The sequence below is a fragment of the Lactuca serriola genome, chromosome 7 (genome assembly GCF_051521515.1).
Source record: "Lactuca serriola cultivar US96UC23 chromosome 7, Lser_US96UC23_V15, whole genome shotgun sequence".
Taxonomy (NCBI): domain Eukaryota; kingdom Viridiplantae; phylum Streptophyta; class Magnoliopsida; order Asterales; family Asteraceae; genus Lactuca; species Lactuca serriola.
In genome coordinates, this window is record NC_136414.1 from 146,829,085 (window position 1) to 146,901,173 (window position 72,089).

Sequence of the window (72,089 nt, forward strand, 5' to 3'; positions counted from 1 at the left end):
GACTTAGAACATGAAGGAAGCCTATATCTATAAAAGCTTGAAACATTAAACCCAAATAGGCCACAAAATGCCCAGATCTGAAGTGGAAAATTCAAGAAATGATCAAACCCATGAATGAATCCAAAATGAACCCAAAATGGCAATAAACTTCCAAGGAGGAGATCTAAGCAATTAATGGTCAAGGTTTCGACTTTATACCTCAAAATGGTTGCAACAACAGAGAAACTTCTGGATCTAAAGCTTTTCCTTCATCTACGCACCACTAACTTCATACTTCTTCAAGTGGACGCCACAAAAACACTCGTTACACTCACACACGCTCAAGAATAAGTGAGAATGCACAAGCTAGGGCTTTCTGGATAGAGGGCCGTATAAGGAGGCCACCCCAAAGAGCATAAGGTCCTTAAATAGGGTGCAACACCCTAAAAATTAGGCTTTCATATTCAGCCTTCAACTCGTAGAGTTGCCCTATATATATATATATATATATATATATATATATATATATATATATATATATATATATATATATATATAGCTTTAAATTCATACCTGAGGATTGTGATGTTACAACTCTCCCCCACTTGAACTAGGCTTCGTCCTCGAAGACTGTTGTAATGAAAAAATCCGGATAATACTCCCGCATCTTAGCCTCCGGCTCCAAGGTCCATTCGGACCCCTTCCAATGCTGCCAATGTACCTTTATCAAAGGTACATCCTTGTTGCACATGACCTTTACCCTCCTTTCAGAACCGCCACTAGCCTATCAACATCATTCAGGCGCTAATCAACCTAAATTTCGTCCAATGAAATCACTCCATCCTCGTGCAGCATGCACTTCCGCAACTACGAAACATGGAAAGTGCTATGAATCTGACTGATCTCCTCCGGTAGATCCAATCTATACGCAACCTCCCTGACAATAATCCAGAATGGTCCAATATATCTAGGACCCAACTTTCCCCTCTTCCTGAAATGTATCTCACCTTTCCAAGGTGAGACGTTAAGTAACACCATATCACTGGCCTGAAGCTCCAACTCAGATCGGCGCCGGTTCGCATAACTCTTTTGCCGACTCTATGCTGTCTGCAATCGCTGCCTAATCTGCTGAATCATCTCGGTAGTCTATAGAACCACCTCGGTCCGACCTATGACCCAATGACCAACCTCACCCCAACAGACTAGTGTACAAAACCTCCACCCATACATCAACTCAAAAAGCGGAGAACCAATGCTGGATTGAAAGTTGTTGTTGTAGGAGAACTCTGCAAGGGGTATGTAAGAGTCCCAGCTCCTACCTGTTGGATTAGATGTCTAAGCCCATAACTATTATTGGTATGTATTCGACCCGAGAGTAGCATGGTCCATTTGAGTTGCATGGCATCGGAACAATTGGACAGACAAAATGAGAAAAAGGATACTTATGATGTATATTAATATAATATAAGTTCTAATATATTAATATGGAATCATATTATTTAATTAGTATTGATCAACAATTAATTTAGTGATAAAAAAGGAACTAATTAAATATGGACTCTTATATATATATATATATATATATATATATATATATATAGGATAGGCCAAGTTTATTTAGGTTGGGCTAAGCTTTCATGGATAGTCCATGGAGTTTTAACCCATGGAGCCTATGGAAATGAAAGGTCATGGGTATTAGGGTTTACATGAATGTAACCCTAATCCTCCACACTATAAAGAGGTCTCTTGTTCATGAAATTGGCACTAGTGTATAGTAGACAAGAGGGCAAATCTGATTTCATAAGAGTGAACCTAAGTAACCTTCTTCTCAAGTTATTCTAAGGGTTTTTGGTGTTGTTTGAACCATTTGATTTGCCACACTTGGGGCACTAAGCTCTTAAAGGTTCAAGACTTCAAGATCCATCAAAAGGTATGTCATTCTACTAGATTCGTGTATTGTATATACTTCATATTATGTTAGTTAGGTTGAAACCTTGGAATATTGAATGTTTGCATGTATATTAGAGAAAAAAAATAGATCCAAGGTTTATAGGGTTGCATGTACACCATAGGAGTGCTAGAATGCTCAAAACCCTTCGGTGGTATCAGAGCCGACGCTTTGTTTTCAATTATACTTGATGCAATTGCTGAAAAATGGATTTTCTGTTGTTCTGGGTTGGGGACTCGCCGAGTCCACTGATGGAGTCGCCGAGTCCATGTACAAACTCAACCAACTCGCCGAGTTGGTTCTTGCACTCGACGAGTTCGTGCTTCAGAGTGCCAATTTTCGACTTTTAAGGCTGGAATTAGACTAGAATCATTACCCTAAGCTGTTTTTGAACTTATAAACATGTGTCTGATGTGGTAATGATCACTCTAATCCAATTCAAAAGGTAATTGTCAATAGATTCATTTTTTTATTAGTTTAATGGTTAGGCTAATTACATGAAAATTGTTTGATTTGAATTGTCTTGTTCATATGAGTTTAATCTAGATCATAGTTTTTTCTTAACATGCTTGTTAGTTGAATTGATGATCTTAATGTTTTTTTAATGGAATCCATAACTTGTCCTCAAGTAATGGAAAACCAAAAGTTTTTGTGTTAAATCTTCATTAAAGCTATAGGTTACATAATTGAAGAGTCTTTTCTCATAAATAGTTTTATGGACTCCATAACTTGTCCTCAAGTTGTGGCTGTTGAAGAGTCTCTTCATTAAAGTTTTTAAAACCTATATTACAATCATATGTTATAGAAATGAAAAGTTTTTGAATTGTTCAAAAATTTCCCTCAAGTTTTGGAACATGTAAAGTCACTTTAGAAAACTTTACTTCCAACCCCTAGAATTTTAAAAGTTACAATTCAACCCTTATACTTGACAGTATTATAAGTTAATAATATATATATATATATATGTATGTAGATACACACACACACACATATATATATATATACATACATATATATATATATATATATATATATATATATATATATATATATGTGTGTGTGTGTGTGTATAAGATAAAGTCGTTTTACCATTAGTAGGCCTCATTCACGAAGTCGGTCTATAAGGGGGGGTATAAGATTGTTGCCTATAAAATGGCAACTTAATGGGTGTCCACTCTCACCCATTGTTTCCTTGACTGGTGCAGGGTCGTTAGCTATACAAGTAGGACAATGACCTTAATTCTCATTAAAACTATAATGATTATTCAAAAGTAACTAAATGTTTTATAAATTCCAAATCGTAATTACTTTCGGAAAATGTGAATTTGGTGCTAACCCATGAAATTACACTTTTCACCTTGCTTGAGTCGTTAGTGGAGCGCGTGTGGTTAACCGACACACTATCTTGGATTTAGCAAGGTTGGCAAAGGGTAACTTAATGTTTATCATAGATCGGTGGAGCGCGTGTGGGTAACCGGCACATCGATTAGGTGATAAAGATTAAGGGTACCAAGTTAGCTTGCATGGTTATTCACACCTTGTTTGTGATCCTCGGGATCCCACTCAAAAACTTGAGAGGGCACAATCGAGATTTAAACATGCCATTGAAAAGTTAAATGAATCTCAAAAGATCTAGGAGTTTCAAACCAATTAAAACCTAATTCCTATTTCACTTTTTCATGGTGGAAACTGGTGAATCGTCATTTGCCTACATTCAAATATTTTGTAGCTTGGATTACGGCATCCCTCTTCCAAGTTATAAAATATTGTGTTGGGTCCTAGCCTTAATATTTCATATTGGGTGTTCTATTAAGGGCTTAAATCAACTAACTTGAATTTCTCCCATTGTAGATGTCTGGTTCAGACAACTAAGATCTTCCCAAATCTCTTGGGAAAAGCTTCCTTAATGAAGATAATGTCTCGCGATTGGATCATGGAAATCATACTTCTCTTCCTCCACCTCCTCCAATTATTCTCCCTGACCCAAAAGCTCAAGACTTGAAAAGTTCAAGATCATTCAATCCATACTTGCAATGAAAAATAAAGATGGAAGACCTGTGTGTACTCATGTGTTAGAGATGAAGTCACACATTGATAGGCTGAGAATGTTGGGTGTCGTTGACCCAAGGAAGTTGTCTATTGATTGGGTTCTTCAGTCACTTCCTGAGTTATATAGTGAGTTCATTAAGGACTACTATGTGATAGATCACGACATGACCTTTATTGATCTCTCTTTTTTGCTTGTTGCTGCTGAATCAGAAATGTTTTGGCGCACTGGAAAAGTAAATTTGAGTGGAAGGTCTATTTCTCAAACTTCCATGGATATTGACAATGGTAAAATTGGAAGTCCATAAAAGCTTTCTCTTCCCAATGGAAAGGGATCGACCTTGGTAAACTTAGTTGACCAAAAGGTAAAGGAAAAGGCTAAGTCTGTGATAGTCCCATGTACCATTCCCAAAGAGTCTATATGTTTTTTTCAAGAGAAGGGGCATTGGTTGCAAAGCTGCCCTAACTACTTGAAAGATCTGAGAAAATGAAGACTCTGCTTCAGGTAAGTCCACTATCTAACTCTCTTAAGTTCCTAATTGTTAATTCTTAAAACATGATCTGACTAGCTTGCATCTTGATGTTTTGCAGGATCAAGCAAAGGAAAGGAAGCTTAAAAGAAGAGTATGTTGAATCTGATCGTGAAGATGGATTTCAATCGCATGGTTCGGAGATTGGATTTTTGAGCTACTACTTAGGGGTTATGATAGATTGCTAGGAAAGATGTAATAGCATAGTTTTCACTTAAAGTTGCATTGTAAGGAAAAAAATTTCTGCATTTTATAAATAAATAAAATTTTCTTTTTGTTTTATTTTATATATCTCCTTGCAATGGCATTTATGGATAATTGATGTGTGTGTGTGTTTCTAGCAATAATGAAACATAAATTTGATTCTTTCATTTTTGGTAGTGTCTAAATTTACCAAATATTGAAAGATTCTCATCACCCAAGTTTAAGTTGGACTGAAACTTGGAATCATGCAAGTTGTATTGTATGATGAATGAGAATTTTCATCTTTGGAAAATTATGACTAATTCCTTGTTCACATGTATATGTGAGTCAAGTGAAGGACAAAGAGATCGGGTACACTTGGTTGTGTGCTGGTCACGTCCACCACAAATATCGATAAGGCTATTCGTCATTATTTACTAAAGTTTAGTAAACATGGTTATACTTTCAAGGTTAAGTATAATTTTGCAACATTGGAAGAGTTTCAATGTATGGCATAAAGAATGAGAAGAATCAAATTAGGCAGAAAGATAAAAGTTTCTCAAATCTAAAAATTTGGGAGGGTACTTTAGTATCATGTTTTGTGATCGTCTTAATGATTAAGAAACCATATCATAATTGGTCCTCTAAGGACATGTTAGTGCATTCCTATAGCTAAGAAGAGGAATCTTGAATTGTTGAAATGGTTTAATCTAGAAGATGAGTCATACTTCATTCCAAAACGATTCTTAGAGTCATACTCCAAGATTGTAACTTGAGTGACACATCTTAAAGAAAGTTTATAACACTTGTCAAATGTAAGAGTAAAATGTTTTCTACTCTTGTACATTTTTAATTGGTAAGGTGTGATGTTTTGGATAAAACAAAGACCAACTAAGGCCAATTGTGTGAAGTGTTTGTCTTGATAATAATCCTCACTATCTCTTGAATAATTGTTTGTCAAGGAATGGTTCTTGGCAAAAGAGTCTTACATGTAAAGAGGACAGTGGGAGTCTAAAAGACCCTAAAAGAGTTTCAAAAACTAATCAAGAATAAAACCTGTAGTTTATCACTAGCACACGATTTGAGGTTTACAACCTAGCGTGTTGACATATTCCTATTTTTGTTCCTATTATAGTTAAAGTTGACTATGAATCTGAGTTCTACATGTTCTCAATTGTTTGCATAACTACTTGGAAGCAATGGAAGGCCCTTGTGCTTCCAGGTGGCAATAAGTTAAGATTGCACAAGTTCTGTCCATATGAGTTTGAGTTTGTCACTAACCTTATCTTGTGATTATGTTTTTGACAAATTCACATGGATAGTAACTCATACATCATAAAATATAAGTGTCATAAGGTTTCTCTCCAATTCATGAAAATGATGGTGAGGAAACGCTTTCACTAAATAGATTTTAAGTAGATAGCAATTGTGATATTTGCGTTCTCAAAGGTGTTAGTGGAGCGTGTGTGGTTAACCGACACACTAGCATGGACTTGTGAGAAATCTCAAAGGTCTAAAGAGTTGAGGCTATGACTACGACATCCCTTTTCATAGTTTTAAAATTGTTTAGACGCACATATAAGCTATCTAAGGAAAGGTGTATGATTTTGATAAAGTTTTATCAAAGCATATCATATCAGAAATCTGAACTTTGGTAAGAAAGTAAATAAAGTATTAAGTTCTAGAAGTCCAGTTGCTTTTTGGATACATGTCAAAGCTAGTGGGAGCATAAGTGTTATGCTAATAACTATCATGTTAGTGTGAGCATGATAATTATGATAAGTGTTGCAAGTTAGCAATGTTAATTATAGAACACAAAAGTGTCAATTGGAAAAAGTTGTTTTGCTATAATTAAGGGAGAGGATATTATACTTCATTTCAATTGTAAAAGCTTAGATTGAGATTTTAATCATATTTAATCAAGCATATATATGTGAATTTTATGTTGGAATGGTTCAACATAAGGAAATTATATATATATATATATATATATATATTGCGTTCTCGAAATTTGATTATGATTACAGCATCCCTCTTCTTAGTCGAATTATGAAAACATGGCAAACTAAAAATATTGTAGCAAAAGACTGTTATGGGATCATGTATTTATCTGAGACATCAAGAAATGTGTCCCAAATGCTTCGAGTATAGGATCGATTACATGTGCTATAATATTTATCCTTTCTAAATTTTCCTAATGTTTAGGGCATTAAGAGGGGAAAAGGTCTAGAATTTGATATGACTAAAATGATTAAGCAATTGTCGAGGACAATCTAAGGTTTACCAAAGATTGGTTGCTCATGGACAGTTAGAAGTATGGTGTAAATTTTTGGAAAGGACCATAGTCACTTATTCTGAAAAGAGGCAACTCTTGTTTAGAAGTGATAGTCAAAATGGGAATATGGAAATGTCTACATAGGTGAAAGTTATTCAATCTGTGTAAGATTAGAAAACTTAATGTACTTTGAATTTGAGACTGCGTTTCCATGGCATTGATCTCCATCGGAATACTCTGTAATGTTTGTTGACAAGTCTTTGTGACTTTGTGCATAGTCATTACAAGAGGATTAATGCATATAAGTTTAGAATCTAACAGACTTCAGTAAATGGCAGGAATTTAGAATTCTTACGTTTACGATAAGGATTTGGGATTGTGAAATGAGAATCATTGGAATTATGTTCAATTGATCTATTCCGCAAAGTAAGGATCATAGACAAACATAGTAAGCATACTTGGTGTATGGCATAACTATTGTTTGGACAAATATAGTGTGCATGCTTTGAGCATGGCATTACTATTTTTCTCAGATTCATGTATAAAGTTGATTATTTTAAACATTATGCAGTGAATAATGTGTAATCAATATGGTGACAAATAAAAAGGTGTTTTATTTATATTCATAAGTTCTGAGACCATATTGGATTTGATTATTCTTGTGTTTCACTTTGCATGTTTTGACTTTCCGAATAACTAGGTTATTCAAACTATCCACAGTCGATCATACTTTGGAAGTAGGTATTGAGGCAAGACTGTCATGAAGGGTCTGTAGTTTGTCTACGACAAAGTGGTTGCAGTGTTCATGAGTACTCCTGGAGTGAGATTCAATTATTGGATTCAACCCATGGTAATGTACACACTTATAAGGCGCGACTGGTTGCAAAGGGCTTTTCTCAAACTCCGGGAGTTGATTATGATGAGGCCTTTTCACCAGTAGCGAAGATTAAGTCTGTTAGGGTTATGTTAGCCATTGCTGCATTTCATGATTATGAAATATGGCAAATGGATGTCAAAACCACTTTCCTTAATGGAAAGTTGGCTGAGGATGTTTACATGAGTTAGCCAGAGGGTTTTGTCGCTACAGAGTAGCCTAACAGAGTGTGTAAGCTTGACAAATCCATTTGTGGATTAAAGCAAGCACCTCGCAGATGGAATCTTTGCTTCGATGTGAAAGTCAAAGAATTTGGATTTTCGAGGAGTGAAGATGAATCTTGTGTATATGTCAAGGCTAGTGGGAGTATAGTCAGCTTTCTGGTACTGTATGTAGATGACATACTATTCATAGGAAATGACATCCCAACTCTACAAGAAGTTATGTCTTTGCTTGGGAAGTGTTTCACTATGAAGGACCTTGGAGAAGCTGCCTATATCCTAGGGATAAGGATTTCGAGAGACAGGAGTAAAAGACTAATTGGAATTAGTTAGAGTACCTACTTGGAGAAGGTGTTGAATGGATTCAGAATGCAGAATTCCAAGAAATGAGAGTTACCGATGCATGATAATGCCATACTGAGTAAAACTCAGAGTCCAAGTACAGAGGCTGAGATAGCAGAAATGAGTCGAGTACCATATGCTTCCGCTTTAGGCTTGATCATGTATTCTACGACTTGTACTCGTTCTGATGTGGCCTTCTCATTGAGCATGGTCAGCAGATATCAGGGGAACCCTAGCAAGGCTCACTGGACTGCAGTAAAGAACATTCTCAAGTACCTACGGAGCAATAAGGACTGGGTCCTTACCATCGGTGGGAGTGATGAATTAAGAGTATTGGGGTATAGTGATGCTAGCTTTCAGACTGATAGGGACAATTTCCAGTCTCATTCAGGCTGGGTCTTTACCTTAAACGAAGGAGCAATTTCTTGGAAAAGTTCCAAGTAGGAGACAGTGGCTGATTCAACTTGCGAATCAGAGTATATAGCGGAAAAAGTGGCGGCAAAGGACGCTATATGGCTAAAGAACATCATTGGAGACCTTGGAGTTGTACCAACTATAAAGGAGCCTATAGAAATTTTATATGATAATGAAAGTGTAGTTGCTTTAGCAAAGGAACCAAGGGATCACAGGAGATCCAGACACATCGACAAAAAAATATCATTTCATCAGACATCGAATAGAAGAAGGACTCCTCGTGGCAAAGAGGGTATCATCGGATGAGAACCCGGCAGATCCCCTCACGAAGGGACTATGAAGGGTTAAGCATCTCCAGCATGCAAGACACATAGGGCTGAAGGATGATATTAGTTTTAGTAGTTGGATAGCTTTGAAATGTGTAAAGTGTAATTGACATTTGATGATGAATAAAATTTGTATTTATTTATGAGTAAAGTGTTGCTATCCTTTGTCAATAGTTTAGTATCATTTCATTTTGAATGTTTTGACTTCCAGAATAATTATGTTATGTTATTTCATATTATTCAAATTCTCCACAGTCAGTCATATGTTGGAAGTAGATATGAATCAAGACTGTCATGGGTTGGCTTGTAGAGGTCTAAGATGTTGGACATATGTGGTGCTACAACACTCATGAGTGCTTATAAGTTCTGAGTATTGGATTCAACCCACGCTCATTGGTATCACTTCATGGAATTTATCTCGAGTGATCGTGAGATGGTAATATCATATAAGTCTTCAAACCTAGAGATATGACTTTTTGCCTATGAGTTGGTTACATATTGATTGTACGGAAACGTATTGGTAACTCGATGTTATAAAACGTGCCTTTGTGTAAGATTCAACAAGTAGTCGAACAAGCATATGAGTCGAAGTTTATCTCTTCCTTCTTGGATTAGAAGTGATATCTGGGCCCATTGATGATTTTGTGTTGACACATGTAACAGGCCTAGTCAAAACTAAGTTGATGTGATCAATTAAGTTCTATATCAAACAAATCGGAAATCGGGAAACAAACTGCTGGACAATAAGCAAGACATTGTTCCATGTATTTGTCCGGCTGATATCTAGAACAGAGGGTTATATGATCACTTATCTTAAATGGTGTATCATCATCATCTCAGTTCTGCGAGACCTTGGATGAGCTACGATTGCTGATTGGTTCCTGAAGTAATTCTTGCAGTCATAGTTATTAGACTTATCCAAGTGGGAGACTGTTGGATTATGTGTCTAAGTTCATAAGTATTTATGGAATGTACTTGACCCGATTAGCATGGTCCATTTAGGTTGCATGGCATCATGCATTTGGATCGACTAAAATGAGAGAAATAACACTTAAGGTTTATTAATATATTATAAGTTCTAATATATTAATAATATATTAATTAAGTGATCAAAAAGAGACTAATTAAATATATGGGTTGATTGTGTAAATCATCCATACTTATATAGTGGGCTAATGCTTCATGGATTATCAAGTTAGGTGAAAACCCATAGGATGCTCAATGGATGCTCCATGGTGTTTATATAACACATGGATCATGGAAATGAAAAGTCATGACAATTAGGTTTTACATGGTGTAACTCTAATTGTAACACACTATATAAGCTTCATGTTATTCACCAAAATCGGTTACGAAGAGATACAAGCGAGGGCTAGTAGATTTCGAAGTGTTCTTCATTTCTCTCTAAGTTATTCCAAGTGCATTTGGTGTTGTGTGAGACATTTGAGGCATCACACTTGAGGTGCTAGGCTCACAAGGTTTTTAAGGAATCTAATCTACTACAAGGTATGTTTTCTTGCTTACTTTTATGTGTAAAAGTTCCTCGTGTATGCTAGATAGGATATGAACCTTGGAAAAACAAATTTGCATGTATCATAGATAAAACATAGATCCAAGGTTTCTAGGGTTGCATGTACACCTTAGGAGTGTTAGAATGCTCAAAACCCTTCGACAAAAACCATCATGCCGGTATTGATATGCCCCCTTCAAGCTTCTATATGGAAGGACATGATAAACATCTATCTGTTGGGGTGAGGTTTTTAATCAAAGGGTCATGAGGAGCACGGATGTAGTTCTCAAGACCACTGAGCTTATATAGCAGGTTAGACAGAGATTGTTAATGACTCAGAGCCGCCAAAAGAGTTATGCGGATCGGCGAAGCTCTGAGATAGAGTTTTCGGTGGGGGATTTAATGCTTCTGAAGGTGTCACCCTGGAAGGGTGTTTTCCGCTTCAAGAAACCAGGAAAGTTGGGCCCCATATTTATTGGCCCGTTTCGAGTTTTAGCCCATGTAGGCAAAGTGGTTTACCGGTTGGAGCAACCAGAGGTGTTGCGCCAGATTCATAATACCTTCCATGTCTCCAAGCTGAGGAGGTGTATAGCTGACGAGACAACTGTGATCCCTTTGGAGGACATTCCAATCAATGATCGTTTCTACTACGTCGAGAAGCTTGTGATAATTATGGATTAAAAAGTGAAGATCTTGAGGAACATGGTAATGAACTTCATCAAAGCTCAGTGGCGACATTGGAGAGGCTCAGAGTGGACGTGGAAACATGAGTCTGAGATGCGTGAGCACTATCCTGAGTTGTTCCCTAAGGATGACTTAGAGAGAGAAGTCTTATTATAGTGGGGGAGAATTGTAACATCCCAACTTCTGGTATTTTTATTATTGCTTTTATCTTTATCAAAAGTTGCACAATTGGTCCCTTAAGGAAAAGGCTTGCATTTTTGGTCATATGTTGGGCGTGCTTAAGAGTACGCACAACATACCCATGCAAAATGGAATTGTGGATGATCCATAAGTACACAGACGTACTAGCACAGACTCCAAACCCTAATCTTATGGATTTCTCCCTATCTAAACAACATTATATCCCCCATTTGATCATCCTTATTAGCAACGACTCCATTCCCAAACCCTAATTTTGAGTCAAAGTTGCTTGTGTGAGTTTTGTGAGCTTATTGATTATATTGGTGCATTTGGTTGAAGAAGGAGTCTAGAGAGGAAGAAGTGTTTGCTTACAAGCTTGTAGATCTAGGAACATTTCCTCCTTAAGCATCTTTTTCAGGTATAAAGTTTATACCTTAATGAGTCATATATTTGATCTATGTGGTTGAAGTTTTATGAGCATTTGTCCTCAAGATTGGACCTTTGTAAATTTGGATCACTCCAGGGAATTGTAGTTGTCCGTTCATGCATTTTAGGACCTGTAGATTCATAAAAATTGTTGCTTGATCATTCTTCATGGCTCATGCATGAGTAAAGTAGGTTAGAGTGTGTTAGAAGTTAAGGTTTGTTGCCTTTAGTCCTTCTTAGCCATGCAAAGCCTTAAATTCGACGACTTTATGGATTAAGACATCTTAGATGGGTTAGATCGAGGTTTGGATAATTGTCTTAAACGACTAAGACACATAGTTGGTGAAAAATAGAAGCAGACGGAGTATGCTGAGTGTAATCCTGGGTGTAGCCAGTTTCACCCCCGATTGCTTCTAATATAGTTTTACACCTGCGTAAGGACGCGTACACCCAGCGTATGCGCTGGGCAGTTGACTTTCATTAAATTTTTTACGTTTGGTCAAGATTCAGGGGATTAGACCATCTGAACGGAAAATTTGTCTTTTTGCCACTAGAGGACATAGGTGTGTAATATGGACTCGCGAGTTGAGTTTTAGACCTTAATTATTAATAAAGGTTAATTATTTCGTTGATTTGGCGGAGTCTTGTTCCGACAGTTCGGGTGCGAGATTTACTTGTCGACAGTGTGAGGTGAGTCTCCTCACTTACTCTTACATGTGTGGTAGGATAATTGTATATGTGATGACCACCTGGCTCTAGTTGTAATTATTATGTTATGATGTATGTATCTTGTATGTGACCAAGACAACTAATAGTCTCCAGGGTTGTTGATAACCCACCGGGCATGCTTTTAGCCCATTAAGACTAATGATAGTCCCTAGGGTTGCTGATAAAAAATAGTTGTTTATTTATGTAGTGTTGTGTGTGGTAATTTTAACGAATTCACTAAGCTTCGTGCTTACAATTGTTGATTTATGTGTTTCAAGTACTTCTGAGAGCCACGGAAAGGCGAAGGTCTGATTGTACACACTCGCTAGGGGATTTGTTGCTAGGACAGTTTGTGAACTCTGATATTTTGTGACAATGTTGTGTTGGATAATTATGTAATTGAGAACTTGATTTGTGAAACCTTAATCTTTGGTAAATTAAAAATGAAAATTTTGGTTTAAAATTTCAGGTGTTATATTAATTAAATAAAAATATTGTAGTCAAATTAACTAACACATACTCATATTTAGAAATGATTATCACCGGTGTTCTAATTAATTTTCCGACCATAATTGGAATTGCATATGTTTGTAACCAATATATTAAAACATTAAAACATGTTTCGAATTTATTTCAATTCATCATCCGTTTTATATTTATTGCAAAAAAATTAGACAAGTTATTTTTAACAGTATGAAACCAAAATCAAAATGCAGAATAGACTAAACACCAAAAACTCAGATTCAATGCTTAAAATGAAATTAAAATTTCATAATAAACAAAGCCACGTCGTCATTTGATTTCTAGAACGGAAATTTAAATCAAAGTAAACGAAACTGTGAAATAAAATATAAACAAAAAAGAAGAACATGTTCCCTTATCTTTTCTTTACGTGTCTACCCAATTATTTCCTCTTCTTCTTTTCTTCGTGACCAGCTTCGAAGAACCACGAAAAATTCAAATATACCCTATGTTATACAGACTTTCGACGGCAAGCATAAAAAGACACATGAATTATCTTCCTCTTTTTCTCAATTGATTACACCAGGTCTGGATTTTCTTCTATTTTATGATAAAATTATGGTAGAAACACAATATGTAATCATTGGATTCTTGAAAGATCGTATACGTTTATCTCTTATGTTTGGGTTACGAGACATTTGATTTTGGATAATCTTTAAAGGAACAATCAAGATCACTGATGGTTTTGCTATGTTGCCCATAGTGGCACCAGTAACCTCTGTTCTTTTTGGACGTAGTGTAAAAACTTTGGAATTTTTTGTTTTTTCTATTATTGTCACCATGTAAAAAAAACTAGGTTATAACCTCTAGAAACCGCGGATTAGAAATGTCAAAATAATTTTAATTAAATTATAATGTAATTATTGTCAATAATAAAAAAAATTAATAATTTATAAATTTAAATGTTTTGTTAAGTTCATAATGATATAATGATTGTTGAAACAACAAAAATATAATGATTTGAATATACAATCAACAATTTGTATTTATAGATATGTTAGAATGATTTGTAAGGCTAAAAATAAAATTGTTAACCATAATATAAAAAATGAAATTATAAAATTTAAATGACATTTTAGATTACAGTTAAATAAATACGACATATGAGTATTAACTTATAACATATTAGTTAATTTACAAATACTTTATAAGTTGGGCAGACTATATTATTGATTTGTAATCCTAAATAAACATAATAAAAACATAATAATACTAATTTTTGTTCAACTTTTTATGTTTTAGTAGTAAGTTATGAAACTTAATTAAAAAAATTAATATAATAAAATGTCTCGGTAATATACCAATAGTAACACAAATTTTGTATTTTTATTTTTGGACTCCTAACAACTTATTTTATAATTTAAATCAACTAATGTAGTAGCTAAAATTTCTTCTTAAAAATTGATAGATCATTTTCACAGGCTACATCTCCATCCTAATTTTGTAATTGTAGAACCAACTACAATTGTTGAAAAGAGATGCACCAATAGTTGAAAAGGTTCGGCAAAAAAGCGAATAACCATTTCATGAAAGTGTACAAATAATCATTTCATGAACAGTTAATATACAAAATTAGAAACTTAATATTTGGTAAATAATAAAATGTTACATCTATACTCCTCAATATTTAAAGTGACAAAAAAATCAAGGTTTTGAACTTGTAAATAATAATAATAACAAAAAAAAAACATTTAGAACTTAAGTGGATACTATTCCAACTCATAACCATCATCTACACATTAAAAGAAAGGCCTACACACTCACACACAGTAAAATAACATATATTGTTTATGCCATGTTTAAAAATAGAAATGAAAATGACAATATTTAATATATATATATATATATATATATATATATATATATATATATATATATATATATATATATTTACAGTAGTGGTTTATTTTTTATTTTGTATTTTTTGGATTTTGGGTGTAGTGTTAGAATGGTTATTTTGCATTGAAAATAGATTAAGTTGTTCTCAACTCCCATGATTGCAGTACATCAAGAAAAGATATTAAATTGTTCCTAATTCCTTACTTTCCCCACATTGCATTTGATATGTGCATATCTACACATATATTTTACATTCTATCTTAATACTTTTAGCTGTAATTATGCTTATTATAGAATAAAAAGTACTTATTATGTTTAATATCTATTATGTAGCATAAAAGACATGCTCGGAAGCAACATGAAAGCTCGAAGCATGAAAATGCTAGTTTAGGCAAAAAGAAGACACAAGAAAGATGTTGTTGGACAGCTTGACCCCTCGTCAGTATATTTGACATATCTCATGACTCATAACTCCGATTGACGTGATTCAAAATGATCTGAAATCTAGACACAATTTTGGACAACTTTCTTGCTTTGAGAAAAGTCGGATTTCCAACTACCACGACGTGGTGACACCACCAAGACCTGGTGAATAGAATCTTCGCGATTTTTGACGCTGGCTTGGGGAATACGGGAAAACACGAGTACCACGATGTGGTGCCTTTACCATGTCTTGGTGGTGCAATTTTTGTTTACTATATATATCTTGGACATTAGGTCTATTCCAGAGGAGAGAGGGTTGAAGGCTGCAACTATTAACGAAAAAATACCCTTCCAAGGCCCCTTTGAGGGCAGAATTCAACTAGAGATCAAAGGATAAAGAGATTGGAGCAATGATTCGCATCTACACATTCGGTTTGCTTAGTTTAATCATGATTAGTCTAGTTTTCCTTATGTATATGTGTTTACCAGCTGTGATTATGGTTTAAAAACCCTTGCTTTCTGTTAGGTGCATTTCATGTACACATTTTGTAGCTTTATTTCATAAAAGTACATTGCATATAGGCTTAAACTCATGCATTTTTCATTTTTTTTTCGGGATTTTTCATGAGGCAATTTCATTCAAATACTTTTGTGATATTTCAGGGACTTTTGGAGGTAGGATATTGTTGGGGGAGGTAAATAAAACTTGCGGACAAAATTTCAGGACTTGCGGAGCACCGAGGAGCAAGATATCAAAGAAATGAAGATTTTGGCTTTATAGAGATTTACACGGCCGTGTAAATGCAATCCTTGCGTTTACGCGGGCCATGTAAACGTATATTTCTGCACAGTATATTTTTGCGTTTACGCGGGCCGTGTAAATGACAGTGTTAATTTACGCGGGCCGTGTAAACATAAACGTAGGTTTTAAAGCAGTTTTTCACCATTCTTAAAGGGGGGGACCGACTTTTTACTTAGGGGGTCAATTTTGGGAGCAAAGAAGGCGATTTTCTGGAGGATTTTGGAGTTGATTAACACTTGGGAACATTTGATTTCATTTTGTAAGAACTTTAATTTCATTTTCTAGATTTGTGATCTTGTTCTAGTCATGAGTGGCTAGAATCCTAGTTTCTCCAACTTCATGTCTTGACTTTTTAGTTGTGATTTCAATCATGTGATTTGATGTTTGCTTCTAATTCCTACCTAGTGAATTTGATTTTGTTTCAATTGAATGTTTGATTCTAATTGTGATTCTTATTGGCCATTTGGATTAGGGTTAGGTCATTCAAGTTATCAAATTGCAAAATCCGTAATTGTTTTGTGAATTGAACTAAGTAACAAACACTAAATTGATTTCCATTGAATGAATTTAGTGTAAATCTTATTCACATACTCTTACACTCCCAAGCATGTGAGGAGTATTGGGTGTTGTTGGGAACATTCACATAAATGTTATTGCAACCTTTTGATTTCTATCTAAGAGCTTGTTTAGACATAAATTAGAAGGTTAGGTTATTTTCAAAGAGCTTATTTTGAATTTGACAACTTGGTGAATGGGAAGTGTTAGAACTTGTTAACAGTTTCAAGTACCAACTTAGGTGGAATTGAGTAGATATCATTTCATCCTTGGAATCACATTGTTAAATTGGCTTGCATGGAGTTGGTGTTCTCACAAATCCTAAATTTGTTCCATTTAATTGATCATTTACTTATTCTTTTATCATCTTATTTAAATCATTGCATACCAACCCCCCATTTATGTGACCATTATTTTACCTTCCGCAAAAAGGTATAAACATTTGTTCCGTGTCTTTGTGGATCGACCGTACTTACCTTGTATTACATTTCTAGTACAAAGTAGTAGTGTTTAATGAGTTATTTTACCCCTTTATTTGTTGGGTTTGACACGCCCAACACTTTCGTTTAGTTAGATGAAACTTAAAACTATGAGTTAGTTTCTTACTTTTTGGATTATATGAATTAGGTTTATGCATGTGTTTGATTATCATTACCTAGCATGTTAAAGTTTGTAACTTTGTTTCTTAATTTCAAGTGTAGTGTAGCTTAGTGACCATTAAATTACATGAACTTGATTACCTAGTGATTTAGTAACCATTAAATTGCTAAAGCTAGGATTGACCATATCTTAGTTAAGTGATAAAAGTAACAATTTAACTGTGTTAGAGAGCATAATTGTGACCATAATTGTGTTTAACAAATCTTACATAGCCCAAGTATAATTAACAACTAGTCTTGTGTTTGCTTGTGTAGGACCATACAAAGTAGTACATGAATTGGTGAAAATATTGTTAGATTTGACCAAATTTCTAATTACATATAAATTGGTAACCAACTTTATTAATCTATAAATAAGAACTAACCATAGGAAAAGGTGGATTCTAAACTAAACGAAAGTGTTTTTAATATATTGATTACAGTCGTTTTTAGTTGAGTGCTTAAGTTTTTCTGAACTTGTAAAATCAGATAAAACCCCTACTTTAGTTGTTTTTCTTAGTTTAGCTTTTAGTAGTTATTTTATTAATTAAATACCGTTCCCTGTGATCGACACCCGACTTACCTAAACTATTCCATAATTTGACTAGGTACATTGCCCAGGTGCATTCTAGCTAGTTATGTTTGTTAGGTTATAAATTCAAAACTAGATAGGTATAATTTGTGCACATCAAATTTTTGGCGCCATTTCCGGGGAACGACTTATTTGATTTTTAATTTAATTACTTTTAGTTATTTGATCCTTTTTGTGGGTTAAAAACCGAAAAAAGTTATTTTTCAGCATTTATTTTATTTTATTTTTTCGTCTAAACATCAACCACGTCATGGGAACCTTGGCCACGTCATGGTCACGTTCCAGACAGTTTTTAGTTTTTGTTTTTGTTTATTTTAGTTTTTGTTCCTTTTTACGCATTTTTTTAGGTTTTTTGGCTGGAATATGAGAGACATCGCGACCATGTCAATGGAAGAGTACAAGACATATATAAGGAACGAAAATAGATGGGGTCTTGATCCACCAAAAATCCCAGCCACGACAAATTTTTTAACTTCTGGGGAACATTCTCAATATGTTAAGCGAACTAACTTTTTATGGGAAGGAGCACGAGGAAGCTTATGAGCATATAGAAGAGGTGGTGGAGATTTCAAATTATTTTAATGCACCAAACTTGAGTGAAGATGCGGTGATGCGTCAACTTTTACCAGTCATGTTGAAGGGTGAAGTAAAAGAATGGTTAAAATCACTTCCCCTTGGACCAATCACTACATGGACTGATTTTAAGACTGAGTTCATCAACCAGTTTACCTCTCCTTCAAAAGTGGCAAAGCTTAAGAGAAATATCCAGAATTTTCACCAATTAGAAGTGGAGTCCTTATATGAAGCTTGGGAACGTTACAAGAGATTGTTACGACATTGCCCTCAACATGAATTCAATGTGCAACAAGAAATATCGATATTTCTTGATGGTGTCAATGTGTGCACTCATCAACTTCTAGACTCGGAAGGGCCCATGACAAAGAAGAATCCGGCAACAAATAAAGCTTTAATTGAAGAATTCGCCAAGCATTCAAGGGAGTATCACAACCCAAGGGGGGAGGATTTCACTAGAGGAAAGTCATGTAAAGATGGAAGTCAAGATACTATAAGTGTGGTAATTGAAAAGCTCGATGTAATGGAAGAAAAGATCACAAAATTGGGTGGACCAATTCAAGATAGATGCGGATCTTGTGGAAGACCTCACTCTGTAAGGGATTGTGAACTATAATACAAGAGAGCTCAAGACACGGAAAAATATCAACAACTAGTGCATAATCTCTACCAACTAGAACGAGTCCAATCCGAGAAGATAGATGCTCTCGATTCGATGTTATTCAGATTCATGGAAGCTAGCAAAAAAGACATGATGCAGCTGATGTGACACGAAGAGTTCAACAAGCATCTATTTTGAGCATCCACACACAAGTTGGGCAATTAACAAAACATTTACAAGAAAATCTATCGGATGTACCTTCAAGAAAAGTTGAGACAATCCCTATGGATCAAGTCATGTTCGTTGATATAGAAGAAGAAGATGAATTGGAGCATATGAAGGACCTTGAAGAGGAGTCTAATCAGTCATTCAAAGAAAAAATAAAGAAGAAGAAGAGTATCGTGAAGCTGCCCAGTCGCCACGATGTGGAGACAATAGTGCCATGTCGTCGTCAATAAAAGAAGATTATGATTTTTCTGTTCTTAAGCAATATCGACCACGTCTTCCTTTCTTATCCTGTGCCAATGCAAATTTGGTGAAACAAGAAAACACGAAGTTCCTAAAGCATGATGAATTTGAATGTGTAAAGGAAGAAGAGTGGGAGGAATGGGAGGAGCCTTTACCAAAAGAGCAATTGGAAAAAGAAGTGAATTATTCAAAACCTCCAGTGTCAGCGCCAGTGATGCTTGATGTGTTCGCTTTTACAAGATCACCAAATCTAGTAATAGAGGCGATAGAAAAAAAAAAGAAGTAGAGAGTGATTAGTCTCATTTTGACATGAAAATCTCGGAAAGAGAAGACAAAATCTAAAGACACAAGAATGAGGAAAGAACCCAAGCGGAAACATAAAGAATATGTCAACCCAACAATGCAAGAAAGTATAAGAAAGGCATTCAGGAGAAGGGTTTTTTACAAACGAGTAAGGTTCAAGATGATGGAGAACAGGGAGGTAACAATTCCACCTGATGCAACGTAGAGTGGGAAGGAGTCCAGCTCATGACTCCTAAAAAAGAAGCGTTTGTCGGGAGGCAACCCGATATTTAAGAGTTTGCATTTTCGTTTCCTTTTGATTTCTTATAGTTCTTAATTTTTTTTAGTTTAACCAAATGATGATGTGTTCTCTAGTTCTTGATGTTATTTTGTAGTGATGAAAGAACGTGAAGCATTGAAGGAGCTTAATTTGAAGAAGTCGTGCGATTTGTGAAGATCATAATTGAAGAATAAGTTTTTGAATAAGTGTGGGGTTCCCATATAATGAAGTGAAAAGCATTTTGAAGCATATTTACTGAAAATAAGACAACACGACGTGGACATCATCAACACGTAGTGGCAATGGTTCATCACATTTTTTCATGAATGGTTCTTTAATTTCATTCGATCCGACACATTTACATTCACAAGAAGAAGCTTCCCAAGTATTATATTTAGAATCCGAGTGAGGGTATTATTGACAAAAGAAGGTTCTATATAGAGAAAGATTACAAAACGACGAGGGAAGCGAGATTTGAGCAATTTTTCGGGTGTTTTTTTGCGTCAATAAGTGAGGAGTCACGCCTAACAGATTCGTACATTTGTTGGTGCCACATATATTCCAGAAATCAGCTCATTCTGGCATCGATTATTGCAATATGAAGACCAACACGTCGTGGTAATCCCCACCACGTCATGTTATTGTAGTCAGAATACCAGGAAAATAATTTGTTTGAGCCACCACGAGGTGGTGAATTCCGCCACGAGGTGGTGCTTTTTGAGTCCGTTTTTCGAGTTTGATCCCATACTTTCAGTATTCTAAGTGTTCAAGAGTGGCGTTTCCAATTCTGTATATTCAATTCCATGGTATGGATGATTTGTTCCCACACCATCAAATTTTATTTTTTACGTCATGCTGAAATAATGTCCCAACTGCCATGACATGGTTGACACTTTCCTATGTCATGGGGGAGTCTTTCATCACATCAAGAGGCTGCCATTCTACTTTCCAATTACGTTTCCAAAATTCAGAGCAAGCTAGAGATCCTACACATGATTCGAGATGGATCTTCTATCCCAGGGGTGTCTGTTCCTTTTTCTCCCTATTTTTAATTATATGTTTTGCATAACATACAATGAGGGCATTGTATGTAATAAGTGTGGGGTAGGGCGTCGAAAAAGTAAATTGCTAGAAAAGTAGTAAATTTAAAATTCTTTTAGTGGATTTGAAATAATAATCTAAAAATTTAATCTAGCAATAGTTTGAACTTAAGTTGCTATTGTTATATGCGATGATCCGATGGGAGCTCAAATGTTTAACCGAGCCAATACATGTTATAGTATATTTGTGGCTGCCCAAGTCTTAGTGAAAAGCTATGAGTTATCAAAAGGTAGTCTGGTAGTTTTTATGACATAATATGTTTTGTAGCCTAAACCTGAAATCTATACAGGAAAGCTTATGTAGTCATTGCACATAGACTAATGCCCTTAACCAATAAGGGTTGAAGATAAGCACCCCTAGGCAGGAAAGAAATGAACAGCTTCTAAAGAAAAGAGGACGACTTAAGACAGCAAGAACGGGAAAAAGAAGTAAGTCACTTGCAAGCCCGAAAAGAAATCGATGAATGTGTCCCGACCAAGCAACAAAGAAGCGCTAGCAGATGAGATTGGACCTATATAGACCTGGCAACAACAGAAAGGAAGGGGTCCATGTAGCTGCGGGACTATACCCATTTACTATTCATACTAGGTCAAAGGAAAATCGAAAAGACCAACGACTTGTCTAAAAGAATCAAAGATCCACGAGCTGAGCTTGATCTTACAAACGCAATTTATTGATCCACGAGCGAGTCCTCTGCTCGGTAAAGGAGCATTCAGGCATCGACTCTTTTTTTTTAGGATTCTGAGGATGGGTCGGCCCATCCTAACATCATTTATGAGGAGCCGGACGACGAAGCCTCCTCCTCAGATAAAGATGTCTCCGACGCAACTCCCCCGGCAATCAAAACTTTATCTATTTATTTGTTTTTTGGTGGGTTCGGTCAGGAGGGACAAAAGAGAGATTCTATCAGTCAAAAGCAGATACCGCCCCCCATGCTCCTACGGTCCGCTTACCGAGGAATAGAAAGGAAGGACCCGGGGCCAGAGCAAGTTGGGTTGGGCTTAAGCATGTAGGTTTTTAGTGAAAAAGAAAAAAACGTGAGATACATATGAAAAAAACAAAAAGAGAAATTACCAAAAAGTTGAAGAATTTTGGAGCAATCAAGTATGAAGATAAAAATATCAAAAAGAAAAAAGAAAAAAAAATTGAAGATACAAAAAATCGAAAAAAAGAAGGTGGTGAATTCAAAGAAATCAAAGATCAAATATCAAAGAAGTGAAGAATTCCAAAGAGCTCGATTAGGGTATCAAAAGTTGTAATTCTTTCTAGATTACGTATGTTTGGGTAGCTTAACAAAAATACCTTGTGGTTAAGAAAGATTTCTGAGGATTGATTCGGAGGGTTGCAAAAACGAGTGTCGTATAAACTAAGGGTTGAAGGTTCATAAGGATTGTGAGTATTTAGGATTGGGAAATTGTTAGGATTTTAGACACAAATATGCGCATTGAGGTCTTGGTATAATGGTTGAGTTCAAAATGGATTGTTCTATATTATGGTGGTGATGAAGTTTTGAATTAAAATTAATTAGTTTTGCTTGAGGACAAGCAACAGATAAGTGTGGGGTATTTTGATATGTGCATATCTACACATATATTTTACATCATATCTTAATACTTTTATCTATAATTATTCATATTATATAACAAAAGCTACTTATTATGTTTAATATCTATTATGTAGCATAAAAGACATGCTCGGAAGCAACATGGAAGTTGAAAGCATGAAAATGCATGCTTAGGCAAGAAGAAGACACAAGAAAGATGTTGTTGGACAGCTTGACCCCTCGTCGGTACCTTGGACATATCTCATGACTCGTATCTCCGATTGACGTGATTCAAAATGATCTGAAAAGTAGACACAATTTCAGACACCTGTCGTGTTTTGAAAAAAGTCGGATTTCCAACTACCACGACGTGGTGAATGGAATCTTCACAATTTTTGACGTTAGCTTGGGGAATACAAGATAAACACGAGGACCACGTCGTGGTGGCGCAATTTTTGTTAACTATATATAACTTGTACATTAGGTCAATTCCAGAGGAGAGAGGGTTGAAGGCTGCGACTATTAACAAAAAAATGCCCTTCCAAGACCCCTTTGAGGGCAGAATTTAACTAGAGATCAAAGGATAAAGAGATTGGTGCAATGATTCGCATCTACACATTCAGTTTTCTTAGTTTAATCATGATTAGTCTAGTTTTCCTTATGTTTATGTGTTTACCAGCTGTGATTATGGGCTAAAAACCCTTGCTTTCGTTTAGTTAGATGAAACTTAAAACTATGAGTTAGTTTCTTACTTTTTGGATTATCTGAATTTGGTTTGTGCATGTGTTTGATTATCATTACCTAGCATGTTAAAGTTTGTAACATTGTTTCATAATTTCAAGTGTAGTGTAGCTTAGTGACCATTAAATTACATGAACTTGATTACCTAGTGATTTAGTGACCATTAAATTGCTAGAGCTATGATTGACCATATCTTAATTTAGTGATAAAAATAACAATTCAACTGTGTTATAGAACATAATTGTGACCATAATTGTGTTTAACAAATCTTACATAGCCCAATTATAATTAACAACTAGTCTTATGTTTGCTTGTTTAGGACCTTTTGAAGTAGTACATGAATTGGTGAAAATATTTGTAGATTTGACCAAATTTCTAATTACATATAAATTGGTAACCAACTTTATTAATATATAAATAAGAACTAACTATAGGAAAAGGTGGATTCTAAACTAAACAAAAGTGTTTTTTAATATATTGACTACAGTCGATTTTTGTTGAGTGCTTAAGTTTTTCTGAACTTGTAAAATCAGATAAAACCCTTATTTTAGTTGTTTTTCTTAGTTTAGCTTTTAGTAGTTATATTATTAATTAAATACGTTCCCTGTGATCGACACCCGACTTACCTAAACTATTCTATAATTCGACTAGGTACACTGCCTAGGTGCATTCTAGCTAGTTAAGTTCGTTAGGTTATAAATTCAAAACTAGATAGGTATAATTTGTGCACATCAGCATTCCATTAGTACGTTGTCATTATATATATATATATATATATATATATATACAAGATATTAAATTGTTCCTAATTCCCCTGCTTTCCCTACATTGCATTCTATTAGTACGTTGTCATTATATATATATATATATATATATATATATATATATATATATATATCCGACTGTACAGTAACCAATGGATAATGTTTCTATGATTTAGTAAAATCTTTGAGAGAGGACAACACGAGACATTAAAATCACAGAAACACACGCATGGCGAGTAACACAAAAATCACACCGCAAGGTTAATTTTTTTTTAAAATGACCATTTTGCCCCTATTCATATAGAAATATCCACAAAGAGAGAAAGAGAGATGAGTAGGACAACATGTTGTGACAAGGCAAACATAAATAAAAGATAATGATAAACATAGAATTACTTGTTATGAAATCAACACTAACACACACACAGTTACTGTTATGGCCTTTCACTGTTGACAGGGAGCATTTATGCAACTAAAATATTGAACCCCATAAGAAGAACTACTGGAAAATAAACCAAGGGCAATTTGAACCATAGAAAATAAACCAAGGGCAATTGGCAAATGGGTCGTTTCTATATACAGACATTAAATAGATTTCTTTTTATTTTAGTCTAATTTATGTTTGTGCACAGTCGATGATTACTTCGTTTGTCTAAAATCGGGAATGACTCATCTAAAGTTTAATTTTATCATAAAAAACTTAACATTGAAACCTGGGAATAACTCATCTAAAGCAGCTTAATTAGGACCTTTTTAATGCCATTGAATGTATACTTATGCTATAAATGCTTGGAGTTTCTAAAATAAAGACTTTAATAAATTTTTTAAACTTGTAATTTTTTTGTTATCTTAAGCTGTAAATGCTTGTTTTGTAGGTTCTATATCTCTTGTCAAATTTAAACACTGAAATGCATAGAAAACATTAATTTTGAGAGATAACCATCATTACATAGGGTCAAAATGGTCCAAATAAATTAGAAGATGACATCTGGCAAAAAAAATCTTTATTTGTTAGGATACAAGATAGCTCACCTATAATGCCCCATTCTACCAACTATATAGTCTGGTAGTTTTTATGACATAATATGTTTTGCAGCCTAAACCTGAAATCTATACAGGAAAGCTTATGTAGTCATTGCACATAGACTAATGCATTTAACCAATAAGGGTTGAACATAAGCATCCCTGCTTAAGCATGTAGATTTTTAGTGAAAAAGAAAAAAACGTCAGATACATGTGAAAAAAACAAAAAGAGAAATTACCAAAAAGTTGAAGAATTTTGGAGCTATCAAGTATGAAGATAAAAATATCAAAAAGAAAAAAGAAAAAAATTGAAGATACCAAAAATCGAAAAAAAGAAGGTGGTGAATTCAAAGAAATCAAAGATCAAATATCAAAGAAGCGAAGAATTCCAAAGAGCTCGATTATGGTATCAAAAGTTGTAATTCTTTCTAGATTATGTATGATTGGGTAGCTTAACAAAAATACCTTGTGGTTAAGAAAGATTTCTGAGGATTGATTCGGAGGGCTGCAAAAACGAGTGTCATATAAACTAAGGGGTGAAGGTTCATAAGGATTGTGAGTATTTAGGATTGAGAAATTGTTAGGATTTTAGACACAAATATGCGCATTGAGGGCTTGGTATAATGGTTGAGTTCAAAATGGATTGTTCTATATTATGGAGGTGATGAAGTTTTGAATTAAAATTAATTAGTTTTGCTTGAGGACAAGCAAAAGATAAGTGTGGGGTATTTTGATATGTGCATATCTACACATATATTTTACATCATATCTTAATACTTTTATCTATAATTATTCTTATTATAGAACAAAAGCTACTTATTATGTTTAATATCTATTATGTAGCATAAAAGACATCCTCGGAAGCAACATGGAAGTTGAAAGCATGAAAATGCATGCTTAGGCAAGAAGAAGACACAAGAAAGATGTTGTTGGACAGCTTGACCCCTCGTCGGTACCTTGGACATATCTCATGACTCGTATCTCCGATTGACGTGATTCAAAATGATCTGAAAAGTAGACACAATTTCAAACACCTGTCGTGTTTTGAAAAAAGTCGGATTTCCAACTACCACGACGTGGTGAATGGAATATTCAAAATTTTTGACGTTAGCTTGGGGAATACAGGATAAACACGAGGACCACGTCGTGGTGGCGCAATTTTTGTTAACTATATATAACTTGTACATTAGGTCAATTCCAGAGGAGAGAGGGTTGAAGGCTACGACTATTAACAAAAAAATGCCCTTCCAAGACCCCTTTGAGGCCAGAATTTAACTAGAGATCAAAGGATAAAGAGATTCGTGCAATGATTCACATCTACACATTCGGTTCGCTTAGTTTAATCATGATTAGTCTAGTTTTCCTTATGTTTATGTGTTTACCAGCTGTGATTATGGGCTAAAAACCCTTGCTTTCGTTTAGTTAGATGAAAGTTAAAACTATGAGTTAGTTTCTTACTTTTTGGATTATCTGAATTTGGTTTGTGCATGTGTTTGATTATCATTACCTAGCATGTTAAAGTTTGTAACTTTGTTTCTTAATTTCAAGTGTAGTGTAGCTTATTGACCATTAAGTTACATGAACTTGATTACCTAGTGATTTAGTGACCATTAAAGTGCTAGAGCTATGATTGACCATATCTTAATTAAGTGATAAAAGTAACAATTCAACTGTGTTATAGAACATAATTGTGACCATAATTGTGTTTAACAAATCTTACATAGCTCAAGTATAATTAACAACTAGTCTCGTGTTTGCTTGTTTAGGACCTTTTGAAGTAGTACATGAATTGGTGAAAATATTTGTAGATTTGACCAAATTTCTAATTACATATAAATTGGTAACCAAGTTTATTAATATATAAATAAGAACTAACCATACGAAAAGGTGGACTCTAAACTAAACGAAAGTGTTTTTTAATATATTGACTACAGTGGATTTTAGTTGAGTTCTTAAGTTTTTCTGAACTTGTAAAATCAGATAAAACCCCTATTTTAGTTGTTTTTCTTAGTTTAGCTTTTATTAGTTATATTATTAATTAAATACGTTCCCTGTGATCGACACCCGACTTACCTAAACTATTCTATAATTCGACTAGGTACACTGCCTAGGTGCATTCTAGCTAGTTAAGTTCGTTAGGTAATAATTTCAAAACTAGATAGGTATAATTTGTGCACATCAGCATTCTATTAGTACGTTGTCATTATATATATATATATATATATATATATATATATATATATACAAGATATTAAATTTTTCCCAATTCCCCTGCTTTCCCTACATTGCATTCTATTAGTACGTTGTCATTATATATATATATATATATATATATATATATATATATATATATATATATATATATATATATATCCGACTGTACAGTAACCAATGGACAATGTTTCTATGATTTAGTAAAATCTTTGAGAGAGGACAACACGAGACATTAAAATCACACCAACAAACACATGGCGAGTAACACAAAAATCACACCGCAAGGTTAATTTTTTTTAAAATGACCATTTTGCCCCTATTCATATAGAAATATCCACAAAGAGAGAAAGAGAGATGAGAAGGACAACATGTTGTGACAAGGAAAACATAAATAAAAGATAATGATAAACATAGAATTACTTGTTATGAAATCAACACTAACACACACACAGTTACTGTTATGGCCTTTCACTGTTGACAGGGAGCATTTCTGCAACTAAAATATTGAACCCCATAAGAAGAACTAGTGGAAAATAAACCAAGGGCAATTTGAACCATAGAAAATAAACCAAGGCCAATTGGCAAATGGGTCATTTCTATATACAAACATTAAATAGATTTCTTTTTATTTTAGTCTAATTTATGTTTGTGCACAGTGGATGATTACTTCGTTTGTCTAAAATCGGGAATGACTCATCTAAAGTTTAATTTTATCATAAAAACTTAACATTGAAACCTGGGAATAACTCATCTAAAGCAGCTTAATTAGGACCTTTTTAATGCCACTGAATGTATACTTATGCTATAAATGCTTGGAGTTTCTAAAATAAAGATTTTAATAAATTTTTTAAACTTGTAATTTTTTTGTTATCTTAAGCTGTAAATGCTTGTTTTGTAGGTTCTATATCTCTTGTCAAATTTAAACCCTGAAATGCATAGAAAACATTAATTTTGAGAGATAACCATCATTACATAGGGTCAAAATGGTCCAAATAAATTAGAAGATGACATCTGGCAAAAAAAATCTTTTTTTGTTAGGATACAAGATAGCTCACCTGTAATGCCCCATTCTACCACCCATATAAGCTAATACTAATAACAAATTCACCATCCCCTTCATCCACTCTAGATTCTGCAATATCCGTAGACACCCCTAACCCTTCATCAGAATTTGAAATATAAGAGTAATTGACGAATATGCATACTAAAGGTAAAAATTTTAAGAAATGTCCCTTTTAGCCCTGGTTATACAGAAATAGCCACACACACACATACAGAGAGAGAAAAAGATGGAGAGTATGTGTGAGGGGTGGATAGAGTGAGATTTTTTCATGTTGTCAATTAAAAGTACAATGATATATGTTGGTTGAATAAAAATAGGAACACTTTAGTTCAGATATATCAATGAACGTGCTTTCCAAATTCCAAACACACATACACAGCTTTATCATAATTAACATCATTTAAATCTTAAATTATAATCTTCACCTACCTGGTTATACAATTAAACATCCCAAAACAAAAATTATTTAAATTGGGTGATTCATCAATAGGGTTCTCTTGTTTTGGCAATCAACAATTTGTTAGAAAATCAGTCTTAGAAAAAGGTACATGATAATTAGCTTTTAAATGTGGAATTTGGATTAAGTAAGTCATGAATTTGTTCTTTTCTTGTTTTTCTGATGTTATATTGTGCATGAACCCAAAAACATTTCAATATATCAATTATATTTGTAATAAAACTAATAAATAACTCAATTTGTGTGACATGTCTCGAAAGTCTTTCTCAAGAATCCTCCATTCGGTTTCCAACCAATATAGCTATTACCAAAAAAAGCCTCCAAAACAAAAACCCAAAGTATTCACTCTGGCTCCACAAAAATCACAAAATTAAAACTACATAAAAAAGAATCAAAATAAAAAATCATGAAATACCATGCATCATGAACCTTTGTTGGCACTGTGAATCAAAGTCTTCATAAGCAATTTTACCTTAAAAAAATCTTTAAGGAGAACCCATACACTGGTCAAAGAAGATGAAATAACTGAATTTTGCATATGAAGAATGACGACTTCCTGTCATTATGAAAAAGAAAACAATAACTAATTAATCAATGACGGATGAAGAGTTACAAGTGGTTTTCAAAAGAGATTGAGCGAAACTGGTAGAGATATTGTCGTGATCAGAGATAACTGATGAAGTCGACAAATAGTGCCTAAATAAAAGGGATAATTAAGGAATCTTTTTCAAATTATTCGAAAATTTTGAATTTCAATCAATAATACGTTATTAATATCAATCAATTACTCAATTAGTTGTCAAATATATACTGTAAATTTTCTTGAGCAGGAAAATGAATAGAATATGGTCTATAAAGGTGCCACATGGAATGAAATAGGTCTATAAGGGCTACACGCGGGCTTTAAGAGAGGCTTTTATTAGGCATGAAGATGAATATATATCACCATGAAAAAAAAATTATTCCACCGGCAACACCTACTACGAAATCTTGGGTCCGCCCATGATCAAGATTCTACGTAAAAAAAACTTGATAAATATGAGAGACGATATAGTGTATAATTTTCGTATGTTCTAGGGAGAGAGGGAGAGAGAGAGAGAGAGTTCTGATATCTCTCAGAATTCGAAAAAACAACTGCATTTTGATATGGAAGTTATTAGTTGATAACCACACGAAATTACATTTGAACCCCATGAATTCAATAATTTGTGTTAAGGTCCCTCTATTAATTTCACATTTTTCCTAACCTGCTGACCCGCCAAGGGGAGCTGCCCCTTGGAACCTGAAAAGGGGGTGCTCCCCCTTGACCCCTGCTATTTTGGTCGTATCGGGATCAATCTACATTAATAGAAGTGTGCACTCTACACCTCCAACATTGTATTAAAACTACAATACAATCTCCATGAAACATGTATAAATCACATTACATAAAATGAAACAGTGACAGAAAAATCACCAACAGTCCTCCTTTATTATAGTGTACTTGTGGACTTAAAAAAAAGCTATTTAACACACCAAGACTTGCACATAAATGAAAATGTTGAATCAAATGAATTTTCATATTAGTATTTTATAGATTTCAAATATTCGAGAATTAAGGTGTCCAAAGGATTGAAGCCATCAACCCATTTGAATACATGAAGATAAAATACATACAGGTTTACAACTCCCAACTAGTCAAAATAACCTAAATAATCCTCTCATGACTATATCAATGAAAAGTCCAGCTACACTTCACAATCACATTGGTAATTCGTTTATGTCATGTACGTGCAATACACTTTTTCAATGGATTAAGATGTTAAATTCCAGCCTTACGTACTGTTGTACCAAACACATACATGGGGTAATCTATTATGTTTTCCAATTTACAAATGTGAGATTTCCACATTGAATTCTGCTCCTAACATTGTATTATAATGGAAGTAGGTGTCTCACCATTATATAAGTAAATAGAATTTAACCCATCCTAATAACATACTTGGTCCTATGTCTATTGCTAAAGTTTTATTCACAAGATTTGCCAAGTTTTGTTGCTATCTAAAAAATTCCATTGACACTAACCCATTCATGATTAATTCTCTAATCATTATATGTCTAACACTCAAGTGTTTAAACTTACCATTATATACTTGGCTATAGGCCTTAGCCAAAATGGCAGCACTATCACAATGGATAGAAATAGGTGCAATCTGATTTTTCAACAATGGACTCTCATGAATCAAATTTCTCAACCACTATGCTTCCTTACCAGCACTAGCTGACGCAACAATTTAGATTCCATTGTAGAGCTTGTAATGCAATTTTGGTTCTTAGAAGCCTAAGAGATGGCTCCTCCCCCAAGTAAGAATACCCAACCACTTCTTGAGGAATGATCCTCCAAGTATAAAATCCAACTTCCATCTGAATACCCTTCTAGGACTGAAGGATATCCTAAGTAACTCATATTGCAATCAGTAGTTCCTTTGAGATACTTAAATACTCTTCGAATTGAATGCCAATGTTGAGTACTAGGATTACTAGTATATCTACTCAATCTCCCCACGACATAGGCAATATAAGGTATGTTGCTTGTCATAACATACATCATGCGCCCAATCGCCTTAGAGTATTCCAATTATGAAATGGGCTTGCCAATATTATGCATCAATTTCACAGTAGGATCAATAGGGGTACTCACCGCAGAACAATCAACAAAGTTAAACTTATTGAGAATTTTCTCAATATAATGTGATTGTGTCATAATAATCCTTTTGTCCGTCTATTACTCCTTATCCCAAGGATTACATTAGCCTCCCCAATATCGTTAAATAAAAACTTAGATGAGAACAATCTCTTTGTATAATCTACTTGATCTTGGTTTGTACTAAAGATCAATATGTCATCTATGTACAAACAAAGGATGACACCCAAACCAGTAGCATGAAACTTACTATAAACAAATTTATCATATTGGTTTCATACAAACCCTTTTGATAATAGAACATCATCGAACTTTTGATGCCATTGCTTAGGCACTTGTTAAGGTTATACAAGATTTTAGAAGTTTACAAACCTTATCCTTGTTTTCGGGTATAACAAAACCTTTTGGTTGGCTCCTGTAAACTTCTTCATGAAGTTCACCATTTAAGAAGGTTTTTTTCACATCAATCTAATAAACAATAAAATTATGTATAGCTGCCAATGAAAGCAATAGTCTAATGGTAGAAATCTATGCCACTGGAGTATAAGTGTGAAAATAGCAAATATCAGTATTAGAAATTAGATCCTTAGGCCTAACCGTTGACGAAAATCTCATTTCATAAAAAATCGCATCACGCAATTCAATCAAGTTGTGAACCGACACATAACCATTAGATTCCATTACATAGAACCTATAAGCCATGGAATGCTCAATGTTGTGATATGTCGTCCGAACATAACTTCGTTTCTAGGTGACTTGATGAAGCTAAGCCTGAGAATCACAACAAATAAAGAAATACCGCTAGACGTCATCCGAGGAAGAATCCCAGAATAAAGCTCTGACGGTCTAGTCAACAACCAGATGAGAAAATATGAGTTCTTTTGGAAAAAGTAGAGAGAAAGGAGGTCCTTTCACTTGGAGGCAAAGCATTCTATTTATACCTGCTGTCAGGGAGATAGAACCCCGAAAATACATTTTTTGTCTCTTTAGATCCGACAGGACATGTGGCATCCTATTAGCGGGTTGTGCTCCTCCAGTGGTTATCTTCTCTTGGTGTAGAGTCCCCGAAGGACCATGCCCTAAGCATTATACCCATCGCTCTGTGAATCGGATGGTACTGTTTTGTCATGGCGCTAAATGTTTCGCTTCGGCACCAAGGGATGAATCCGGGGCTGCCAGGGCGAGTGCCCAGCCTCGATGTTGAACAGGTGATGGGCATTGACCAAGTCATCTTTAATGGTTTTGTTACATTTGGCATATTTCTAAAGGAATACGTTAACAAGTCCCTTAGGATAATAGGCCTTTGTGTTGAGACGACTTAGCCAGGTTGTTCTAGCCTTGATCCGAGTGTGTATTAGGTTAACGCGGTCCTGAAAGTTATTTACGTGTTAGGGCCGTTCTGCGTTGACAACTTTTATTGAAAAAACCGTTAGGTTTTCCCGCTTCAAATTTTGAACCTCCTTATTTAGGAGCGGTTTGATTCTTATATGTCTTTTACACTTCTATACGTCTTTTTCTTTTCTCTCTTGTTTGTTTTCCTATATTGTGTTCTTATTCATTGTTCGTGATGGCATTCGTTCGATCAGGGAATGATCCAACATCGGAAGAGTTCAAGTTACTGCAGTTTTGTTTTGGGTTTACGCATGACCATGTGGTGAAGTTTCCGAAGGAATGGGATATCATTTACCAACCTTCAGTGGGGAATGTTGAGATTCACGTGTCGATTTTTGAGGTGATACATTGTTATCCGGTCTTAGATTTCTTTGACGAAGTTATGAGACAATATGCTTTCTCTATCCACGATCTTATGCCTAATGTTGTTCACAAGATCGTTGGGTTCGAGTTGGCATGATGAACCATAGTTGTGTTTCCCCACTTTCAGGCATTCTAGGCTTTCTTTAGCTCGGCTACCCAATCTTGCGTCCATACTTTTTCTCAACGCGTTCATTGTTAACCAAAAAGTCCCTCAGAAGAACTGGTAGGACTGGTAGTTGCGGGTCAACAACGACCTGGTCGGTCCAGGCTATCCTCGCTAATCTATCTCTTCGAATCGATCCCTTCAACTGTCGGTCACTAGTTTGCCCATTGCTCAAGTGTTAAATGGGATCTGCTTCAACTTGTAGGAGTAATCAGACTGTATTTTGGCGGCAGCAGGGATGAGTGTTGCTTGGTAGGCTCTAAGCATGCCCCGATTATATATGGAGAAGGATGGTAAGTAACACTTCCTTCCCCTCCCCTCCCCCCTTTTTTTTCTATAAAATTGAATAACTCCTTTGATGGGAAGACAAATTTCTTTATATTTTTCCTCTGATTGCAGGTTCTGAGAAGGTCTTGTCCCTTAAAAGGGTGTTGTGCGGTAAATGTAACGGTCAGCTACAATATCACGAAGTGCCCTTGGTGAAATCTCTTCTGCCTGCTATTTGTGGTTCTCAGGTGGCAATATATGTTGTTCTATCTGGCACCGAGATCCCATTAGCCTTGTTCTATTGCCTCCTTCTGGTGGGTTACCTATGGCTGGGGAGCCATCCGTTAGTAGGGGTCGAGTGACTTCTAAGCGACGAACTGTGCTGGTGGAATCTACCATTTTAGGTGGCAGCGGTGTCGATTCGATTGGAAAATGACTTAGGAAGCGTCGCACATTTGACTCTTTGGTCATGGAGTCTCCCTTGTTGATTGATATTGTTGATGACGATGTCTATCAATCGTTAGAGGGGGTGAAATATGGAACAACAAAACGGCCCTGTCCGTCGGGACGAGCGGTGGACTTGTAATGTCCCATTTTTACAATAAAAAAAATTAACTTTTTTTTAAAGTTAAGCTCCTCAAGTTATAAAAACCAATTTAAGAAAAATCATTTATTCTCAACTACAATTAAAGAAATCAGATTATTATGATGCACATGAAATCCTCATTGCTGCTAATGAGTGTGTACAGTCCTGCCTTCGCATTCCCACAATCACCGATAATACCTGAAACCATAAACAACTGGGTAAGCATAAAGCTTAGTGAGTCTCCCACAAAATACCCCATAGATAAGCATAAAATCATGCATCGGGTCCACTCAGCCGTCATGTTGGAAAACCCAGGGTTTGTTGGCCTACCGCCTCAATCCAACTGCTAAACCAGAGCCTCAGTGCCATCGGCTTACAGCCGGCCCGCACCGGGTATCTTGTCCTACAGCACAAAGAAGGAACGCCTCAACCCATCACTACCATATGTCAACATATAGACAAACAAGGATCAAGTAGGCACATAATATACACAACAAATCCTATAGCTTACTCTCGCCTACTAGTTCTCTCAGAGCACACAGTCTTACTAGCAGCTAACCTCCATGAAATGCATAACCATAAGTAGCCAGAAGTGAGATAGCCAAACAAACAGATGATCCTACTCTAGAGTCACAACCAAACAAGGGACAGCTAAGAAATCCTAGTTCAAGAGTTCTCAGGCTATCCTACATGGCCACAGGCAGACCCTAGGGCACTCTATCAGATGGTAATCATCAAGTACAGAAAACATACAAATCCATCAATGCACTATAGCATAGCAACATCCTACATACTAGGATATCGATCTAAGAGATCACTACAACATAGCAACATCCTATATATCAGGATACCGATCTAACAGATCACTACAACATAACAACATCTTATACACCAGGATATGGATCTCACAAATCAAAGCATCATAGCAGCATACTAAATATCAACAATCCAAGGAATACGTGACCGTATATACTCAGAGGTGAGATAGCCATCCAAACAGGTGGTCCTACTCTAGAACCACAACCAAACAAAGAACATGTAAAAGAGCCTAGACCAAGAGTCCACAGTATATCCTACCTAACTATATACAATCCCTAAGGCATCCTTCTACTGTCAGGTAACCAAAACTACTGAGCCGACAATGGCGCCTTCGACCTACGGTACAATGAGGCGATGGTCACCTGAAATGAAGAATCTCGAGAACACCGTGATACACTACCTGCTACTTTACTTCTTCATGCGGATCTACTAACATCAAAACCAATAAAATCTTCATCACCAATCAAAACCTCAATGTTAACCTAAATTTAAAGTTGGTCAACATTGGTCAAAGTCAAAATCAAGAAAAGTCAACCCAGACTGAGTATGCCCCACGTACTCGGCTCGTACGCCCCACGTACTCGCGATCCAGATCGGGCTCCCATTATGCGTGCGTCGGCATACTACAAGTTACGCCCAGCGTACACAATGGTTTAATAACTTCATTTTGAAGGCTTAATTCCTTAAGTCACCATGTCTAACTTTCATTCTTAGCCCAAAATGGTATCCCAAACCACAATGTTTCCAACTTTATGGTTCTACAAGTCTAAATCAAGCCCAAGAACAAAACCCTAACTTCTCTTAACAACTAAAGTTCTTAATGGCTTGCATGAAGGAATCTCAGGGGCTAAGATCATATTTTTATGACTCAAGACATGGAAATATGTCGAAAAGGACAACTCAGACATTCTATAACATGCCATGTAGAAGAAGGACATATTTGGGGACAAAAACCTCACATATCTGTTGGGTTTTGAGCACTATAACACTCCTATGGTGCACATGCAACCCTAGATGCTTTGGATCTATGTTTTCTCTAATTATACATGCAGATTTTCAATTTTTCCAAAGAATACATCCTAACTAGAATGCAAATTGACATTTCAGCAATACATCTAGTTAGATAATTAACTTACCTCTTACAAGGACTTTTAGTTCTTGACCTTTGAAAGTTTGAGCACCTCAAGTGTGATGCCTCTAATGATTCACAAACACCAATATGCAATACACGGCTTGAGAGAATAAGGTACTTAACAAAAAATCAGTATCAAACTTCTTAGAATGATGGTGTGTATCTGTGTAACTGATTTTGGTCATGAGGGGTTCCTTTTATAGTGAGGCAAATGCTAAGGTTACACCTTGTAAACCCTAATGACCTTTCATATTACTTAGGCTCCATGGATTAAACCTCCATGGATTATCTCATTGGTTTTGCCCATCCTAAATAACCATGGATTATTAGCCCACACTATAAGAATCATTGATTTACACAATCAATCCCTATATGTTTAATTAGTCTCTTTTGATCACAAAATTAATTCTAAATTAATTCTTGATCAATACTAATTAAATAATATAATTTCATATTTATATATTATACTTGTAATATATTAATAAATCATAAATAACCTTATTCTCAAAAGTCCATCCTATCAAATTGCACTTGTGAAGGTAACTCAAAAGGACCATGCTACAATCGGGTCAAGTACATCCTAGTTATAGTTATGGGCTTAGACACCAAATCCAACAGTCTGCCACTTGGATATGTCTAATAACTATAGTTGCCCATGCGACTTCAGGATCCGACTTAGCAATCGTAGCTTTCAAAATTCGTTGTCAAACTCTGACCTAGTTAGTGACGCGTCGTTCAGATTAGGGATCATATATTCCTCTGTTCTCAAGATATCTATGCGGACAAATACATGGAACATAGTCATACTTATTGTCCTGGAATTTGTTTCCCGATTTCCGATTCATCTGACGTAGAACATAATTGAACACATCAATTTAGTTCTGATCGGTCCCAACACATAGTCAAAACAGAATCATCGAGGGGCCTAAGATATCACTTTTAATCCTCTTAAGATAAAAGGAATAGATAAACAGACTCATCCTCTCTTCTCGAAAATCCAAACTCTTTGATTTTCTCGTCAAAAAAGATTTCATCAGCGAGATGCATGTTTTAATCCATAAATGGATTTCTCAGGCTTACACACTCTATTAGGGTACTTTGCATTAAGAAAACCCTCTGGCTTACTCATGTAAACATCTTCAGCTAACTTTCCTCTAAGGAAAGCGGTTTTGACATCTATTTGCCATATTTGATAGTCAGGAAATGCAGCTATGACTAGCATAACCCTTATGGATTTAATCTAAGCTACTGGTGAAAAGATTTCATCATAGTCAACTCCATGAGTTTGAGTAAATCCCTTCGCAGCCAGTCACACCTTATATGTGTGTACTTTCCCATCCATGTCGGTCTTCTTCTTGAAGATCCATTTGCACTTGACTGTCTTACGACCCGGTACATTGTCAACCAAGTTCCAAACATGATTGTCATACAGGGACTGAATCTCATTGTCCATAGCTTGTTCCTATTTTGCAGACGCAGGGCCTGCCATGGCTTCCTTATAGTTATTAGGTTCATCCAAATTTACTAGTATGCTATCACTGATAAATGTATCACCTTCAGCTGTTATATGAAAACGATGTAAAACAGGTGGAACACTAACTCTACTGGAGCGACTCAGAGGTACGGACTCGTCAATTAGCTCAATAGGAGTTTCCTCCTCAGGTTGATTTCTAGTGTTTGAGGTTACTTCACCACTTGAATCATGAAGCTCTTCAAGGTCAATTTGCCACCCGCTGTCCCCTTGGCATATGAGCTCCCTCTCACGAAAGACTATTCTCCTTGCGACGAAGTCAACATTGTCACTCGGAATAGATATCCAAAGGACTTCTACGGGTAGCCGATGAAAATACATCACTGAGTCCGAGGTTCGAGCTTCTCATGAGCCTCGCATCTCACGAAAGCCTCACAACCCCAAACTTTGATGTAGTCTAACGAGGGAACCTTCCATGTCCACATCTCGTGAGGTTTTTTGAAAACCTTTTTAGTAGGGACTAGATTAAGGATATGGGCGACAATCACTAAAGCATACCCCCAGAATCAGATAGGTAACGGAGGTCGACTCATCATGGAACGAACCATGTCTAGCAAGGTTCGATTACGCCTCTCAACCACACCATTAATTTGCGGTGCCCTAGGCAGCGTCAGTTGTTAAACAATTCCACATTCTTTAAGATAGCATAGGAACTCGATACTAAGATACTCTCCTCCTCGACCGGATCACAACATCTTTATCTTCCTGCCCAATTGATTCTGCACTTCTTGCTTAAACTCTTTAAACTTTTAAAAAGTTTCTTACTTGTGCTTGATTAAGTAAATATAGCCATATCTGATGTAATCATTAGTGAAAGTCATATAGAAGCGGTTAGCATCCCGTGTGGCGGTTCTGAATGGTCCACACATCAATGTGTATGAGATCCAACAGACCTTCACCTGTTTCACAGGTACCAGTGAAGGGTGACTTGGTCATCTTTCCAAGTAAACAAGATTTGCAAGTGTCATCCGACTTCAAGTCAAAAGACTCTAAGACTCTATCCTTTTGGAGTTGGGCTATGCGCTTCTTGTAGACATGTCCAAAAGGACAATTCGATAAGCATGCTTTATCCAAATCATTGGAAGAATCAATATGCAATACACTATTTCCTAGGTTATCTACAACCATCACAGTTTCATATATACCATTTCAAGGTAATGCTTCAAAATAAAATACACCATTATAATAAGCATTAATACCACCAATTTGATTCTTAAAAGAAAAGGTAAAACCTTGTTTATACAAACTGTGAAAGGAAATAATATTTCTCGCCATATTGGCGGAGTAACAACAATTATTCAAATCTAAATTTAAACCATTACTAAGCAATAAAGAATAAACTCCGATCTTGGTTACAGGCGACACTTTCCTATTTCCCATGATTAAGTTTATCTTCCCGTGCTCCATATCCCTACTTCTTTTTAGTCCCTGCAAATCAGAACAAATGTGAAATCCACCACCTGTATCAAGGACCCAAGAATTAGCATGTGATGATTTATTATATTGAATAGTGTAAATAACTGCAAAGGAGGGCTTGATCTTGCCATCCTTTATGTCCTGCAAGTACTTGGGGAAGCTTCATTTCCAGTGCCCTTTTTCATGACAGTGGAAGCACTCTGCAACCTTCGGATTGGTCGAGGGATTAGCAGAACCAACTTTGGTCCCACTTGAAGAGGATCCATCAAGAGACTTTCCATTGCGGCTTTTGTATTGAGCCTTCCTCTTATTTCCCTTCCCATGTCCGATTTCCAGAACATGGGCAGAAGAAGTAGTAGTAGTAGTAGTAGTAGTAGGAGTAGACACAACTGACTTGACTTTCAATTTCCTTTCTGCAGCTTTTAGATGGCCTTGAAGCTTGCTAAGAGTGAACTCCTCCTTGTTCATATGATAGGTTATACGGAACTAATCATAACAAGAAAGTAAAAGTGTAGAATAATATATATGGCCAACTCTTCATCAAAATTGACATTCAATTTAAGCAGTGGTTACATCAATCTCCTTAAGCTCTTTATCGAGGACATATTCTTTGTCCTCATAGCAAACATCCATTTAGAGGTTTCGAATCCAGTCATTGAAGTTTGAGTCATTAAAAATGACCCTCCCACATAGGTTCATGAGGGAGAAAGAGCCCAAAGGGATTAGGTTGGAAGCATTGTTTGGTATAGACATTTAAAAAAGAAGAAGAACAAAGTTTAGGTTAGATGATAATCCTTAATATTACACCCAAATGAAATATTAAGGCTAGGACCCAACACAATATTCTAGAAATTGCGAAAACGGATGCCTTAATCCAATTGTAAAATAGTTGAAGGTAGGTAAATGATGATTTACCAATTTCCACCATGAAAATGAAATAAATTATTAAATTTTAATTGGATTGAAATTCCTATATCCTTTGAGATTCATTGAACTTTTCAATGGCATGTTTAAATCTCAATTGTGCCCTTCAAGTTTGTGACTGGGATGTCGAGGATCACAAAAAGGTGTGAATAACCATGTAAATTAGCTTGGTACACTCAATCTTACAGATCACCTAATCAATGTGTCGGTTAACCACACACGCTCCATTGATCTATGATTAACAATAAGGTACCCTTTGCCACAGATTGTCAGTCCCAGATTAGTATGCCTGTTAACCACACATGCTCTACTAACGACTTAACAAGGGTGCAAAGTGTAATTTATGGATCTGCACCATTTTCACATTTTCCTAAATTAACTAAGATTGGGAATTGAATAAAAGTTTAGTTACTTTTAATTTATCATTCTACTTTTTAATGAGAGTTAATCTCCTATCCTACCTGTTCGGCTAACGAGCCTCCACCAGTCAAGGAAGTGGTGGGTAAGAGTGGACACTCATTAAACCACCATTTTGAAGGTAGTAACCTTATACCCCCTTATAGACTGGCTTCATGAATGAGGCTTACTAACGGTAAGACTGACTTGTCTTATACATACATACATCTATACACACACACACACACATATATATATATATATATATATATATATATATATATATATATATATATATATTAAACATATAATATTATAAAGTATAAGGGTTGAATTTTAACTTTTATCTTGGGGTTGGAATTAGTGGTTCATTAGTGAGACTTTACAAATTCCAAAACTTGAGGGAAAACATTGAAACTTGTCAAAACTCTTCATTTCTATAACTTATGAGTTTAATTGCATTTTAATGGATGAGACCTTTCATTTTCTATAACTTCAGGACAAGTTCTGGAGATCATTAAAAGCATTAAGATCAACAATTTAATTAACAAAAATTATCAAGTAATTTATCTATGATCTAGTTACACTAATAACTCAAGGTAATTCACATCAACAATTTTATAAGAAATTAGCCTAATTATATAAACTAATACAAATCATGAAATTTTGACAATTATCTTTTAATTGGATGAGGATGATCACTACCATATCAGAAAAAACAGATTTTATGATTCAAAACAGTTTGTGGTAATGATCCAAATCCAATTCAGGCCAGAAACCTTGAATTCCTGGAACCAGAGCTTGCAACTCGTCGAGTGCATGAACTGACTCGTCGAGTTGCTCTGTTACTAGGTGGACTCGTCGAGTCAGCCATTGGACTCGGCGAGTTCATCAGTCAGAGGCCAGAAATTCCTCTTTTTCAACTTTGAAAATTAATAAGCATCATGTATAACATAAAACAATCCTAGGCTCTGATACCACTATTGGGTTTTGAGCACTATAACACTTCTATGGTGCACATGTAACCCTAGATGCTTTGGATGTATGTTTTCTCGAATTATACATGCATATTTTTAATTTTTTCAAAGCATACATCCTAACTAGGACGCAAATTGACATTTGAGCAATACAACTAGTTAGATAACTTACCTATTAGAAGGACATGGAATTCTTGACCTTTAAAAGCTTGAGCACCTCATGTGTGATGCCTCTAATGGTTCACAAACACCAATATGCAAGAGGAGGCTTGAGAAAATAAGTTACTCAGCTCAAAATTAATCAAACTTCATAGAATGATGGTGTGTATCTTTGTAACCAATTTTGGTCATGAGGGGTTCCTTTTATAGTGTAGCAAATTCTAGAGTTACACCTTCTAAACCCTAATGACCTTTCATATTACTTAGGCTCCATTGGTTAAACCTCCATGGACTATCCATGGATTATCTCATTGGTTTAGTCCATCCTAAATAACCATGGACCTTTAGCCCACACTATAAGAATCATTGATTTACACAATCAATCCCCATATATTTAATTAGTCTCTTTTGATGACAAAATTAATTCTAAATTAATTCTTGATCAATACTAATTAAATAATATAATTTCATATTAATATATCACACTTGTAATATATTAGTAAATCATAAATAACCTTATTCTCAAAAGTCTATCCTATCAAATTGCACTGGGGAAGGTAGACCAAAAGGACCATGCTACAATCGGGTCAAGTACATCCCAATTATAGTTATGGGCTTAGAAACCAAATCCAACAATATCACCATACAAGCTAGATCTAGAAACTTAACGATCAAGGTGGGAACTTTTTACATTCTAGAGATGGAGAATGATGCAAAAGTTCTAGAACCAAGCTTGCTTCTAGCTTCTAAGGTTCACCACCACCTTCTTCCTCCTTTGGAACACACAAAACCAACTGAAAGGACTTCAAAATGAACTAAAGAGTGCTAGGGTTTGCTAATGAACGTCTCAAAAGATGGAGGTTGGGAATGGGGGTGAAGGAATGGAACTTAAGGAGCAATCTCAAGCTTAGGGTTTTTGGTCCATACAAAGTATGTTCAACGTACTCTTGGAGTACGCCCATCGTACTCAAAACGGAATCCTTCCATTAAAAATGATCCATATATTTAATTAGTCATCTTCTGATCACTTAATTAATTCTAAATTAATTCTTGATCAATACTAATTAAATAATTCTGTTAATATATTAGAATTTATAATATATTAAGAAACCACAAGTGTTATTTCTCTCATTTAGTCTATCCAAATGCATGATTCCATGCAACCCAAATGGACCATGCCAAACCGGGTCAAGTACATACCAGAAATAGTTATTGACTTAGACACCTTATCCAACAGTCTCCCACTTAGATAAGTCTAATAACTATAACTGCAAGTATGACTTTAGGAACCGATCAACAATCGTAGCTCTTTCAAGGTCTCTCGAAACAGAGAAGATGATTATACGCCATTTAAGATAAGTGATCATATAATCCTCTGTTCTAGATATCAGTCGGACAAATACATGGAACAATGTCTTAGTTATTGTCCAACAGTTCGCTTCTCGATTTTCGATTTGTTTAACAAAGAACTTAATTGAACACATCAAGTTAGTTCTGACCGGGCCCGGTACATAGGTAAAAAAAAATCATCGAGGGGCCCAGATATGGATTCTAATCCAAGAAGGAACTGATAAACTTTGTCGCATATGCTTGTTCTACTACTTGTTGAATCACACACAAAATCACATTTTTAAACATCGAGTTACCAATGCGTTTTTGTATAATCAATGTATAACCAACTTGTAGGCAACAAGTCATATATCTAGGTTTGAAGACTTATATGATATTACCATCTCACGATCACTCGAGATAAATTCCATGAAGTGATAACAGTGAGCGTGGGTTGAATCCAATACTCAGAACTTATGAGCACTCATGAGTGTTGTAGCCATGTCCAACAACTTAGACCTCTACAACCAACTCATGACAGTCTTGATTCATACCTACTTCCAACATATGACCGACTGTGGAGAATTCGAATAATATGATATACCAAACATAATTATTCTGGAAGTCAAAACATGCAAAAGAAATATAGTAAACGATTGAAAAAAGATAATAACACTTTACTCATAAATAAACACAACTTTTAATAATCATTAAATGTCAATTACACTTTACAAATTTCAAAATTATCTAACTACTAAAACTAATATCTTCCTTCAGCCCTATGCTCTGAGCATGCTGGAGATGCTTGACCCGACTCAGTCCCTTCGTGAGGGGATCTGCTGGGTTCTCATTTGATGATACCCTCTTTGCCACGAGAATTCCTTCTTCTATGCGTTGTCTGATGAAATGATATTTTCTATCGATGTGTCTGGATCTCCTGTGATCCTTTGGTTCCTTGGCTAAGGTAACTACACTTTCACTATCACAGAAAATTTCCATAGGCTCCTTTATAGCTGGTACTACGCCAAGTTCTCCAATGAAGTTCTTCAGCCATATCGTCTCCTTTGCTGCCTCGCTTGCTGCTATATACTCTGATTCGCAAGTTGAATCAGCCACTGTCTCCTGCTTGGAACTCTTTCGAGTAATTGCTCCTCCGTTTAAGGTAAAGACACAGCCTGACTGAGAGCGGAAATTATCCCTATCAATCTGAAAGCTAGCATCACTATACCCTACAACTCTCAAGTCATCACTCCCACCGAGGGTAAGGACCCAATCCTTAGTCCTCCGCTGGTACTTGAGGATATTCTTTACCGTAGTCTAGTGAGCCTTGCCAGGGTTCCCCTGATATCTTCTAACCATGCTCAAGGCAAAGGCTACATCTGGACGAGTACAAGCATAAGGTACTCGACTCATTTCTGTTATCTCAGCCTCGGCACTCGGGCTCTAAGTCTTACTCAGTCTAGCGTTACTCTGGATGGGTAACTCTCCTTTCTTGGAATCTTTCATGCTGAACCTCTTTAGCACCTTATACAACTAGGTACTCTGACTAAGTCCAATTAGTCTTTTACTCCGATCTCTCAGAATCCTTATCCCTAGAATATAGGCAGCTTCTCCTAGGTCTTTCATAGAGAAACAGTTCCCAAGTCAATACTGTTGGAAAAGTGTCAAAGGCTGCAACTATATTAGGCAAGTATTTGACTCGATTGTGCATGGTCCTTTTGGGTTGCCTTCACCATAGCAACTTGGTAGGATGATTTATTAAGAGAGAATAAATATTATTAATATATTATGAGAATAATATAAGGAATAATAATATTGTTATTTGATTAATATAAGTCATAAATTAATTAGTATTAATTTGGTGACTTAAAGAGATTAATTAAATAAGAGGGTATAAACTGTCAATTGTTTGATATTGTTGTTTCAGAAATCATATTTAAGTAAGTTTAATCTCGAAATCTGCTTTATTTGTTATCTATTTTATTTCTTCTACATCTGATTACAGTAAAAAAAATGTACAAAGTCTCAAAGACATTGGATGGCATGAGGAAGCCACACACAGTAACTGGAGGAGTCTTGTGTTAGTTCAACGAAATTGGATTGATTAAAGTCGTGTGGCTGTCTTATCGCGGGGCTTGAAAGAATCGTTCTCAACAAATCAAATGTAAGTTCTTATGTCTCGTGAAAACTGCCATCAATCATCTTTTAATCTGATTTTTGTGGTTTGTTTCAAGAGTTACGTATTAGATATTTCGATTTCTGATTTCTCTTCGACAGTTCTATTGATTTGGGTGAGTTTAATTTTTAATAATGTGATTTAAATCAAAATTTTGTGGTTTGTTTTAGAGTTTGGTTTCTGAATTCAATTTGGTCTTTTTATTTCTTACAGTTTTTGTGTAATTTTTTATGTAATTTATTTTATACATGTGGTTTTCATTTCATGTGGGGTATTAGATATGGGCTTTTGTGTTGTCTTTTTACTGTTGATTTGTTGTTTGTGACCAGTCATTACAAGTAGTCCTTAAAGCATAGTGAAAAGTTGAAGCGTGGTGCTATCACAAAGTATTTTTAATGTGTTATTCTTTGTTTTCTAGCTTTTGAAAATCCAATGATAGTTCGTTTATTGTTTGGAGCTCTTTTTGAGGAGGTGTTCTTTTTTGCTATATATTTAGAACTTTGGGTAACCGGGGTGTTGGATAATATTGATAAAATGAAAGCAATTAGAACAAAACCTAGGTAGTATTGCTTGTATAAATTTAATAAAACGAAAGCAACTACAAATACTCATTAATGAGTATCATTTGTACAGATTTAACAAATTTAAAACAACTACATCAACTTTTTACATATATAAACTTCACCCTAAACACTACAGACTCATTCAACGCAAATAGACTTGTGTGGTCTTGTCGAGGGCATTATTTTATTTTCTCGCCCTGGGCATGGAAAATCAATGGACCGGCCCTGCCAACTATTTTTATAGTTGACGCTCGTTTTACATGCTTTTTTCAGGAATCATCGAGTAAGTGGAACTTAAGGACACATCACTTTTAGGAGCATTCACATGTGTTGTATTTCAGTTTACATTGTAATTTCTTTTAAAAATTTGTTCAAACCCATTGTAAATTTGTAATGATTTTTAAACTATGGTTAACTTTTGCTATGAAACCGTTTATACTGCCACGTCTTGTATTTCCGCTTTTGTGGGGTGTGACAACTACTAACGTCACTAAAATCTAAGATCCTAATCCTCCACTTCCTTCTCAGGATCCTAACATCAATGATCATTCTCCAACCTCATGATCCCGGATCTAACCCATTATGGAATCCCTCTAGAATGGCACTATCCCTAAAGAAGAAAAAAGTGACAGAGCATTCAAAGTAGGGTATCAAGGTTTGTTATAATCCAAAGTAAATTATATAAAAAATCTATGGTAGGTCAATATCTTAAATCCTTAGAAGATCTTGAAGCTGTAGAAGTTCTCTATGATATACGTGAAGGTGATTGTGGCAACAAGACTGGGGGAAGATCCTTATGCTCCTAAGTATTGAGGACATTATACTACTAAACGACCATGATGAAAGATTCCTTCTTTCATGCTAAAAAAACTGATACTTATCAAATACATAGCAAAATCCTACATCAACCGACAGAACCTCTACATCTTATCATCTCTCCTTGGCCATTCATGGAATGGGGGATGAATATAGTGGGAAAATTGTAAATGGATCCTGGAGGAAAGGTCTTCATGCTAGTGATGTAGACGTTGAAGCTTTCGTCCAGGTAAGAGACAAAGAGGTAGTTTCCTTCATTAAACACAATATCTTGACCATGGTCGGGATCCCTGCCAAAATTATATGCGACAATGGATCCCAGTTCATAAGCAAAAGGGCAAGAGACTTTTGCATAAGTTGGTAAATCAGGATGGTAATATCCACTCTTGTCTACCCTAAAGCCAATGGTCAAGCAGAATCCAACAACAAAATCATAGTCAATAACTTAAAAAAAAAAGGTTGGATGACAAGAAAGAAAGTTGGGCGGAAGAACTTCATTTTGTATGATGGGCAGATAAGACCACATCCAAAGTAGCCATAGGCCAAACCCCCATACTCCTAGGTGTTTGGAGCAGAAGCAATGATTCTCACTGAAGTCGTGATCCCAACGGCAAGATACCTGCTTAAAAACCAAGAAAACAATGTCATCATTCTAACCCATGATCTTGATACTATAGATGAACTCAGGGATGTCGCCAAGATTTGCATAGCTGCTCATCAACAGAGGATCACCAAGGTGTACAACAAAAATATAAACGTCACAAGGTTCCAAATAGGAGACTTGGTGGTAAGGAAAACATTACCAAACATCAGGGATCCTAGTGCAGGTAAACTGGCACCTAAATGGGAAGGACCATATCTCATAGATGTCGAAGTAGGAAAGGGGGCATATTGGATGGCTACCCTCGATGGAAATCTCCTACCAAGATCCTGGAATGCTATATACTTTAAAGCTTATTTTATGTAAGTAATAATAGTCATTCTCCAACACACGTAAGGTATATACGCTCTTTAACTTTTACCCTTTATCTTTATTTTTATTTGCTCTCTTCGAATATCATTACTAACTTAAGCATCGAATGGGTGTTAGCTAGACTAACGCCCACCCCTAGCTAATGTTTGTTGTGCGCAGGGACTCGAGGATCCTAACACACAGGGATCCTGATGAATGAAGACTTTGGCACCTGAGAGTTCCATAACTACAAAAGTCTTGTGATTCGTAACTCAAGTATCCTATGAATAGAGACCGATCATCTCTCCTAAGAATAAGGGTACTTAATCCACTATAAGATTTAAAGAGTTAATTGCCTCTTTCGCATAAGTTAAGGTTTATACACCTTGTTTGGACGCACATTATCTAACTATGGAATGCGAATCAGGGTATCATTTCATGATGTAGTAACTTGGCAACCCTCTTATTAATGAACATAATTTATGATCCTATTGTTGATATGTAAGGTTTATAACATTTTCATGTTATCTCAAGTTGGGATCCTCCCCAGATAATGTGGTTTATAACATTTTCATGTTAATTCAAGTTGGGATCCTCCCAAGAAAATACACAAGGTTTATAACATTTTCATGTTATCTCAATACATAAGGTTTATAGCTTTTTCATGTAATCTTAAGTTGGAATCTTCCCCATAAAATAAGTAAGATTTATAACATCATTTATGTTATCATATGATTTGGGATCCTCCCTAGTAATTTGCTAAGATTTGGGATTTTCCCTAAATCTCAAATCTCATGATCAAGTATTGGCGAGCTACTGCCAACTTGGCTAGAGCTTCACGCCACCCCACTAGATCCCATGATCCTGCATTGGCGACTTCCTCAGCTAACCTGATCTTGGTTTCCCATACGGCCGTAGCAATACTGGATTTGGCCTCTGTAATGACCTATTCCATCTCTACATCATGCTCTTTTTCTTTCTCATCCTTCTCCTTGCTCATCATCTCTACCCTCTTAAGAATATCCATATTGGTCACCTTCCATTCCTTCTCCCGCTCCTTCAGAGCTAGCTCAACACACTCAACTCAGATCCTTAGGTTAGATACATACTGGGAGACATGAGCATAAACCTAAATCAGTAAAACCAGGTAGGAGTCATAAAATAATATCACACGAACACTTACGACTTGGGAAAAGAAAAGCAACTTTTGAAGCGCCTCCTTGACTCCGAGATTTTCCAAGCTTAAATTTGTCGCCTCTGAGGTCTTCCACTTTAGAGAACCTGGGGACTTCATAGTAATAACAATGTGAAATTTCTTAAAAGGAAGAGGAAAGGCAGTTATTTCTTTTTTTACTACAATCAGGCTGTTGGACATATCGTCTTTGAGATCAGACAAACCAAATCGAGCATTGAAGTGAGTAACCTTGGATCCTACACATCACACAAGATCCTTATTAGTTTAGGATCCTCAATAGTTTAGGATCCTTGCTAATTCTAAACTATTTTAGGCAAAATAAGAATTATTACCAGTAGCCATTGGCGAAGTGGTGGAGGAACCTTCTTGGATACTAGAGCAATCAAATTTTAAAGGCATATCAGTTGTGGAAACAGTAAGGAACTTCTCTATCTTTTCTTTGGTATCCTCAGCAGCAAGAATGAGCTCTTCAAACCTGAAAGCTGAAAAACAACAAAAAATTAAAAATAAGTGAATTCTGGGATCCTCGGTACAAAAATAAATTGTTGCTACCCTTTTTAAATCAGGTTTTTGGCAGGGAATCCCCACCAAGGATCGAATCACATCTCACAGAAAAGTATTTTTCCTTCCATGCTCCATCATTGTGTTTTGTTTTTAGAATGAGAGGGGATTTCTGTGATTTGAGTCTGAGAAGAAAACGGGAGCTTCCAAAGGTAGTAATATCGTACACATGATCTAACTCAGCCAAACCTATATCTTGGTCTTTGGATTGGTTCAATTTATTGATCCAGAACAAGATCCCCCAAACAATAGACATGGATTGGATGTAGGAGATTTTAGTAACCTCGAAGAATTTGGAGATGATTCCAGAAAAAGGGTACTTCAAACCCAAAGAAAAGGGTATTCGGGGAAGTAGAACCAAGAAGAGGAAACGAAATCAAGTTGATACTTCGGGTTGAAAGGTTTGAAAACAGCATCATGAGAAAAAGCACTGACCGATTTCAATGACTAGATATCACCCTCATCAAAAGAACTGATCTCGTCGTACGACAGGATCTTTTGATTGATAATGTCATCCTTAGGAGGAGTGAGAATGTTCTTATGAGAGACGGTCATTTTCTTGCCCATGGTCAGTATAAAGAAAATTAAGGAGGATAAGTGAGAAGTATACCTTCAAATATGACTGAGAAACCCTTGGATGAAAGCTAAAAGACACGGGGAAGAATAGCTCTAATCGATTGCCTCTATTTATGTTGATGGCAAAAGAAAGAGAAAGGTCGATTTGACCGGTTAATGATGGTTATTGAACAGATAAATTCTACTCGTTAGGGTTTAAAATTCATATTCTTTATCACTTTGATTTCATTTTTTGTTTTTATTTCTAAAATTATCCTTTAAATATTGGCAACTAACTCCCAAAATATTTCGCAGGAATAATTTAGGGGAAATTGTTAGGGTCGGGATCCTGGAATTACATTCAGGATCCTCAAAAATACTTTAGGATATTGACTATTATCCTTTATTCTCGTAACATTTATAACGGTTATATGCTTTGTTACTTTTCTCACATGTGCAGAAATTGTCATCCAAATACTTATTCTCAATGAATAGTCGTCGTGACCATGAAAAAGACCCGAAAGAACAAGTCAAGTAATGTCTATAAGTTGATCTCGGAGGATCCCATAATTGTTGGACTTCTTGTTATTAGCTTTAGTCTATAAAAAACACATGTATTCATCACACTACACACGACAATTAGTAGAACTACGATACTTGAACTTGCTTTTCATACATACATCTCTATAATACTTATTAGCTTTGTCACTTTTCTCACATGTGCAGAAATTGTTATCTAAATACTTATTCTCATTGAATAGTCGTCGTGACCATGAAAAAGACCCGAAAGAACAAGTCAAGTAATGTCTATAAGTTGATCTGGGAGGATCCCATAATTGTTGGACTTCTTGTTATTAGATTTAGTGTATAAAAAACACATGTATTCATCACACTACACACGACAATTAGTAGAACTACGATACTTGAAATTGCTTTTCAAACATACATCTCTATAATCGTCATTTTCAATCAATAAAACTATCAAGGCGGGTGATCATTATCACCTCCCAAGGTTTTATGCCGAAGATCCTAACAAGGATCAAGGGCTTTCCTTGTGAATCACTCATGTCACTTTGATCATCATTTCATATCCATTCTACCATGAACATCACAACTTCTCATACAATTTAGTTGAATTTTGATTGTTCAGTTTTTGACCAAAACAATCAAGATTAGTCACTTTTCTCCCGTTCCATATTATACCTTCACTTAACCCTGAATTTGTGTCTCTTAATTCATTCAATTCATGATCATAATGAGAAGTAGAAATATTTAAAGATTTAAGAATACGATGTACCTTGTCTATCACCTTCTCACATGATTCAACGTGCTCATTTGCACCCTTTACAAAAAAAAACAAGTATCGTGAGAGTTTTAATATGAATCTCATCCACCTTTGGAATTGTAGTATAGACCAGCATAATTTGTTCGTTTCACCATTAAACATGTGTTCAATCTTTTATATACACATATATCATAAACAAATAAAGATCCATATGTTGGCCTTCAGACTTCCTCATCTTTGGAGTCACTTGACCAAACTTCTATGTTTGATCCATCATTGTCATCTTCTTTGACAATTAGATCCTTTCCTCGTATATTCATCTTCCAAACATCCTCGATCTTCTTTTCATAATAAGTTTTATCTTTCGTTTTCTCTTTCTTCTCACTCTTCTTCTTCTTCTTCTTCTTCTTCAGAATGCAATCTTTTGCATATGATTTTTGTTGTTGTATACATTACTGTCATACCCCGAATCTCCCGAAAATTTATTCTCTTTCTTTTCATCTTCAAATTGTTGGTAATTCTTAAATCCATCACCTTTGTTCTTGTCCAAATAGGAGTTGCTACCTTTGTAGTTTCCAAAATTCCCACCTTCAAACCTTGAATTACATCCATTTCTCTAAGAAAACTTAGAAGACTTTTTAACGAAGAACTTTTTAGGATTGCTTACCATCAACGCCTTCTATTCACTTGTCCATTCATCATTTGTTGTGTCAGAATCGAAAATTTTTAGTACTCTCTCTTTTTATTTTTTTGAGATTACTTCTTTCATAACCAAGGCCAATGAAATAGCAACGGTAATTAACCCTCAGTCACCTCATCTTCATGCAATTTAAAAATTCCAATCACTTGCGAAGATGAGTAAGACTTGAATTGTTCGTGAGCTTTCACCATAGAAACAATCAACTGCCGTTCAGAGTGGAGTCCCTGTAAGAATGCTACCTTCTTTTTTATATCCTTTCAATCCAAATCATACTTCATAAGCCGACTCAACATATGATTATATCTTTTAAAGACTTGATCAATACTTTTGCTAGTCTTTTGTTTAAATGAACGAGACTCCGAAAGTAACAAAGCTTGAACAAAATGAAGTTGATCATCATCACCAGAATACAACTCTTTCAAATGCTTCCATATATCATTAGCAGTTTTACATGAAGTCGCTAATCTGAATGTATTCGGAGCAAGAGTAAAAAAAAAATTATGTTTTCTCTTTAAAGTCATTTTCATGTTTCCCTTCCTCTTCATTGGCCATGTCAGTATACTTTTCCCAAAGATTTTCATAATTTGCGAGGGAATAAACATGTTCCTTCGTCTTTGTGAAACTATGTAAACCTTCAGTTATTGATTAGCAAATATAAGAACCACGCTTCTCAATACTAGTAATGTAATCCTCCATATGAAGTACGTTTACTTCATAATTATCAGGGAAAAGAGTAGGAACTATGGTATTTGAACCAATGTTGCTCGACAATTTGAATGCAACGATGTGAGAATATTCTTTTCCCATGATTTCAGAAAATTTGAATAGTAGTTAAATCAATGAGTAAAATACAAAATTCAAATCAAAACGAGTTTTCAAAATAAAGATGATGAACAAAGTGCGGAAGAGGTCTGGAAAAATCAAAGATGACGAATGAAGAACTTAAAAACACAAGAGAATTCACTTATTTGAATTAAACTCAAAGATTTCCTACTATGATACCAACTTATAGCAATTATCTTGAATGAATATAACAAATGATAAAATGAGAAGGTTGTAATTTTCTGTTTTCGATTTAGAGTAAGAAGCTTGATTACACTAGGTAAGAGCTAACAAAAGACTTACTCCACCTTCTAACTAACATCCCTGTGGGAGTCGCTTAGATAAAAATCATTAAGGTTATGAAACTTAAGAAGTGACAGACTGTACAACAGTTAAGCAAATGTCACTTTGAAACCTAAGGTGTATACATTCTGAAACTAACAAACAATCGTAAAATTATAATGAAGACTAATATATTACATGTAAGCTTTCGCAAGAGACTAAAACATAACATACACAAAACTCCAAGACCTAAGACACCCTTTTCACTAAAGATGTTTGCCCCCTTTTGAGAGCATGTGTTCGTCGAGAAAAGTCGATCGATTCTTCCTTACATTCTGGTAAGTGATTTTTCAAAGTACATTATCATTGATGCCAACCTTAGGGATGTATTGCGGGTGGGGAAGATTATCATGGAAATATGGTTTAATTTATTTCATGTATATTCAATGTTGAAATGAAGATAATTTTTTTTCCTTTGAATCAGTAAAGGATTCATCAAAGATCGGATAATGGTGTTTTGGTATATGGATTATTTAAAATTTTATTTGATTGATATTAGATTTTGGATTATTATTTGTTTATGGTTAAAGAAATTTGATTATGCTTTTGGGTTTATGTTTATTTAGGGTTTAAGAAGTTTGTATTAAAGAAATTTGAGATTAATAAATTAACTTTTATTGATGATCTTTGTTAATGTGATAAATAAAGTGGTAGAGATCGTAATAAGGTTTCCAATAATATAGAGAACACTAAAATCCGAGTTATAACGAAGAAGTTATGACCAATCGAATATCCGCGACAAAACCGACAAAACGTTGTTTAGCGTAAAAAGCGAGTTTTCAATAAAATACTTTTTAGCCTTAACAATCTAAATGAAAGTCATTGAATATGTTAAACCGTAAATATACATAAAAAGAACGTCCAAATCTGACTTCATATGAGGAAGTTATGAATTTTCTAAGTTGGTAGACAGCTAAAAACTCGAAATAAAGATCAAGTGATTTTTAGCCGACACAACCTAAACGAGAATTGAAGGTCTCATTAATAGTAGTACAACGATAAGAAGACATACGAAAACGGACGTCGGATGAAGAAGTTTTGAATTTTTAACGAGCTTTTTCTATCCCGGACTGTAAAAAATATAATATTCAAAATATATCAAAATTAGCTGACGGAGTCTAAATGAAAGTTGTAGGGTATAATCTCAATTACGCGTGGATATAAAGAACGTAAAAAACGGAGCTCGTATGCAAAAGTTATGGATTTTTAAAGATCTCGGCACACACTTCGAGGCGTATCCGAAGGGAACGTCCTGCGTTCCTAGGGAATGCCCAGCGCTCGCAATACAGGGCCATGGATTGACCACGTCAACCCTCTAGTCGCATGTAACAGCCCGGAACCCCAAGTGTTATTTATTCATATATTTTTGGTGTTTTGTGAGGGGACTCGGCGAGTTGGAGCTCAAACTCGCCGAGTAGGATCGCGGTTTTGGACGCGGGTTCGTGCCGGGACTCGGCGAGTCCTAGGAATGGACTCGGCGAGTCCATGTTGTTTAATGAAACCCTAATTTACCGGTCCTTAGCCCTATTTAAGGGACCTTATGGCCTTCATTGCGGCTACCTTCGACCTTGGGAGCACCAGAGCAGCTGAGAGTTCTTGTGAGTGAGATAAGAGGCCATTATTCACCATTTTAGTGTGTATTTGCAAGAAAGGAAGAGGAAAGCCAAGCTAAGAGAGTTGGGGAGCTTAGATTTACTCCCATTTCGACAGAGGAAGCTAATTGAGGTAACATTCAGAGCTTATTCTCGTGTTTTTCTTGATATGGCCAAATCTAGGGTTTCTTCATGCCTTGTTTGCCTTGTATTTGGAGTATGAGAGGTCCCATGGGGAAATGGTACCTAGATCTGGACCTTAGTAGGTCCAGAGAGTCCCAAATGCCATGCTTTATGCCTTTCCTTTTGAGTTGGAGACTTAGGTTTCCATTTTAGATGTCATTTCATCAAAAGAAGCCTTGTAGGCATTGCTTGGTAGCCAATATTGAGACTTTACGTGATGAATGTGCTTGGGAGGGCTAGATCTATGAGTTGTTGGAGCGGATCTGACCTCAGAAGCGAGATTGAGTCAATGCATGGGATGAACTCGCCGAGTCCGAAGAACAGACTCGGCGAGTAGCATGAAGATTGTCCTAACCACTCAGCGAGTGGTCTTGCCGAGTTAAGGGATGCCTCAGTGAGTCAGGGAGAATTAGAGAGGGTTGACAGGTGGACTGAGTCAAGCTGGAACTCGCTGAGTTGTTCTTGAGACTCGAGGAGTTGAGTCGTGGTGGCCCCGCGATTATGCCAGGTGAAACTCGTCGAGTCAGAGAAATACTCGACGTGTCAAGAGAGGATCCAAGGGAGTCAGTGGACACGTGTAGACTCGCCGAGTCGCCCCAGTGCACTCGCCGAGTCCAGTCAAAGTTAACCGTTGACTTTTGTTGACTTTTAGGGTTTGGTCAGCGATGTGGCCTTTGGGCCAAGAGAGGGGTAAAATGGTCTTTTACCCTTAAGAGGGTATCAAGAGAGGGTTGATCCTAGACTCGAGAGTTATATTCACGAGAGTATTTGCCTTATGTGTTAGGCGGTGGCAAGTTCGAGATTCAAGTGTGGGGATATCTGCTTTCTGCTTGCCGGGTGAGTCTTCTCACTATACTTTACCTTGAGTAGGTAACCAGAGTTATGTGACAGAGTATTTGTATTCTATGTGTTGTACTACATTATTTCTATGTGATTTATGTTGTGCATGTTTACAGAGTTAGAACCGGAAGGTTCCCAGAGTTAGAACCGGAAGGTTTACAGAGTTAGAACCACAGGGTTCATAGAGTAGGGTCCACGGACCCACAAAGTTATAGCGTCGAGTGGCTAATATGTGTATGTGTGGTATTTTGGGGAACTCACTAAGCTTCGTGCTTACAGTGTTTTGTGTTATGTGTTTCAGGTTTCTCTCAGGATCACGAGACGGCACCGGCTCGATTGTACACACCAGAGAAAGAGTCATGTTTTGAGGATCCTGGTTTATTATGCAAGTGAAAATGGAGTTATGTTTTGTAATTCGATTATGTATGAGATTTTCAGCAAAGTGTTTTTTTTTAATTAAACGATTATTTTAAAATGAAAAATTGTTTTGAAATTTTCGGCGTTACAAGTTGGTATCAGAGCCTTGGTTTGAGGGATTCGGATGCGCCTTCGGGTAAATCTAGACTCAAACTGAGGAAGTAAGAAAAGTGTTCAAAGAAATAATTTTCTAAAGAGAATAAAAGTTCAAAGAGAAAGCGAGAAAGAGCAGTGTGTACAATCAGCCAGAGCCCAAATGGTGATTTCCCAAAATACCCTTACTTTTGTGTCATGAGATATTTATGATGCACTTTATGAGATATTATTTCATGCTAGAGACAGGCTAGGTATTTCATATCTTAGGACTAGAGTGGCCTGATTTGTGATGTCTTAGCCTAGGGATTGCTGTTATATGCGATGTGCTTTTGAGTATGTGATGAGTGAGAATATTTAGTTGGAATCCTTTAGGGGATTTGAGTAGAGGAGTAATCTATGGGAGATACCTAGATAAGTACCATGGTACTTAGAGAAAGAATAGTTAGAACCTGTGAGCGGAAGAGTTGCAGAGTCCGGTGGTACTTTCGAGGATGAGCAGAGCAAGCGGAGTTATCACCCAGAGCGAGTCATATATATTCTTCAATGATCGAATGCTACTTGCTTCGTGCTTTGTGGAACACTCGGTGATGGGAGTCAGCTACCAAGTGAATATGACGATATTCAGGAGGTAGATGGCTGGCATCATTAGGAGCTCTTCAGCAGCTGATGGCAGAGAAGTGTGGGAATCTAGGAAGAGCCTAGGGAGTAACCTTAGCCAGATGAGTGCGCTAGCAGAGTAGAGAATTTTGTTGGGGAGCGAGCGCGCGACGGAATTGGTGAACGAGAAGGTCGAGCAGCTACTTAGGAGCTCCGGGATAGTCCGTGTGGAAAGTATGGGTAGATGTGGCAGGTAGTATGGGCCCGTACTACTGAAAGCAGAGGACCCTTACTTGATACAGGGAGTATTTTGAAGGTTCTAATGAGCAGATGGAGGGGTGATGTTATGGTTCGAGTACCATACATCGAAGCGTACTGAGGAGTGATGTTATGGTTGGAGTACTATACATCGGAGCAGATTGAGGAGTTATGTTATGGTTCGAGTACCATACATCGGAGCGGATTGAGGAGTGATGTTATGGTTCGAGTACCATACATCGGAGCAGATTGAGGAGTGATGTTATGGTTCGAGTACCATACATCGGAGCGGATTGAGGAGTGATGTTATGGTTCGAGTACCATACATCGGAGCGGATTGAGGAGTGATGTTATGGTTCGAGTACCATACATCGGAGCAGATTACAGAGTGATGTTATGGTTCGAGTACCATACATCGGAGCGGATTGAGGAGTGATGTTATGGTTCGAGTACCATATATCGGAGCGGATTGAGGAGTGATGTTATGGTTCGAGTACCATACATCGGAGTGGATTGAGAAGTGATGTTATGGTTAGAGTACCATACATCGGAGCGGATCGAGGAGTGAAGTTATGGTTCGAGTACCATAAATCGGTTTGGATGAAGGAATGATGTTATGGTTTGAGTACCATACATCGGAGCAGATGGATGAGTGATGCTATGGTTCAGGTACCATACACCGGAGCATATTGAGAAGAGATGTCAGGGGATGAGTACCATGGTTCGTAGTGAATGATGCTTGTGGTTCTCCGGTTATCCGGTCACGATTGATGAGGTAGAGATTGGACGCTATGGGTTTTAGGCCTGTGGGCCATGATTGAGTTCGAAGAGGCGTCCCTTGAGAGGGAGGTCGAGAGAATATCAGAGTATTTTGGTAAGGAGTTAGAGGGAGGGGAAAATTTCGGTATGAGTTGAGCAATCAGTCGATAGAGGAGATGTCACCTTCTATGACCTGAGTGGTGCTATTTATGTTCGTGTGAGGAACATGAGAGGCCTGATGTTTATGTTTCAGGTTTGGGGGTAAAACCCTGCAGGTTGTCATTGATGATGATTTTCCATCAGGGTATCAGGTAGCATGTGTGCTGCGAGATAGTGATTTACCATGAGCAGATAGTCAGTTGGGACTGAGATAGTCGAGGACCACGTTACACCTATTTGAGTATAGTAGGGCGTATTGTAGAGGTATCAGTGGGGAGTCCAGTCGAGTTAATCAGTGCAGTGGTTTTTCTATCTATGTTGGGTATTGAATATGGGAGTGGGTCCCTATTCTTGGGATGATCCATGTGTTGGAACGTTGGTTGATGAGTCGAAGTGGGGAATATGATGATTTCGTGGTCCAGTCTATGAGTCAGTGATGTTATTGGACAATTGAGTTGTTGGTATTGGATTGGTGCAAGACTTGGAACGACTAGAGGCAGTCATGACGAGAAGTTCTTGAGGATTTCATCTGAGGTTCAGAGTTATGAGATCGATTGATTTCCTTAAAGGGGATTATCGGGCGTTGCGTAGCACTTTCCAGGGGCAGGTGCGTTATTGCTGGTGGAAGTAGTTCGTGAGGTTGTTGATGTGTCAGATAGTGATGGTTCGAACCCTAAGTGGGGGAGAACCGGGTGGTTTATTGAGAGAACCCTAAGTGGGGGAGAACCGGTTGGATGCAGAAACCTGCGGCTTGAATTCAGGAGATCAGGGTCATTGGTGGTCAAGGAAAGGTGTAGGGCGAGATAATGCATGTGGTGTATGCCTGAGAGAAGGATGGGTGTCTCCACGGCGGGTGGTCAATGGTCAGGAATCTGGTGGTGGTCATAGTCATTTCAAGTGGAAGACTCGTAATGATGGTATGGGCAGTTGAGAACTTCTGGGTTGAAATATGGGTAGAAGATTATCGAGTAGCCAACTCCCGGGCTGGGATGTGTATTCTTGCTTGAATTTTGAGCAGTAGTGGAAAGGGTTTCGGAGGATCATCAGTGTGTTCTGAAGGGTTAGCGCCTTCCTTGTATTCCAATTAAGTGTTTGGATGCACTGAAGTTGCGCATCGAGTGATATAAGAAACTATTATGGGATTCAGAGGAAATGTATTGTTGTGTGTGTATGGTGTTGGGAGTAAGGGAATCAGTGGTAGAGGCAGGACATTGTGATGCTCTGTTAGGGTGTTCTGTGGTTTCCGCGTATAGCATCCCGATTTCAGAGTTATTTAGAGTCTTGGGTTAAGATGATTGGGGATGTATCATGTATCCACGGTTCCAGTGGGAGCCCTTCGTGTATTGTCATCAAGAGGGATTATTTAAGGAAGTGGATCTCCGTAGAGGTAGGTTCTGTGTTATGGCGGTTGCCGCTAGAGTCTGTAATGCATATCGGGGCAAGTATGTGTGTAACTATCTATGATAGTCTTCAGTGCATGAGTTAGTGATCATAGTGTGGCATTGTAATGAGAATGAGAGTATAGGGTGAAGCTATGGGGAGCCGTAGTATTCACCAGTCAGAGGGTGTTGTGATGCTACGGGGAGCCATAGTACTCACAAGTCAGAGAGAGAGAGAGAGAGAGAGAGTCGTGATGCTACGGGGAGCCGTAGTATTTGCCAGTCAAAGGGTGTTGTGATGCTACGGGGAGCCGTAGTACTCACAAGTCAGAGGGAAGGAGTCGTGGTACTACGGGGAGCCGTAGTACTCACTTGTCAGAGGCTGTCGTAATGTTGTGGGAAGCCATAGTATCCACTAGATAGCAAGAGAGTGTGATGATGGAGTGTTCTCCGATAAGTGCATGATGCAGAAGAGTTTGGGGCTTGAGTAGCCCAAGTGTTGAGTTTTTGGAGCCTAGTGGTTAAACCAGGGCGAGACTGGGGTCTCCGTCTCTGTCGGGAGGGTCAGCGAGGCGCGCGGGAGAATATACGCAGCAAACGCCAGAGGTTAGAGCTGAGTCGATCTTCAATTGGATTGTATTTTTATGAGGAAAAGGGAATTTCGTGACTTGCGTGTCACTGGGACGTGATAGTGGTCACGGGGAAGAAGTTAGTGAGATGTTTTTGATCATGTTATGTGTCACCTCTGGGGGTTCAGCTGTGGGGCCAAAAGCTGACCTGGTGCTCGGTATCGAAGATGAATATGAGAAATGAGCTAGAGTTTACCATGGTGATGTCTGTGGACACTTCAGAGAGAGCGAGCGACTCAGACGCTCGAGGATATGTTTCGGGCATGTGTATTAGATTTCGGGGGGAAATTGTGGCCCATATTTGCCCTTGGCAGAGTTTTCCTACAACAACAGCCATCATTAGTGCATCAGTATGCCGCCCTTTGAGCTGTTGTAGGGAAGGGGGTATTGGACCCCATTTGCTGGGGAGAGGTAGAGCAACGTGTGATGGGAAGTACAGAGATTGTGCTTCAGACGTCAGAGCAGATACAGCAGGTCAGGCAGAGGTTGTTGACCGCTCAGAGTCGCCAGAAGAGTTATGCGGACAGGCGCCGGTCCGAGCTCGAATATTTGGTCGGTGACCTTGTACTCCTGAAGGTCTCTCCTTGGAAAGGAGTGATTTGATTAAGGAAGAGGGGCAAGTTGGGGCCCTGATATATCGGTCCTTTCCGAGTGATCGCGAGGGTAGGCTGGATAGCCTATCGTTTGGATTTGCCAGCAGAGTTGGGGCAGATTCACAACACTTTTCATGTGTCGCAACTGAGGAAATGTTTAGCCGATGAGTCGGCAGTGGCTCCAATAGAGGATATTCAGGTGGATGCGAGCCTGAATTATGCTGAGAGACCAGTGGAGATCGGAGATCGGAAGACCAAGGTTCCGAGGAACAAGGAGGTACCCTTGGTTTTGGTTCAGTGGCAGCATTGTAAGGGATCCGAGATGAACTGGGAGCCGGAGCGTGAGATGCGTGGGCAGCATCCGGAGTTATTTGCAGAGCAAGACTTCAAGGGCGAAGTCTAGTTCTAGTGGGGGAGAATTGTAACAGCCCGAAACCCCAAGTGTTATTTATTCATATATTTTTGGTGTTTTGTGAGGGGACTTGGCGAGTTGGAGCTCAAACTCGCCGAGTAGGATCGCAGTTTTGGACGCGGGTTCGCACCGGGACTCGGCGAGTCCTAGGAATGGACTCGGCGAGTCCACGCTGTTTAATGAAACCCTAATTTCCCGGTCCTGAGCCCTATTTAAGGGACCTTATGGCCTTCATTGCGGCTACCTTCGACCTTGGGAGCACCAGAGCAGCTGAGAGTTCTTGTGAGTGAGATAAGTGGCCATTATTCACCATTTTAGTGTGCATTTGCAAGAAAGGAAGAGGAAAGCCAAGCTAAGAGAGTTGGGGAGCTTAGATCTACTCCCATTTCGATAGAGGAAGCTAAATGAGGTAACATTCAGAGCTTATTCTTGTGTTTTTCTTGATATGGCCAAATCTAGGGTTTCTTCATGACTTGTTTGCCTTGTATTTGGAGTATGAGAGGTCCCATGGGGAAATGGTACCTAGATCTGGACCTTAGTAGATCCATAGAGTCCCAAATGCCATGCTTTATGCCTTTCCTTTTGAGTTAGAGTCTTAGGTTTCCATTTTAGATGTCATTTCATCAAAAGAAGCCTTGTAGGCGTTGCTTGGTAGCCAATATTGAGACTTTACGTGATGAATGTGCTTGGGAGGGCTAGATCTATGAGTTGTTGGATCGGATCTGACCTCAGAAGCGAGATTGAGTCAATGCATGGCATGAACTCGCCGAGTCCGAAGAACAGACTCAGCGAGTAGCATGAAGATTGTCCCAACCACTCAGCGAGTGGTCTTGCCGAGTTAAGGGATGACTCAGGGAGAATTAGAGAGGGTTGACAGGTGGAAAGAGTCAAGCCGGAACTCGTCGAGTTGTTCTTGAGACTCGACGAGTTGAGTCGTGGTGGCCACGTGTCAAGAGAGGATCCAAGGGAGTCAGTGGACACGTGTAGACTCGCCGAGTCGCCCCAGTGCACTCGCCGAGTCCGGTCAAAGTTGACCATTGACTTTTGTTGACTTTTAGGGTTTGGTCAGCGATGTGGCCTTTGGGCCAAGAGAGGGGTAAAATGGTCTTTTACCCTTAAGAGGGTATCAAGAGAGGGTTGATCCTAGACTCGAGAGTTATATTCACGAGAGTATTTGCCTTATGTGTTAGGCGGTGGCAAGTTCGAGATTCAAGTGTGGGGATATCTGCTTTCTGCTTGCCGGGTGAGTCTTCTCACTATACTTTACCTATAGTAGGTAACCAGAGTTATGTGACAGAGTATTTGTATGCTATGTGTTGTACTGCATTATTTCTATGTGATTTATGTTGTGCATGTTTACAGAGTTAGAACCGGAAGGTTCCCAGAGTTAGAACCGGAAGGTTTACAAAGTTAGAACCAGAGGGTTCATAGAGTAGGGTCCACGGACCCACAGAGTTATAGCCTCGAGTAGCTAATATGTGTATGTGTGGTATTTTGGGGAACTCACTAAGCTTCGTGCTTACAGTGTTTTGTGTTATGTGTTTCAGGTTTCTCTCAGGATCACGGGACGGCACCGGCTCGATTGTACACACCAGAGAAAGAGTCATGTTTTGAGGATCCTGGTTTATTATGCAAGTGAAAATGGAGTTATGTTTTGTAATTCGATTATGTATGAGATTTTCAGCAAAGTGTTTTTTTTTAATTAAACGATTATTTTAAAACGAAAAATTGTTTTTAAATTTTCGGCGTTACATCGCATAGCCAGTCACGTCCGAAGCTCGGTCATCGATGATGCAAGACGTCTCACCGAACGCGCTGCTTACGAAAGGAGCGCCCTGCGTTCCGAAACACCCAACGTTCTTCGCAGGAACGCCCCGCGTACGAGGATAAGCCCCTCTACTATAAATAAGATGTGAGGCTGCCCGGTTATGGTTTCTTCTTTCCTCATTTCGTTCACCCTAAAACACCTCTCAAGCCACTCTAAACCACCCCGAAGCCCCGTTAACACCCCTAACACCTGACGCCCCAAAATACCCGAGAAAATAATATTTACAGTCGAAACTCTGCCTGTGTGAAGCCTGGTTTTTCACTAGAAACTTGCAATTACGTCAAGAAAGCTCATTCCTAGAAACGAAACGTTGTCCAAATCACGAGTTATCATGTGAGTTCGTACCCCTACACTTTTCCAAACGTTTTATATGTTTTATAGGGGGGGAATACAAGTATAACACAAGAAAACTTGTGTGAAAACACAAACCATTGATTATGTTTCTTTTATTTTATGTATTTAATACGTGAAACAATATTGTTATCAAATATGCGGATATTTACAAACAACACGTATTAAAATAACACGGTTATCATTTTAACGTAATATACATTTTAAACTATAATAGTTATAGTTCGGATAACATTGATACCTTATTAACCCCTTTCGGGACAGAACAACGTCTATATAAAAATACGATTATTTTAATGTTTTATAAATATTATGAAAGGATTAACAATTTCGGATAGAAAGCGATATGAAAATAAGCATATAAATTATAATAAATTTAATTTATGAGTCAAACCACTCTTTGTATCGTAAAATGTGACAACACAAAATTTATTCCGTCATTTTTAACCCCTTCTTCCGTTAATAAGCCTCGTTTTATTTAACTGTCCATTAACTTTTGGACTAGTTAATTAATTTGGGACTTTTAAATGACTTTATGAGGGTTGAAACAAATTAGAAATACCTCATTAATCCCTTGAAAAATTTTAGTTTCAACCAAGTCAAAATACGACCACTAAATCGGGTGCGACCAAAAGCCTCGTTTAGCGGCAGTATCGGGTAGATTTCCACTGAGCCCCAACTCAAACACCTATATAAGGGTGAGTGGAGTCCATTTGAGACTTTTTCACTCTCTCTCCTCTCTCTCTAACCTCTCTCCTCAATCCAAGATCTAGGTCCAAAAATCACACTTTTCAAGCTTCAAATCACTAAGGTAACTACCCTAACTCATAGATTAGCATCTTAGACCTTCAAATTCGTGGTTAAACAATCATTTAGGACCATTTTCATGTGTTTACGGCCCTAGAACATGCTTGGGCCGTAAACACACATATAAGGGGTTTTTGAACCGTTAAACCCTTCCAATCGACCTTTGGAGCTTAGATATGGCTATATGACTTAATGTACTGGACTTAGAACACCTTGAAACGAGTTTTTGAAGAGTAAACATGAGTTTACTACCCAAGAACATACTTGGGCCGCAAACTCACCTTCATGGGGAGTAAACTCATATTTGAGTGTTTAAGAGCCACTTAAACACACCAATAGCCTTGGATTAAATTCTAGAATCAACCACCAACAAGTTAGGGACCTTAAACTCAATTAAAACAACTCCATAAGGAGTTCACGGCCGTAAACCCCTCATGAATGGCTTCCTGGGCCGTAAACTCCTATAAAGGGGTTAAATGGTGCCCTAAACTCACCCCTTGACTTGTAAAAACGAGTAGAACCACTTAGGATTAACCTATGGCCTTCAAAACACATAATGAATGTGTGGGTGAGAGTTTACGGTCGTAAAATCATAGTTTACTACCGTAAACTCATCAAATGATCCATATGTTTGAATTAGTCCCTTTCTAATGCCCTAGAACAAAACCTAGCATCATCCCTCAATTGGTAAAAGGCCATTTAGCACTCAAGAACCTCATCCATGAGTTTACGGCCGTAAACTCATGGGTATGAGGTGTTTAGGGCCGAAATCTCTCCTAAGAGTTTACTCTTGAAGAGTAAACTCCTTATCCAAGTCATGCACACCCTTAAATGTTACCCTGGACACCCGTAGCACTTAATCAAAGTGTTTTCCGCACTTTAGGATGCGTATACTCGTTTAATTAGTATTATATGTACTAATTGTATGTAAACATATGTTATCATATGTTAATAGGTCACTAAGTGTGTTCAAGTCTTTACTTGACACCGAGCACCCAACCGACACCTTCGTTCGATCCACTTACAATAGGTGAGTTCATACCCCCGAATTAACCTTTTTAAATGTTTTTACATGCTTTTAGGGGGAAAATACAAGTTAAACATGCCATTTATCATATCAATCGTATGTTATTGATAAGGATTTCTAAATGCTTACAAACTTATTTTACAAAAGAATACCAAGTCGTGATTTTCTTAAGTATAAAGGTTTTTCCTAAAGTTTTCATCAAGGTTTTCTTCCATATTTTTATACTCCTACTTTGTTAAATACTACTTCTCCGTTATACTTCTACTTAGTTAATACTCCCACTTAGTTAAATGTTATTACCTTATTAACGCTGCTACTTCGAGATACGCTTATACATGTTTACTCTTTTACTTCGTAATACACTCTTACTTTGTGATACACTTTTACTTCGTGATACACTTCTACTTCATGCTACGCTTATACTTGTTAAACGCTTCTACTTTGTTAATACTACTACTTCGTAAAGGTTTCTACTTTGTTAATACTACTACCTCGCAAACGCTCCTACTTTATTACCGCTACTTCTTCACGAACCACTCCTACTTCATTAATGCTATTACTTCGTAAATGCTTATACCTTATTAGCACTTCTACTTTGTTAACGCTCCTACTTCACGATACGCTTATACTTCACGACACGCTTATACTTCACAATACGCTTCTACTTCACGATACGCTTCTACTTTTTAAACACTTAAACTTCGTTAAATGCTTCAACTTAGTTAAATGTATGCATGTGCTTGTATAAGCTATATAAATAATGTTTAAAGGACTTAGGAAGGCTAGTTTGCCCTATTTCCTTTTCTTCATTGAGATGTGGTCTGGTAGGATCGGATGTCTGTCCGAACGTCGTTTGATCATTAGTTATATATTATGTATACAAGCATAGATATATAGGTTTACATTAGTTAGTTCAATTATGAGTCTCTATCATTAGTCCAGTATTTTACATCAGATCTCACTATACGAGATATATCTTTAGTACACGGCCTTCTCCGTTGTCAAGTTGGTCCAGAGTCTCTTGTAGGGAGAGCGGACATTGTGTGTATAGATCTATACGGGATTGACACCCCCGCACCCTGACTGCTAGCTACAGTCCACGGCCTATCAAGCCAAGGGGTGACAAATGTCATACTTACACCGACGCTTGCAGAGCGTCATGTTGTCTAGTGTCTATCAGTATGGTTACGAGTATCTCAGGGTTACCTTATAATTCATGGCCTTAAGGTAACGGGTTTTAACATTGTATTCACTGTTTTAGACCTTGTTAGCTGTATCTTTCATTTGATACCGTCTGGGGTCTGTGTCTCTCTTTTGTTAGACTGAGTCAGGCGTGTCGTTCATTCGATACTCTCCTGGAGTCTATGATCTCTTTTTCCTTAGTCAGCAGTCTTCACTGCTGAGGCATATGTTATTTTCCCTGATATTCTCCTACTTTCTTTAAAATCAATGCCATATTTTGATAATGATAGTGTTAAGGGAAAAATTACTCTTTACAACATAACTCTGTCCAGTCTTGGTAGAAGACTGCTTTTAATTAGAAAATATAGGATTTTCTGGAAAGGACTCTAATTCACTATATACTCTAAAAACTACTACTTATATAAAGTTATTTGGAAAAAATGACACTAAATACTTATGAACTCACCAGCATTTGTAAAAATGCTGATACTCGCTTTCAAGTAACTTGTATTCTCAGGTCAGCAATAGACAGGTACATCCCTGGAGCTTTTGATGAAGACAGTTTAGTAGCAAGCTGAACTTATACTATTACTTGTATTACTTTGATGTTTCTATGTAATGTAAACCATGTAAAACTCTTACTATTAATGCAATGGTTGTTGTAATTTGATTACTATACTGCATATGTTGTGATACTTGACATGATGTCATCCACCCCAGAACGTTTTCGCCGTTCCAGTTTTGGGGTGTGACATAAAAAGATATAAATAAAAACTTGTATTTTTATTTACTAGAATGTTTTTCACCATATTACTCGTGAACTCGTTGTTAGCAGTATATTTGAGAGACAATGGCTTTGCGTAGTATCCAACGAAAGTCCCCACTTATAACCAGAGTCTCCTAGAGGGAGAGTGCGAATTTGTGTATAGATCTATACGGGACTAACGATACCGCACCCTGGTTGTTAGCTACAGTACCAGGGGTGACAAATGTTAACATCGGTACTGACGTTTACTATGGTTATAAGAACTTGCATGCGGAAACAATGACTCGTGCACATAGTAATATGCTTTTCAAATAAACTGAAGGAGTAGAATCTTTATGGTTACTTTTTATATAGCTCGTTTGTACTAAGTAATCATAATATGATATTATTATCACATTCAGAATCTAGAGTAAACATATTTTCAACTACTTTTATTTGATAATAGAACTACAAGTTACTCAAGCTAAGTATGACATATTTACTTACACTTCTCGGTCTTGATTCATATTAGACTACAACTTAACTCATGGAAAATATAGGATTCTCCGGGATAAACATCATCATTTTACTGATGAGAATTGTTATCAAGATTTTGAAAGCAATCATGATATAGATGAATGAGTAATGAATGATATGAACACCAAATGTAAATATTAATCAGCAAGTTTGTATTGAACAGAGAATTCGAATAGAATACTGATTCCAATAAGTAGAAAGACCTTTTTCCATCTTCTATCCTCAGCCCCTATTTATAGGAAACATGAGTGTACAAAAAATACTAAGTCTAGACATTAAGCTTCGACATAAAATGACTTAGTAAATAAAATACACGAAAGAGAATAGACAACACTTCGACTTTTACAACAAAATGACTCAACATTATCCCCCTTTGTAAACAGTCGAAGTCACTCAATTAGTGAGAACTTGAGCAACTGAGTGCATTGTCCTTCGAATTTCTGAGCACCAAGTGATTATCTTCTTCAGCTCCTTCTTGTCTCCATCATTGTTCTTGGTGCAGTTATTCATACGAACAATAAAGTTCGTATATTGCGAAGTTGTATATCTTTCAATATTAGCAACTTGAAACAAGAATCTCTTTGCTTTTCCCCTTGTGTCTTTCCCTACGAACACCATGCCAAATGGTTTGAGACAAATTTCACCATCAACATATTTCATCAACTCCTGTTGTGGCTTCGTAGGTTCCATAGAATCATTAACCTTTCTTCCATCACCTGAAGCAAGATCTTCATTAGTTAAGGCCAAGCAATCATAGTAATTATCTATGAATATCTTGAGATGCCCTTAACCAAGTCTGAACACATCTAAATCAGTTTCCTTCAGTTGGTTTTCTTCCATATCTTTCAAAATTAATGCCACTTGAATGAGATCGTTGAGATTCATCAAAGGAAAGTCAGCAATTGAGAAATCAAATGGTTTATTGTCTGCTCGAACTACAAAGTAACGAAAGTTCTGAAGCAAATTCTCGAACATGACGTTTTTCTTGATAGCTGTCACTCTTTTTATCTTTACCAAGGACCAAACTTCATCTTCATCTTTCCCAAGCACAGCATGAAATCTAATTTTCAAGTATGTGTACTCATCAGGATCTTTGAATCTTTCACTGACCTTGTATTGTGATGTAATAAACATCATTTTGTTAATTGGGAAGTCTAGTTGGAACACGTCTGAGTTTGAAGTAGGATAGCTTTTCCTTGGCTTTTTCTCAAATGCATACATGTGATTCCCCAATACTCTGGATTCAATTGATTCGAACGAGTATAACTTCGTAGGATCTCCTTAGTTCATTGTTGGTGGGTCATTTTCCCTTAGTCTCAATATGCTTTGAATATGCCTCTGTTTCTCAATCTCAGCATTGATTTCAGCTTTCTTCTCCTCCTTCGACTTTTCATGAGCAATACCTTTTCCTTTCCCAGTATTTGAAGTATCAGGCTTCGCACTTGAACTTCCTGTGTTTGTTGAACCAATTTTAATTCCTTTAGGAATTATTTTTGTAATTGGTTTTGATGTTATTATAGTTGAAGGAATTGAGCTGGTATTCAAAGGTAAAGATGTTTTTAGTTGAGCCGAATACAGTTTCCCAACAACTTTCGCATCATCCCGTTTACTTCCTCTAACTTCTCCCGCTTGCACCCCTTTTAAAGCAGGTGGGGCATTCTTCGACAAAAGCGAAGTAAAATTTGTTAAGGGAGCCAAAGCCTTCTGAATAGCCTGTTCCAACGAAGTCACTTTTAGCGTTAAAAATTTAGGACTTAAAATTGTCTGAGAAGTGCGCTTTGACACAATGGCTTTTAGTTCAGCTAACAACTCAATGAGCTTAGCGAACTGCTCCTTGTCATCTTTGCTCTTGGCTTCGATAGTTGGCACAGTTGATTGATAGTCTTTAACAATTGTTGTGAGTGCATCATCCACAATGTCAACACGTTGTTGAATTATCAAATTTTGCGAAGTAATCTGTTGAAGCTCTTTGGCAATCTCTTGCTTCAATTCTTCGACTTTCAAGTTCACATCCTCCCTTACTTTCTTGACATCTTGGATAAAAAGAACATGACGTTCTTTTGTAACATTTTTCAGTTCTTGTAAAGCACCATCAAAGTTGTTCCCTTGATCTTTAAGCCGAAGATCGTTGTTTTTGTCATTACCGTCTATCTTCTCAAGCAATCTTCTTCCAGCTGCTTTTATCATCGCATCAACCTCCATACCAGCAAGCTAATGCTTCGCACCAGAGTCAGCTTGTGACTGAAGAATGGTATTTAACTTGCGATTCAGGATTTTGAATTGTTTACCCGACATAAGCACGTGGTCAGCTATGTCCTCCTCCTCTGAATCAAAATGAAGTTCTTCAAATGTTCCTCCAAAACCACCTCCTTTTCTTTCATCATCGGAATGAGCTTGAGAAGTTATTGGTTGAGGATTCTCAGGGGATTGAGATGGGAATAGAGTTGTGAAAGGATGTTTCAAAACATGATCAAATATGGGTGAAGTTGTAACACATGGGTTTGAAATGGAAAATCGTGGTAACGAAGTATTTAGGCTTTCAGATGAGATAGGTAACGAAGTGGACAAAATAATAGGTAATGATGTATCAACACTCGTGATAGGTGCCCCCATATCAGATACGTTAACAGCCATATCAGAAGTAGGTACCTCCTCATTAAATGATTCAGTAGAGTGTAATGACCAAAAATTTCAATCAATTTAAAATTTTTGAAAACAACCCGATTCCATTAAAGTTATTACAAAAAGGTTTTCAATACAATTTATTTTAAGTATTCCCAGAATCTCATCACAACATAGACACGAGGAGCGGTACGATCACGCCTTCGCCTTGCCACGGTCTCCTGAAGAACCTGAAAAACATTAAACCATAACTGTAAGCCCGAAAGCTTAGTGAGATATCCCCAATATAGCAACCACATATACCATACACGCATAACATGCCATAACATATCCGATCACAGAACAACCATGCACTTCGGGTCTACTGTGGGACTGGTCCGCCGCACCGGCCAACAGTCCACCTGGTCCAACCTCTGAGTCTAACCATATATCTCGAGTCTACAGTGTGATTGGTCCGCCCAAACCGGGCCTTCAATCCACCTAGTCCACTCTCTGAGTCTACAATATGACTGGTCCGCCCGCACCGGGCCTTCAATCGGCCTGGTCCACTCTCCGAGCCTCAGCACGTCTGGTCCGCCCTCTTGGGGCCTACAGCCTATCCGGACCGCTCGTTGGGCCTTCGGGACAACCGGTCCGCCCTGGGTATCTTGGCCTACAGCACAAAGCAGGACCCGCCTCAACCCAACTGCAGTCCAAACAACCATGTGCACATAAACATACAATCATAAAGAAATTCACAGTCAACAAGCCGATCAAACAGATCACATATCATATCATCATCATAACCAGGATACCGACCTAACCGGTCACTAGCATAGCATCACCCTACATCTCGGGATACCTATCTCAATCAGGTCTCTAACATATACCATCCTAGCTACCAGGATGCAAACATATCAAAGCAATAACATAACAACAACTACCCGGATCTCAATCCGATAAGGGCCAGCCTTAGTGCCTTAGACCCTGTTGATATAGTGAGGATAAATCACCTCGAAACTGCCGACTGAAAGGATAAGACCCCGCTACGCCAAACTCCGACACGAACTCCTCCACTGAACAACATCAAAGCACTGAACTCATTAAATACCCATAATTACCAAAATACCCCTAGAAGACAACTGGTCAACCCTTGGACAAAGTCAAAGTCAACCCCTGACTGACTCTACTCGCCGACTCAACCCGATCACTCGCCGAGTCCCCAAGCTCAGAACTTCCCTCAATCCGCGACCTAACTCGCCGAGTCACCCCGAGACTCGTCGAGTCCAACAACTCTGGGTCCACTCGCACACAGCTCACCGAGTCATCCCTTGACTCACCGATTCTCGACTCAACCAGAAAATATTGGGACTCTTCGACAAGACTCGCCGAGTCCAAGAACAGACTCGTCGAGTCTAAGGCTATCTTCAACCTACTCGCCGAGTTGTTCTTCCAACTCGTCGAGTTCTAGGCCATCTTCATCCAACTCGTCGAGTTCCAGCTCATCTTCAAGCAACTCATCGAGTGTACCCATGTGACTCGCTGAGTACCACCGGTCTGAATCCATACAGAAGCATTCCAGGCCATGCAATTGATCCAAAACGTAGATCTAGCCTCCTACAACCCATCCATCACGTAAAGTGGCAAACTTTACGTGAATCCCAAGAGATCTAGGCCTTTTACACTCTAGGGCTAGGGTTTGGGACATGATGGCTTCACTAAACACTTAAACACAGGAACTTTAATGCACTCTAGACCTTCTCCCTACCAGATTTGAGGTAGCAACCTCAGATGTATCCTTCAATCCCAAGATACCACAAGCCAAACCTTTCACCCATTCCAAAAATGAAGAATCTATATGAGTAA

At 37.1% G+C, this 72,089-nt stretch overlaps 1 long non-coding RNA gene and 1 other non-coding gene across 3 annotated transcripts; one reads left to right on the top strand and one right to left on the bottom strand.

Moving 5' to 3' along the window:
• Positions 1-13,517: 13,517 nt before the first annotated feature.
• Positions 13,518-16,657, top strand: LOC145062682 (uncharacterized). Of its 2 annotated transcripts, XR_013687663.1 has the most exons (3): positions 13,518-13,694; positions 15,341-15,862; positions 16,094-16,657. It is a non-coding gene; the product is annotated as an uncharacterized LOC145062682 (long non-coding RNA). The 2 variants fall into 2 exon arrangements; XR_013687662.1 differs by having other exon boundaries at positions 15,341-16,657.
• Positions 16,658-18,765: 2,108 nt separating this feature from the next.
• On the bottom strand, positions 18,766-18,872 carry LOC145065154 (small nucleolar RNA R71). Its single transcript, XR_013688303.1, has one exon. It is a non-coding gene; the product is annotated as a small nucleolar RNA R71 (small nucleolar RNA).
• Positions 18,873-72,089: the final 53,217 nt, after the last annotated feature.